Here is a 66,278-nt window from a genome sequence, read left to right as displayed (position 1 = left end):
ATGCTGCTGTGGGGGCGCCTGTCTGGCTCAGACGGAGATGCATGTGACTGTTGATTTTGGGGTTGAGAGTTCAAGCTCCACACTGGGTGTAGAGATTACTAAAAAAAACCATATAAACTTTTAAAAAAATGCTGCTGTGAACATGGGCATACAGATATCTGTTTAAGACCTAGATTTCAGGGGTGCCTCGGTGGCTCGGTGGGCTTAATGTTTAACTCTTGATTTCAGCTCTTGTCCTGATCTCAGGGTCATGGGCTCAAGCCCTGCATTGCTCCGCACTGGGCATGGAGCCTGCTTAGGATTCTCTCTCTCCCTCTGCCCCTCCCTCCACCCCTTGCTTGCGCATGTGCTCTTGCTCTCTCTCTCTCTCTCTCACACAAAAAAAGACCCAGCTTTTAATTTTTGAGAAGTAAATACCTAGAAGTGTGATTGTTGGGTCAGTGGTAGGTGTATCTTGAAATCCAGTATGGTTTACTGTGTTCCAAGCAGTGTTTTAAGACCCAGGATACAGCAATGAACAGAACAGAAGCCAGGACCCGATCCTCAAGGAGTTAATGTTCTAGCGGGGTGCTGGGGGGCGGGGGGCAGGAAAGGCAGCCAATGAATTAGGTAAATAAAATAGAAGGTGATAAGTGCCATAAGGAAAATCGAGCAGGGAAGAGGAATGGACAGTGCTGGTGTGGGGTAGCAGTTTTGATGGGGTGGCCAGGGAAGGCCTTAAGTGTGAAGAAAGTGACTTTCGAGCAAAGGCCTGAAGTGAGAGAGCTGTGTTAGTTACCCACTGCTGCCTAACCAATCGTCCCCAAATCTAGCGGCTTGAAACCACATGGGTGATCTTCTGGCTTCTGTGGGTCAAGAATCTGAGTGCAGCTTAGCTGGACTGGGCCTCTCACTGAGCGTGCAGTCGAGACGTCCACCGGGGGTATGGTCATCTCAAGGCTCCCCTGGGGAAGATCCACTCACAAGTGCACACACGGGGCTGTTGGCAGAATCCGGTTCCTCTCTGGCCCTTAGCTGAAGACCACTCTCCCTTCTTTGCCACATAGACCTCTCTGTAGGATGGCTCACGTCACGGCCGCTGGCTTCATCAGAGCAAGTAAGAAAGGGGACAAGAGAGAATGCTAGCAAGAGGGACAGCCCAGCAGGACCAAAGTCACAGTCTTACAACCTAATCTTGGAAATGACGTACCCTCGCTCTTGCCACATCCTATTGGTTAGAAGTCAGTAGTCCAGCCCCCATTTGAAAGGCAGACGATGGGAGACCATCTTAGATGCAGGAGCCACACAGCTATCTGGGGGAAGAGCATTTCGGGCAGAGGAATAGCATGTGCGTGCAGGGGTCCTGAGGCAAGAGGAAACCTGGAATGTGGTTAGGACAAGGACAATGCGAGTGGACAATCTTCTTGACTGAAGACAGGGAATGAGTAGAACATGGAGGCTGTAATTTTTTTCTAAGAGCAGTAAGAAGCCACTGGACTATTTCAAGGCAGGCCACGATGTCATTTGATTTAATTTTGAGAAGTTCCATGTGATACTTATAGAAATAAGTAATAATATGGGACGTGGGATTTGCTTTAAAATAGACCATTAAAGGGATCCCTGGGTGGCGCAGCGGTTTGGCGCCTGCCTTTGGCCCAGGGCGCGATCCTGGAGATCCGGGATCGAATCCCACGTCGGGCTCCCGGTGCATGGAGCCTGCTTCTCCCTCTGCCTGTGTCTCTACCTCTCTCTCTCTCTCTCTCTGTGACTATCATAAATAAATGAATAAAAAATTAAGAAAAAAATAGACCATTAAAAAAAAAAGTTGGGAGGTGAGAGATGAAAAAAGATGGACAAAATGTGGATGATCAGAGAAGTCAGGTGACCGGGCCATATGGGCTCTTCACACTCTTTTTGAATGTGTGTGAAAATTTTCTATGATATAAAGGGAAATAATAAAGATAAACCATGCACCTGATTTCTAGGGTCAGGGAGAGAAGGAGAGAAATAACCGTGGGAGACCCAAGGCAGAAGCAGGGATTCAAGGCAGAGGTGACACCACTGGTCCAGTCTGCAAGCCATCAACGTGGCCAAAATCAGAGGCCGACAATACCAAGTGTTGGCAGGATGCAGAGGAACTCTCAACCGCCACTGGTGTGTGTAAAACAGTTTGCCAGGTGTTTTCTGTTGTTTAAAGTCACACACGACAGCCCAGCAATTCCATTCCTGGGTATTTACCCAAGAGGAATGAAAACATATGTCTGCGCAAAGATCTGTTGGCAAATGTTCATAGCAGCTTTGTTCATTCCTGCCAAAAGGCTGGAAACGCCCCGAATGTCTACCGACAGGAGCACGGATGAACAAGCTGAGGTCCATTCCCTCCACGGAGCAGTCCACAGCAGATACTGGGAACTAGTAAATCTCGGGATGCCCACTGCTGAGAAGCAGCACCCAGACAAAGGAGGCCGCGCTGTGGGGTTCTATTTGCACGAAATTCTCCAGAAGGCTAGACTAACCCGGAGAGATAGAAATCAGAAGCGTGCTTGGTGGGGGAGGGTGGGCAGTGAGAGGGCTGGGATCCCTCTAGGACCTTCTGGGTGGAAAGGTCCCAGACTCTGGTGGGCGGCGGGCCCAGGGCCCACGCACGTGTCGGGCACGCAGGCAGCGGGACCTGCTGGATGTAAAAGGCCTCTCGGGGAAGTTCGGGGACAGGTGGTGCCACCCCCGGTGTGCAGGCAGTGGGATTCCCCCCTGAGCCCGGAGGCAGAGCCTGCAGGCCTGGTTGGCCGGATGTGCGGCAGCAGTGGAAGCCCCCGGCCGCCCCCAGGTAGGGGAGGGGGAAAGCCCAGCCCCCCCCCCCCCCTGCTCCCCCAGCCCCCCCGGCGGGACGCGCTGGCCCATCTAAAAGCTTCCCTGCAGCGGCCTGGGCGGTCGATAGCAGACACCCCGGCTCCGACCCGCCTGCCCGGCAGCCCGGCCCCTTCCCGCCAGCGCAGCCCCCGGGAGGGGACCCCGCCGGGCGGAGCCTGTTCCGCAGCTGCGCGCCGGGAGCTGGTCCCCCTCCCCGAGACCCCTCCTTCTCCGCCACTGACACGTGCCCTCGCGCGGGAGGCTGGAGGGGGGCCGCGGGCCAGCCAGCCTGCAGGGGCTGCCTGGGGACGAGCCTGCCCATGCGCGCCCCACTTTCCCCGCACTGAAGAGCCACCGGGAGCCCAGATGGCTCCGCAAAAGGCAGCGGAGGTCTTCCTTGGCGAATAAACCTTTGACTTAGAGCCACCTCTTTGGTGCCATTCGGACGTGGGTTCATTCATTCATTCACCCACCAAGCATCAATGGAGCATCTCATTCCCCCCCTCCAACCCGCGCTCCTGGAGGGGACACCCTAAACCAGCGCGGGAAGCAGAAATCCGTCCAAGCCACAAACAAGAACACAGAGGCAATTTAAAACTTCCCGGTATCCACACTTTAAAAAGTAGAAAATAAGTAGATGCAATTAATTGCAATCCTATATTTTATTTAACCCAATAAGGCCAAGTATTATCCATTTGACATGCACATCAATATAAAAAATGATTAAGGAGATATTTAAGGGAGGTGGGTGGGGGGTGGGGGTGACTGGGTGATGGGCACTGAGGGGGGCACTTGATGGGATGAGCACTGGGTGTTATGCTATATGTTGGCAAATTGAACTCCAATAAAAAAAATAAAAAATAAAAAATAAAAAAAAGGAGATATTTAACATCCTTTTCTCTGTACTAAGTCTTTGAAATCTGGTATGTTTTCACTTGGAGCACATATCTGAATTCGGAATAGTCATCTTTAAGCTCTCAGTAGGTACACTGTAGTTGGTGATGGCCAGGCCAGGGTTACAGCAAGGCCTTTGGGTTTCACTCTAATGAGATGGGGTCCTCCAGGGATGCCTGAGTGGCTCAGCCATTGGGCGTCTGCCTTTGGCTCAGGGCGTGATCCCGGTCCTGGAATCGAGTCCCACGTCAGGCTCCCGGCCGGGAGCCTGCCTCTCCCTCTGTCTGTGTCTCTGCCTCTCTCTGTGTGTCTCTGATGAATAAATAAATAAAATCTTTTTAAAAAATGATATGGGGTCCTCCAGAAAGTTTTGAGCAGGTCAGGAGTATGATCTGACTGTTAAAAAAAAAAAAAATCCCTTTGGCCACTGTGTTAAAATAAATGGGGGAGGAGGCGGGGACTTTTTACCTTAAAATGCCCTAAAAAATGAGGTGAACAGATAAACCAGCCGTGGTCCATACAGATAATGAAGTATTATTTAATATTTGATGGCTAGCCATCAAGCCATGAAAACAAAGAAACTTAAATGTGTATTGCTAAGTGAAAGAAGCCACTCTGAAAAGGCTCTCGGTACTGTAGGATTCCCACTATATGACATTCTGGAAAAGGCAAAACTATGGAGACCAAACGAAGATCAGTGGTTGGTGGGGACTGGAAAGGATAAGCAGGTGGAACAAAGAGGGTTTTTAGGGCAGTGGAAAATACTCTGTATGGGATTATAATGGTGGGTCTGTGTCATTCTGCATTGGTCCAGACCCATAAAATGTACAACCCGCAGAGGGAACTGTAATGTTCACTGGGGACTTTGAGTGGCCATGACGGGTGCTTGTGGGTTCATCAGTGGTAACCCATGCATCCCCTGGGGGAAGGGCTGGTAATACTGGGGGAGGCTGTGTGTTGGTGGGGCAGAGGGTATATGGGAAATCTCTGTACCTTCCCCACCAGTTTGCTGTGAATCTAAAACTGCTCTAAAAAATTAATTCTTTTTTTTTTTAATTTTTATTTATTTATGATAGTCACACACAGAGAGAGAGAGAGAGGCAGAGACACAGGCAGAGGGAGAAGCAGGCTCCATGCACCGGTAGCCCGACGTGGGATTCGATCCCGGGTCTCCAGGATCGCGCCCTGGGCCAAAGGCAGGCGCCAAACCGCTGCACCACCCAGGGATCCCTAAAAAATTAATTCTTAATACACAAAAATTTTAATGAGGAGGGTGGGTGGATGGATGAAAGCACAGATGACAAATCAAGCCAAACGTCAACTATGGACTCTAGGTGGTGGGTGTACAAATGGGCAGTGTTTTCCATTTTTTTTGTACATTTGACAACGGTTATGCTAAGTCGTGCGAGAACCAACTGTATTCGTGTCCTGGGGTTGCTGTGACAAATGACCACAGACTAGGGGGCTTAACACAACAGGAATTTCATTATCCCGCAGTTCTGGAGAACATGGTCTGAAATCAAGGTGTCCTCAGGGCCGTGTTCCCTTGAAGGTGGTAGCAGAGGATCCTTCCAGGCCTCTTCCAGTCCCTGGAGGCTCTGGTGTTCCCTGGCTTGCTGTTCCACCACCCCATCTCAGCGTCGTCTTCATATGGCCTTCTTCCCATCTCTCTTCTCTTCTGTCTCTTATAAGAACACCTGTCAGTGGATTTAGGCTCACCTGTATAATCCAGGACGCTCTTATATTGCTCCTATCTTAATTACTTCTGCAAAGACCCCATTTCCAAATAAGACCGCATTTACGGGGCGCCTGGGTGGCTCAGTTGGTTAAGTGTTTGCTTTTGGCTCAGGTCATGATCCCTGGGTCCCTGGATCAGGCCCCGTGTCGTCAGGCTCCCTGTTCAGCAGGAAGTCTGCTTGTCTCTCTCCCTCTGCCCCTCTCCCCACTCGTGCTCTCTCTCTCACTCTCTCTCTGGCTCAAATAAATAAGTAAAATCTTAAAAAAAAAAAAAAAGACTACATTCACATGTTTCAAGGGTTAAGACCTGGACATATCTTTTTGGAGGCATAATTCAACCCACAACACAGGCCATGTTTTGTTGATCAGCTGTGGGACTCTCGCACGTGGCACAGTCTCTCTGAGCCTCTCTCAGTGGCACATAGTAGGTGCTCAATTAGCAGAAGCTATTGTTCCCCTCATTCCCAGGGCCTCTCCTGGCAGGAGGTCCACTTGTAAGCAACCCCTGGGGACCTAGAGGACACGTAGGAGCATCAGGCACACAGTCTGGTGCCATCTGGAGGAGAGAGCAGTGTCCTAGTTGACGGCCTAGGCTCTGGCATCAGAAGGACAAGGGTTTAAATTCTGGTCTCATCATCTGAAAAACACAGTGCCCTCGGGCAGGGGACTTTGAACCTCTGAGCTTCAATTCCCTCAATTGTAATAAGATGGATGTCATTCCTGTATTCAGCAAATGTTTACTGAGTACCTACTATATGCCAGGCACTGAGAATGAAGAATGGGGATACAGTGGTGAACTAGAGAGGTGAGGTCTGTCCTCAGCAGAGAGATGAGTGATAAAAACAAGAAATGTGCCATTTAGAGAATTTCTTTTTAAAGACTTTATTTATTTACTTATGAGAGACACACACACAGAGAGAGAGAGAGAGAGAGAAGCAGAGACACAGGCAGAGGGAGAAGCAGGCTCCACGCAGGGAGCCCGATGTGGGACTCGTGGGACCCGTGGCACTGGATCCCGGGTCTCCAGGATCACACAATGGGCTGAAGGCGGAGCTGAATCGCTGAGCCACCCGGGCTGCCCATTTAGAGAATTTGAATAAGCTGATGGGTTGGTGTAAACAGTTCAGTAGGGAGGGCTTCTTGGAGGAGGTGACATTAACTGGAGTCTAAAAGGAGCTGGCCCTATGAGAACCATCTGGAAGGGCATTCCAGGCAGAGGGAAAGGCTAAGGCCAAGGAGAGCAGTCGGGGCTCCAGGGGCGGGATAATGGACTCATTCACTTTTTCATTCAACAAACATGTGCTCGGCAGTGTGCACCTTCCACAGACAGCCGCGAGTGAAGAACAGAGAGGACACATGAAAACACCCAGCATAGTTCCTGGTGCACGGGGAAATGCTCAGTGAACATCAGCAATTATTTTTTTTTAATTTTTATTTATTTATGATAGTCAGAGAGGGGGGGAGAGAGAGAGAGAGAGAGAGAGAGAGGCAGAGACACAGGCAGAGAGAGAAGCAGGCTCCATGCACCGGGAGCCCGACGTGGGACTCGATCCCGGGTCTCCAGGATCGCGCCCTGGGCCAAAGGCAGGCGCCAAACCGCTGCTCCACCCAGGGATCCCCAACATCAGCAAGTATTGATGGTCAGTAAATTTGGGGATCTCTCTGATTCCTCCCTTCTCAGCAGGCTTCCCCGAGGGAAATACCTCTGCCTAAGACCTTCCTGCCATAATGAAATTGGCTTTCTTGATTTTATTCTGGTTGCAAGATAACACATACCGGAGGGATAAAGCGAAGCAAGTACAAAGAGAGAGAAATACCTGAAATCTCACCTCCTCGAAGAAAGTATAGTTAGCTTGAAGGACATCTTTCTAGATGTTTCTCTGAGCATGCAGGTATGTGCACACATGTGCACACACACACATGCACCCATGACTGCAAACACCTATATATGCACACATGCTTGCAGTCATGCATATGCAATGCACACATCACACACATAAGTGCCTAGAAGCATGCAAACACGTGTGTATTCATGCCCGTGGATACTCATGTACATGTGCACACATGCATGCAAACACACATACAAACTCATGCATGTCTGAGGACCAGGATTAGGGTGAAGTGAGTGAGGCTGATTTTTTAAGCCAGGACCAGATCCTGGCTGCATTTAAAAATTTGGCACTTTGCTCCTATGGATTTTTCCATTATTTTGATTTTTTAAAATATTACATTAAAGGGGCGCCTGGGTGGCTCAGTCGGTTAAGCATCTGCCTTTGGCTCATATCATAATCTCAGGGTCCTGGGATCGAGCCCCACGTCAGGCTCCCTACTCAGTGGGGAATTTACTTCTCCCTCTCCCTCTGTGCCCCCCATCTGTTCGTGCTCTCTCTCTATAATAAATAGTCTTTAAAAAATATCTTGCATTAAAATATTTATCTTGATGGCTGAGTTTTTTGACACCCCCTTAGATTTTGCTCTGAGGTGACTGCCTCACTTGCCTCTCCCTCATCCCAACACACATGCACACTCGTACATACCTGTATGCACACATGTATGCACACATTTATGCATGCACACACATGCACATGAGTTCACACATACACACCACAACCCATGAATGGGTGTGAAGTCAAGTCACACCCTCTTTCCCCTGTCCCCTCCAACCCTTTTTCCTAGTTACTACCTTGCAGTCTGGTGACATCAGCCAGAGCCTTGAAGAGAAAAACATTATACTTGTGAGAACGACCCGCCTTTTATTTTTTTTTATTTTTTTTGACCCGCCTTTTAAAATGGAACAGAAGAGAATAGAAAATGTCAGAGCTCAGTGCACAGAGATAGGATAAATATTACTCCCCATCAAACTTTCGCTTCAGTTCTGAACCTGGGTGAGACTACATTGCAATGTGAAAAATTAATGCTCTGATTCATGGTCAAAATGCTTGAAATCTAAAAAAAAAAAAAAATGCTTGAAATCTGTGGCTATATACGATGTTTGAAACCTGTGTTCTTTTTTGTTTTTCTTTCTTCCTTTTTTGAAGTCCCATGTTAATTACGGCATATCCAAAAATTGAACTTAGCTGGGTCCCTGAATATCTGTTTGGAAGAAACTCAACAGAGTCACTTGCTATTTGAAAGCCTGTGTAGGTTTTATATGAAGTAAATATAAATTCGTATAATGTTTGAACAACTGATATTTTCGTGTGTAACTGTTATAGCACCTAAATTTAATTTAAAATGTCTTATATAAACCTTGAGTATCATATATCATATTTACCATATGTTAAAGATTTATTGTGTGTTAAGTATATGGCCATTATTTTGTTTTGAGATTCTTTTTGTTTTTCTGTTAATATGTTGCAGAGGTCACATGGTGTCAATGAATCTAGGTTTGCTCATTTTCGCTTTCTGCTGCGTATTTAGCTGACCCCCCGGGCAGGGACACTTTCACTGTTTTCCAGCTTTCTGTATGGGTTTTTGTCCTGGTGATCATAGTAAGCATCTACTATGTGGTTGGTGAGGCCTTAAATGAGCATTTAAAAAAAAAAAAGGGGCAGCCCCTGTGGTCCAGTGGTTTAGCACCGCCTTCAGCCTGGGGCCTGATCCTGGAGCCCCGGGATCGAGAGCCATGTCGGGCTCCCTGTACAGAGCCTGCTTCTCCCTCTGCCTGTGTCTCTGCCTCTCTCTCTCTGTGTCTCTCATGAATAAATAAATAAAATCTTTAAAAAAAAATGAGCCTTTCATACACATTATCTTATGGAGTCCTCATGATATGCCCAATGTACAGGTGAGATAATGGAGACTCTGTGACATTAATTCATGTACCTGAGGGCACACAGCTCACAGATGTCACAGCAAGGACTGGAACCCCAGCTGTCTGATTATGGGGCTCTTCACTACCCTGCATTATGTTTTATAGATCTTTGCATATCCCCAGAGATGGACTCTGTGTGAACAGAGAGTTCACACGATTAAACATTTAATACAGAGATCTGGAACTGCCCTCCAGGAAGGTTGTATCAATTTACACTCCCATGAGAGTGCCACAGGTATGTATACCCAAAATTTCACACATGCTGATAAGCTTGACAGGTAACAATGAGTCTTTAGCTGCTCAATGGTCATACTGTGCATCCTTGCAAGAGGTTTTGTGTCTTTTTATCATTCCTTTGTGGACTTTCTACTTATGCCCTGTGCCAAGTTCACATGTGGGATATTTGTCTTTTTCTTATTGATTCGTAAGTGATCTTTGTATATTAAGGTTCTTAACACTTTATCTGCCATACATGTGGCCAAGAATCTAATCTTCTTTGACCTAGGATCACTTTGAAGGGCCAGACAAGTCTGCTTCATTGTCCACCTGGCCTCAATGAATGTTTTTGTTCTGAGGTGTCCTTGTGGCCAACTGCATTTTATTGGTACCTTTAGAAGCAAAAGTGGAGACCCTGAGATCTTATAAATCTCAGTCTTAACCAAACTGACATTTGAACACCTCAGCTTTCCAGGGCAGGGAAGTTCAGGCCTAGGAGTCAGGAGTCTCAGGTTTGATGCCGGTTCTGCAGCCCAGTGCAATCCTTCCTCCAGGGTAAGAGGAGTTGGAGATCAGTCACCCCTATGGCCCACCCAGCCACGTCCACTTCCTCTAGTAGAATGGAAGCAGGGGACAGAGGGGAAGGGGCGGCATCTCAAGCATGGTCAGGGAAACTATATGAGGGGTCCCTGGCCTCAATGGCTGGCAACCCTGAGGGGCCCCCAGCACCTACCTGGCTCAGGAAAGAAAGCCCCTGGCTACCTGGGGCTACTTTTCTCACCCACTTTTTATAGATGATATAGATAGATAGATAGATAGATAATATATAGTATATATCATCTATGGGGATAATTTTACGACAATATGCATGAGCCTCTGTAAAAGGGTCAGAATAGTGTCCGGCACATAGTAGGTGCTCAATAAACCACATCAGCATTTCAGCATCACTGCTGTATTGTTGTTGAGGATAGGTGTGGGACAGAAAACAGGGCCCCAGGGCACCTGGAACCAGCCCCAGGGGCAGGTGGGCAGTGTTTACCTGGTGCCATCTGGGTGGGCCCTCAGGGGAGGAACTGAGGCCCCATCAGCACCCTTCTTCATCTCCAAGTCTCTACCCTGGCCCCTTCAAGGCCCAGAGAAGCCCCCTGGGAAAGTGGCACCCGTGGGGACCGTGCTGCCCAGCACAATTACCGTTTTCATCCTCATTAAACCACATTTTCATTCTAATTAGAGTTTCACTGCCTCCCAGAGAGAAGGGCCGATTACTTTTCAGCATCATTACCAGGCTCTCCCTCCCTCCCTCCCTCCCTCCCTCCCTCCCCACCCTGCCCAGGTGCCTGTTCCACACCGGCCAGCCTCTCTCTCTCTCTTCTCCCCCCCTCCCCCCCTTGCCAACTCTTCACGGACCAGAGAGAAGCGCGGAACATTTATTTATTAGTCTCCTATTGGGAGCGGAGCTTGGTGTTAGGGAGCTTCACCCGCAGCATCGTCACCCTACCTTTGCCCTGCTCTAATTGATTCTTTTTCTTCAACACATCCCCCTCTAAACGTGCCCTGTGATTTATTTTTTTCTGTTCATCATCTCTCTCTGCTTTCCCAGAATGCCAGCACCCACCTGCATCCCCGTGGCACTCCTGGGCACGCTGACCTCCTTCTTCCAACAGCCAGCCCCTGGCAGCCAGGCCATTCCCAAGGCCACCAGAAAGTTCTGGAGAGCGAGCACACTTGCTGGAGCAGCCCTTGCCTAATGACTGATGGGGAGCGGTGGATAAATACCCCAGCCCCCTCGCCCACCCCCTGCCGTGGGAAAGTTCTAGGAGGTATGTGATCCACCTGGTGTCTCAGCAGCCCCAGCAGGACTGAGCCTCACTTGCCAGCGGTGGAGACTCACTCGTGAGCAAACCTTCACGGACTGCCCTCCATTCCCTTCCCCACTTCTTCTCTCCCCTGCCCGTGCTTTCTGGGTTCACCTTCCATCAGAATCCATTGCACTCAGGATCTCTCGCCTCCCCCCACCACCACCTCGAGTGAGATGCAGGGAAGTCGAAGAGAGTTTCTTCACTACTCAGCACCCAAAGGATGGGTCACAAGAGAATTCTGGGCTCTCCTTAAAACAGAAGCACCATTTCAACCATGCTGCACCACCCCCTGGGCAGCTCTGACCCACGTCTGAAACAAACTTCTGGGGTGCCCCCCTTCAGAGCAGGGGCGGGGGGTGAACTTCCTGGCACTTCTGAGAGGGGCGCTTGGCAGCATGCATTCAAATGGGCCTTGTGCCAAGCCTCCACCATCAGTTCCCTTCCTGGGAATAAGTGCTCTGGAGCATGGAGGTGGGAGCCAGGATGTTTCTGGCAGGCTTGTTTGCGACCAGGCAAAGCGAGAAACCACCCATGTGTCCATCCACAGAGGATGAGGAAATCAGCCACGGGGCTGTGGGACACCATGTGACTTCAGAAAACACGAGATAGATGCCTATCTCAGATTTTTAGGGCTGACAAAACAAAGTACCAGACACTGGGTGGCTGAAAACAAGAGATTGATTCTCCCACAGGGGTGGAGGCCAGAAATCCCAAGGCAGGTGCATGGGCAGGGCTAGCTCCTCCCAGAGGCGCAGAGGGACAATCTGCCCCAGGTCCCAGGCCACCTTCCCGGCCTCTGGTGGCCGTCAGCCCCGGGATGTGCCAGCTTTCCGACCTCTGCCTCTGTCTTTGCATGGCCTTCTCTGGGTCCTGTCTCCTCTTCTAATGAGGACACCAGTCGTATTGGATTTAAGGCCCACCCAAGTCCAGGATGACCTAACTTTAATTTAACTAATTATACCTACAAAGACCCTATCTCCAAATAAGGTCACATTCCGAGGCACTGGGGGTGAGGACCTGAATATATTTTGAGGAGACACAGCTCAGCCTGCAACACTGCCCTGGGATTAATCATAAGGGTGGTCTGATTCCCTTTCGTGATCAAAGTTGGCCTTAATCGGGAGGCACCCCTCCTGCCCTAACCCCACACCTCCATGCTTTAGCACCATCATGGCTTCTCTCTCTGCTCAGCCACTCATCGTTATGTGCTTATAATGTATTTATTAGCACTGCCCTAATTATTTTAGGGGTATCATTTTATTCAATTTTTGCAGTCCAAAAATTATATGTATATAGTATGAAGTCCATACTGTGTAAGCCCTATCTTACAGATAAGGAGACTCATACCTGGGTACACTGAGTCCCTATTTCCAGGTCACTCGGTTGATAAGCAGCAGAGTCGGTCCTGGTGGCCTTTTGTCACAGTTGTGGCTACTGGTTATGACTTCCCCGGTGACAGTGTGGACCTGCCATGAAATACACACACAGTCATTTATATTTTCCAACAATGTTGCAAGGCAGAAATTACACTCATGTCATAAACGAGGAGGCCAAGGCAAGGAGAGGGTATGTAACTTGACTAATGGCACCCAGTAGGTGTCCAGGCAGGGATTTGAGCCAAACATGTGGCCTTTTGGGGAAGCCTGGGCTCCATTTCCTGGCAAATAGGATAGGGTCCCCTCCAGCCCAGTTGCTGTTCTGTAGCCACAGGACCACACAGGGCCCAAGTCTCTACTTCTGGGGTCCGAGCTCGGACGATCAAGGCTGCCCAACTGGTGCCACCCATGGGCCCCATTCTTGGAGCATGCTGGGACCCAGCAGCCAGGGGCTGGAGCCCTCGCCCACCTTAGGGCCCACCTCAGCCTCCAACTGCCACACACCAGGGACCCAAGTCAGCCTCCAGGTCCTTCAGAGCTTAGGGATCTCCAGGCAGCTCCCTCACTCCTCAGGGGTTATTAATTAATGCTAATTAATATCTGTGTTCGCAGAGCCAGCCAGGCCCCTGGGCCTGGAGAATCTGAGAACGGAAAATATGAGAAAGCTGGCACCCTGCCAAGAAACATGGATCATTCTGACTGGCTTGGGCTGGTTAGTGGAGATGGGTTCCTAGTGATGAGAAGGGGACACTGAGACACAGGTGGGGACCAAGCCGCCCCAGGCAGTTTCAAAAATGGTTGCCAGGTGAGGGGCGCCTGGGTGGCTCAGTCGGCTGAACATCAGACTCCGGGTTTCAGCTCAGGCCTGATCACAGATCAAGCCCCTGCATCAGGCTCTGCGCTCAGCACAGGATCTGCTTCAGATTCCCTCCCCTTCTCCCTCTGCCTCTCCCCTCCCATCCACCCCCTGCTCCCACACTCGCTCTCTCTTTAAAATAAGTAAATAAATAAAATATTTTTAAAAATGAATAAAGTGTTTGCCATTTGAAAGAACGAGGAGACGAGCTTTGGAGACCCATGTGCTATGAGTCCCACGCCTGAGCCTCAGTTTCCTCATCTGTAAACAGGATGAGAATCCTTTCCCTTAAACGTCGGTGTGGGTGTGTGTGCGGAGCTCATCAAGCTTTTTTTTTTTTTTTTATAAATTTTTATTTATTTATGATAGTCACAGAGAGAGAGAGAGAGAGGCAGAGACACAGGCAGAGGGAGAAGCAGGCTCCATGCCGGGAGCCCGACGTGGGATTCGATCCCAGATCTCCAGGATCAGCCCTGGGCCAAAGGCAGGCGCCAAACCGCTGCGCCACCCAGGGATCCCTCATCAAGCTTTTAAGCATGTAAAAATGCCTTGCACGTAACGCCTCCTTTCCCTGGCTGCTCACGGAGAGGCCTCGTGCAGCCAGGTGACTCAGTTTCCCTTTGGGGGCACGCGAGGCAGGGGCAGGGCACCTCCCTACTGCTGCTACCTCTGGGTGGGTCCCCGGGGCAGGGCACGCCCTCCCCACCAGGCCCGATCTCTGGGAACACCGGGAAAGATCATTTCCAAACGGCCTAATTAATAACGCCACTGCTCGCATGGCGACGAGACCATTCTGGCCCTTGATTAAAAACAGAAGTTTCCCCCACGTTTGCGGAGACGGAGCAGAAGGGAAAACAAAGACGTGCACACTCGCGCCAGATAAATACAGACGCAAACACATGCACGGCAGATAAACACACACTGGCACACCAAATATACACACAGCCGGCTGCGGAAATCGGGGTGGGCTGGCACGGCCGGGCTCGGGCGGCCCAGGGACACCCCCGCCCCCCCCAACAGTCAGCCACACAAAAGGTGGAGGAAGCACCCCCCACCTCCCGTGCAGATGCTGCCAGGCCCCGACCACATCTGGGCCCCCACCGACCGCAGAGAGCACATGGCCACAAGCCAGGAGTGTGGGAACGGGTGCCCCCCAGGAGCAGCCCCTCGGCCCACGAAGGGACAGAAGGGACCCGGTGGGGAAAATGCTCCTGCTCTTCTCCCTGCATGTAGGCTGGGAAGTTCAAGATCACAATGGGGTTCAGGGGAGAGGGCCCTCTTCCGCATTCACGCATACATGGACAGCAGACAGCGACACTGGGACAGCCGCCTTCCCCCGTGACCTCAGGCGACAGAAAGAGGGCAGAGGAGCTCCGTGGGGTCTCTTTTACAAGGGCACTAATTCTACACTCCACGCCCATGACCTAGTCACCTGCCCAAGGTCCCACCTCCTAATACCATCACCTGGAGGGGAGAAGGATTTCACCACAGGAATCTGGGGCCAAATGCACAAATATCTATTTTATTTTATTTTATTTATTTTTTAAAAGATTTTATTTATTTATTACAGAGAGAGAGACAGGCAGAGGGAGAAGCAGGCTCCGTGCAGGGAGCCGGTCGTGGGACTCGATCCCGGGTCTCCAGGATCACACTCTGGGCTGAAGGTGGCGCTAAACTGCTGGGCCACCGGGACTGCCCACAAATATCTATTTTATTTCCCAAATAAACCATATGCCCTCTGACCCTCGTGTCAGAGAAAGCTTGTGGGGGGCCAAACCAAGACGCCCACAGAGAAGCACGAATGCACAAGTGTGCACTGGCCAGCGTGTGTACGCGCCAGCAAGGTCCGCTGCAGCAGTGCTCAAAGGGGGTGATCCTGCCTGTCGGCGGCGGTGGTGTGGCAAGTTCTGCAGACATTTCTAATTGTCCCGGTTGAGGAGGGGGAGATGCTCCTGGCATCTCATGAGTCAAGGCCAGTGAGGCTGCTAAAAACCCTACAGTGCACAGAACAGCCCCCTCCCCACCCCCTAGCAAAGACAGATCTGGCCTGCGATGTCAAGTGCTGAGGCTGAGAAACCCTGGTCCACAGGAACCCAGTGGATTGTACACCTTGGCACACCCACTGACCCCCATGTGGAAAAAGCCGAGTGCACACACGTCAGCCAAATGAAGAGCATGCAGTGGGATTCACAGGCCACCTCAGACCACAGAGAGGCACCGTGTGCTGGACCCTCATAGTAGAGAAGCAGCGGGTACATTCCAGCCTGGTGTATTTCCCACCGGGATGTGTAGACCACCAGAGAGGACCTGCACTGCCTGGAGGCCTCCTTTCCACCAGGTTCATCCAAGGGCTTTTCATGAGAATAACTCGTTCAATCCTCACAGCCATCCTGGAAGATGGTTCAGTGACAATTGTGCACGTCTTACAGATGAGGAAACTGAGGCCCAGAGAGGGGAAGTGTGTGGCCAGTGACCCAGCTAGAAATCCAGATGCCCAGGGCACCTGAGTGACTCAGTGATTGAGCGTCTGCCTTCCGCTCAGGGAGTGATCCCGGGTCCTGAGATCGAGGCCCTTGTTGGGTTGCCAGTGGGGAGCCTCCTTCTCCCTCTGCTTGTGTCTCTGTCTCTCATGAATAAGTAAATAAAATCAAAAGAAAGAAAGAAGAAAGAAGAAAGAAAAAGAAAGAAAGAAAGAAAGAAAGAAAGAAAGAAAGAAAGAAAGAAAGAAAGAAAAAGAAAGAAAGAAAATCCAGATGCCCCCCCCCCCCCCGCCCCCGCGGTATGCATAGACAGAGAAAGCAGGGTGGAAGGGGACCCCCCCACCCCCCTCCACCTGAGGGGGGGAAGGTCAGGGAAGACTTTTGCTTTCCAAAAGAGATTCCTATATCACTTTGCGTAACTAAGAAATCACTTTTGCACGTTTTATAAACCAGCTGAACCAGGAGTCGGACATACCTAGCACTCCAGCTGCTTTCTGCCCGTTTTCTGGCTCCGTGAACCTGGACGAGCCATGTCGCCTCCCCAAGCCTCAGTTTCCCCATCTGCAAGATGGGGGTCCACCCACTCACTATTCCAGGAGTGTGCTCCAGGCCCACTGGGGACGGAGCCCTCTGCTCAGCTCCGGCCTGGGCAGGGTTAAGGCGGGAGGGGTGCACGGTGAGCGCTGCACCTGTCCCCCACCTTCCCCCAAGCTTGGGGCCGCTTCGCTAGTTTTGGGGGGGCAGGAGCAGGCGGGGGCCCGGAGCCTTCAGCTCCCCCCAGCCCGCCGGCACACCGTCCCCGCGCCTCTCGGGCCCCAGGTGCTGGTCCCGGGTCCCAGGGCTTGAGGCCGGCAGGCGGCTGCGGCGCGGGCTCGGCCTGGAGGCGCCTCCCCCGCCGCCGGGCGCTGGATTTCCCCACCGCGCTTCCCGCCGCTGCAGCGCGGGGAGCGAGCGCCACCTGTGGGCCACCGGGCCGAGGTGCGTGCGACTCCGCGAAAGTGGGTCGCCTCGGATTTCTCCCCACGGAGGGTACCCGGGGCCCCGAGCCGAAATGGAAACAGCTCCCGCCCGTGAAATTCTGCTCTACGTCCCCCTTTTCCCAGGCGCTGTTCCCACACTTAACCGTGTCTTCCATTTAACCTCCAACCACCACCGGCAATACACATTTACTGAGCACCTACTACTGTATACCCGGCTTCAGGGACACAGAAGGAACAGGACAGGAAACCTCCCCGCCCTTCTGGAGCTTACCAGCAGAGGCCAAGACAGAAGAGGAAGGGGCCGCGACCCATAAGACCATGGCTGGCCCAGTGGTTTAAAGGAGGAAATAAAGAGAGGCATGAACTAGTGGTTGTGAAGGGGGACCCTCCTCTGGATAAGGTCAGTGGGGAGATTCTCTGGGGCACACTGTCCGCACTGAGGCCTGAGGGGACGGGCCCCAGCCATGCCGAGACAGGGCCAAGGCCGTCCAGTGGAGGGCACGGTAAGTGCAGAGACCTGGGGGCAGAAAGGAGTTTGGGGTGTTGGACAGCACAGGATGACAGGGTGGCCCGAGCTGAGAGTTGAGGGAGAGCCGGGATAGGATGTCAAGGCCCCTTTGGAGACAAATCTGACCCCACACTACAGAGTGGAGAATAAACACCAATCTGAGTTGAAAGTGCTCCATCATCACCCAGCTCCACAGATACCCTCCTGCCACCCCTACCCAATCACGATGCCAGCCCAGGACCATGTGTCCCCCCCACAGAGAAAAGTGTCAGTCCACATGTCACACCTCACTTTCTGAGCCCTTGCCTCTGATATATTCATTCCAAATGTACCACCAAGGGGCACTGCAGAGGAAATGAGGTGCAAGGAGTGGCCTAGGGCTTGGGGACACCCAGAGTTGGCCTCAAATATGCCCTTGGGGGATGCCAGGGGCTAGATCGTTGGCAGAGAGACAAATCATGGACCTGCATGTCTCAGGGCTCTCAGGGTGCCAGCTGGCCCATGCCAGGGACTTCATGGGCGCTGGGACAGGGGGTCGGCTCTTCTGGCAAAGCCGCCACCTCGTCCCCTGGCTGCCCCCATGCGAGACCCAATAACCACAGAGCCAGCCGGGCTCCTGGGGCCTATGCCTCTGGGCTGAGGTGAGCACCCCCACCAGAGGGCATCCTCTATCCTCTCTGACCCCCCAAGACTCCCCCATCCTCCCTGTGGCCAGCCTGTGTCCCAGGCATCCTCAACTCCTTTTAGGGCTGGGATCTCTGTCTCAGCTTCCCTCAGCCAGAAAGTCATGTTCTGAAGGGTTGTCCCCAGCCCCACACCCCAGATCTCAGGGGAGTCCAGTCCTCCTACCTTCATGCCTCCAAGAGCACCGTCCCCCAAAAGGACAGCACGGGGAAGAGTTCGTGTCCCATGAATGCTATTCTCAGGTCCCTGTCATGGGTGCCATGAGGGAAGCTGTGGGTCTCAGGCAGCCCCAGTCCCCAGTCCCGGCTGCCTTCAGCTTTGGGGACTGCCTGGCTCTTGGGGGGAGGGGGCGGAGCCTCCTGGAGCTTCTAATTATGGTTTCAGAGGCACAGACTTAATTACTGCCTTTCCAAGGGTTAATTACCCCTAATCGGTTGGGAATCAGGCAATTCTCAAGCCTTCTGAGAACCAAAATATTTCCCCTCCCAGAAGCTGCCAGCCCCCCACCCCCTCCACCACTCCTGTCCCTCCAGCCCCCACTTTGGATCTTCTCAGTTTCCCTGTACGGAGGAGTGCGGGGAGGTGGGCAGGGTTGGGAAAACCCAAAACTGCCAGTCTGCTCTCAGAGAACCCACGTGCTGGGTCTGACACAGGCAAGAGCTGAATTCGAGAAGGGAGGGCCTTGGCCGAAAAAAGCTGGGAAGACTTCCTAGAGGAGGAGGCCGAGGGCTGGTCTTAAGGGCCCCTAGTGACCTCTGTGAGCCCCGGGGTCCTAAGATTCTGTACTACCTGGGGAGCTGCAATACTTGGAGAGGCTGGAGTTGATGACTCCAGGCCTGAGGAGGGGGAGCCTCGGGTTTCTCATCTATTAAATGGAGGCAAAGCCATAGTGAACGAGGCCCCGAGGGTGAGCAGAATGAAGCCAATCAGAAATGAGTGCCCTCCTGGGGTAAACCCTGGCGGGTGCTGAGGTGACAGCCCCTGGAGGGAGCTCACCCAGCCCCAGCCGCCACCAGTGCCCTCTGCCAGGCCTTGTAGCCATGTGAATATTGGACCCTGGCCACCTCCCTGCTTTCCTCTACTCCTAAGCTGGGGCCTAAACATACCGCACTGGTCCCCACTTCAGGCCTCTGCCCTTGCAGGTCCCCTTGCCTGGCTTACTCTCCTCTGGATGGGACTAGGTCTGCGAAGCTCTGGTCCTAAACTGACATCTCCAGGGAGCCCTCCCTGACTATTCTGCTTCCCCAGGAACCACTCCCTTCCTGAAAATTCTCTAGCCTATCATGTTTTTATCCCTTTGAGAAGCTGCGTTAATTATATCCTGGCTGAGTGCCCTGGGGCTCAGTTTCGTCATCCGTAAAATGGGCATGATATCTACAGTCACCTCAGAGTCCTGGCCTTGGATAAGTGGCCCCAGAGGCCAGGATGCATCCGGCCTCACAGCAGGTCAGGGGATAGACTCAGGGGATTCTGAACAAAGCTCAAGGATCGGTGAGCTGGAGCAGGGTGGGCAGGTGAGGCCCCTGTGACCAGACAGTCAGAAGAGGTTAGAGAGGGGTGCCTGGGTGGCTCAGTGGTTGATCATATGCCTTTGGCTCAGGTAGTGATCCATGGATCCTGGGATCGAGTCCCCCATGAGGCTCTCTGCAGGGAGCCTGCTTCTCCCTCTACCTGCGTCTCTGCCTCTCTCTGTGTCTCTCATGAATAAATACAATCTTAAAAAAAAAAAAAGTCACCAGTAAAAATCCAAACCCAAACTAGCTTAAGAAAAGTCTAAGGAATTCCGGCTTCAGGAATGGCTGAATCCAGGCTCTCAAACAAAGTAATCTCCCCCTCTCAACTAAGCTTTCCTCTGGGGAGCTTTACGTTCAGCTAGCAATGTCCCATGGAGATAACACGGCCTGGACAACCCCTGGCTTATCTTTTATCAGCCCAGGAACTCCAGGAAAAAAAATTAGAAAGCCACTTTGCCAACAGTGCTATCAAAAAAAAAAAAAAAAAAAATCCGCAAGCTGCCTCTCATTGGACAGACTGGGGTCACGGGTCACTCAGAAGCCAGTCAGGGTGGCTAAAAAGGATGAGGTGTGCTCATTGGTCAGGCTGGGGTCCTGCGAAAGCTCCTGGGGGTGGGGGTGTAAGCAGCCCCCACCGACTTTAGTGCGAAAAGCAGGGAAGGGGGGAGGTGATGATTCCTTCCTCCCGGGAGTACTGATCATGTCCTGTGCTCTGGGCCCCGGCCTGGGTGCTGGGGATGCAGCAGTGGGCGAGGCAGAAACACCCCTGCTCTGGCGGGGCTCACATCCCAGGCAAATACAGGGATGGCGGTGTGTGCTGCAGGGAAAGTCTTTTTTTGTTTTTAAGATTGTATTTATTCATTCATTAGAGATACAGAGAAAGGCCGAGACACATTATTTATTTTAAAGATTTTATTTATTCATGAGAGACACAGAGAGAGGCAGAGACACAGGCAGAGGGAGAAGCAGGCTTCCTGCAGGGAGCAGCATGTGGGACTCGATCCCAGGACCCGGGATCACGCCCTGGGCCGACGGCAGATGCTCAACCCCTGAGCCACCCAGGTGCCCCGGGAGCTGAGACTTTAAATAGGAGGTGGTATCTTAGCAAAGACAGGCAGACAGAGTGAAAATATCTGGGAAAGCGTGTTCCAGGCAGAGGGAACAGCCCGTGCAAAGACCCGGAGGCAAGAGCATGCCTGGTGGGTTTGGGGGAGAGCAAGGAGGCCTGTGTGGCTGGAGGGAGGGAGTGGAGGCGGTTGATGGGAGGTGACATGGTGCGACAGGGGGGCGACAGAGCACATCATGCAGGGCCCTGTGGGCCTGGGGTGGACTTTGGATTTTACCCTGAGTAAGGTGGGAGCCGTGGAGGGTTCTGAGCAGAGGAGGGTGCTCACAGGAAGAATGGATGGTCAAACCAACGAAGTAGCCCTCATACAGAGAGAGATTTCATGTGTGATCGGCCAGATTCCGCCTCACTGTGTGCTCGTCTTTCACCGAAGCCTGTGGCTCTACCGCCAGGGCCGCCGCCTGCCTGCTGCCACCCCCTCCCCACATCTCACTAGGTTCGGTTTGTTGCCCTTAAGCAGGACCCATGGGGAGAGGCACAGGTGAGGCAAGGGGCCGGGAGGCCAGACCGCTCCTTGGTCCCCTCCCCACGAGCCAGGGAGTCCCCAGCCCCACCGTGGCCCAGGACAGGCTTGGGCAGGGCTGCTAGGAATGTCTGCTCCTTTGTCCTCTCCAGGTTGGCGGGAACAGGCGTGGCTGGGGGCACGGGGAGACACAACCTAGCCTGAGTTTTTGGGGAGGAGTGAAGCTGGGTCACCGAGAGGCCAGCCCCGGGAGGGGAAAGCCCAGGAGACAGGAGCTGCCTCCCCAGGAAGGTACAGCGGTCTGTTGGCCCCATTGACACCTTGCTCTGTTTGGGTATCAAGGACCCAGTACAAGCCCCGAGCTACCGGAGGGGGCAGGGTGGAGTGGCAGGCCCTGTGGCCGGGCTCTGTCAGAACTGCCCAGAACTGCCGATGGAAGTGCCGATAAGGGCCTTAGAGGTTGGATTTTGGCCCTGACAGGGTTGGGCAACATCCTGTTTGGGCAGGCTCCTCTGGTTTTCTCCCCTGCAGCCCTGCCCTGGCCCTGGTGGGAGAAGCACAGGCAGGTGAACAGGAGCCAGCTGTTAACTCCATGAGAAACAGCAATAGCCCCCCATCGAGAACAGGAGAGACACTTTGCAAGAAGGAGCAAACCAGCAGCTAGGCCCCATTTCCTGTCTGACACAAAAAGGAACTCTAAATAGATTGTAGACCTCAATATAAAATCAAAAATGATTAAAACGTACAAAGAAATCTTTGTGACCTTGACTTAGGCCAAGATTCCTTCGGTATGCCACCAAAAGCATGGTCCATGAAACAGAATGTTCATAAACTGGACTTCAGCAAAATGAAAATTTGTGCCCTTTGGAAGACATGAGGTGAATGAAAAGACAAGCCTCAGGGGATCCCTGGGTGGCTCAGCGGTTTGGCGCCTGCCTTCAGCCCAGGGCATGATCCTGGAGTCCCGGGATCGAGTCCCACATCGGGCTCCTTGCACAGAGCCTACCTCTCCCTCCGCCTCTGTCTCTCTCTGTCTCTGTGTGTGTGTGTGTGTGTGTGTGTGTATCTCTCATGAATAATAAAAAAAAAAGTACACGCCACAGCCTTAGAGGGGAAATGTGTGCAGATTGTACATCTGATGAGGGGCTTGTATCCAGAGTATATAAAGAGTTCTCAAACCCAGCATTAAGCATTCATTCATGTTTAAAAGTCTAATCAAGTAGAACTTGATTAGAAGGGAACTTCTAAACTGTGATATAAGTTGTCTACCAAAAAAAAAAAAAAAGAAAGAAAGAAAGGAAGAAGGAAGGAGAGAGAAAGAAGGAGGAAGAAAGAAAAGAAAAGGAAAAGAAAAAAACAAAAGACCCACAGCAAATATGAAACTGAGTTGTGAATTGTGAAAGACTTCCCCCCAGAGATCAGGACGAGAAAAGGATAGCTGTTGTCCCTGTTTCTTTTCAACATTGCGCTAGAGGTTCCCAAATAGGGCAACAAAGAGAGGAAAGACAAGAGAACTTGTAAGGGTTGAAATGTAATAAATAAAACCTTCACCACTTGTGAATGACGAAATTAGGTAACTGGCAGATATAATAAAATCTACTGATGAACTAATGGGATTAGGTGAGTTTAGCAATGTTCCTGTCACTATACAAAAATGAGTTGTAGGGGCACCTGGGTGGCTCAGTCTGTTAGGTGTCTGCCTTCGGCTCAGGTCGTGATCCCAGGGTCCTGTGATCTAGCCTGGCAATGGGCTCCCTGCTCGGTGGAGAGCCTGCTTCTCCCTCTGCCTCTGCTGCTCCCCCTGCTTGTGCTCTCTCTCTCTCTGTTAAATGAATAAATAAATAAAATCTTTAAAAAAAAAAAAAAGGAATTCTATTTCTCTGTACTAGCTACAAGCAGTTGAAAAAGAATTTTTGTAAAAACTCAACAAGAAAACCAGAAGCCCAGTTGGAAAATGGGCAACGGATTTGAACAGATACTTTGGCAAAGAAGATATCTGGATAGCAAATAAGGATAGGAAAGGATCCTTGACATCACTAGGTGTTAAAGAAACACAGAGTAAAAAGCACAATGAGATAGACTGCACACACCTTTTGAAATAAGAAAGGCTGACCATACCTGGTGTTGGGGAGGTAATGAAACAACCAAACACTCCTTGTGGGGATCACTGTGGGGAAACAATCTGACAGTTTCTTAAAAAGTGAACCATACCGGATGCTTGGATGGCCCAGGTCGTGATCCTGGGGTCCCGGGATCAAGTCCCACATCAGTTTCCCCACAGGGAGCCTGCTTCTCCCTCTGCCTATCGCTCTTCTTCTCTCTGTGTGTCTCTCGTGAATAAATAAATAATTAAATAAAATCTTAAAAAAAAAAGTTAACCATGCATCATTGGCCATATAATCCAGAAATGAAAGCATATGTGTACACAAGTGTTCACAGCAGAATTATTCACAATAGCTAAAAGGTGGTGACAACTCGAATGTCCATTAACAGATGAAGGGATAAACAAAATTGGGTCCATCCATGTAGTCAGGCACCCTGCTCAGCAGGGGGTCTGCTTCTCCCTCTCCCTCTGTCCCTCCCACCCCCCAGCTCATGCTCTCTTTCTTTCAAATAAATAAATAGAATCTTTAAAAAAAAAACATACTGCATAAAAAAAAATCAGACACAAATTGCATGATTCCATTTATGTGAAATTTCTAGAAAAGGCAAAGCTATAGGGAGACAAAGTAGATGAGTGATTACCTGGGGCAGGGGAGGGGATGGTGAAGGAGTGCAGTGGGGACGAGGGAAGTGGGGGGAGGGTTACAGAAGTGTTCTCAGACGCTGGATTGTGGTAATGGTTGCACAACTCAGAAAATTTACTAGAAATCACCTAACGGTATGCATACAGTGGGCAAATTATATGCCAAGTAAATTACACCTTGATAAAGCTATTAAGAAGTTGTTCCAACAATCTGCAGATGGGATTGTCACCATTTGGTTGATTAAATCAACAGGTGCCTTCGGTGCTAGGCCCTATTCTGCACTGTGGGGACGGAGGTAGGGAGCAAAACAGACAAGGAGCCCCACCCTCATGGAACTGCCATTCTCCTGGGGAGACAGACAGGAAGGAAGATCAAGAAGGAAAATCTACCGTGTTGGGTGGTGGTGTGTTACGAAAAATAAAGTAGGCACGATGAGAGTGCAGTTTTAAGTTGGGGACAGGGCAGGCTCCCCAAGGAGGTGACGTCTGAGTAAAGACCTGAAGGAAGTGAGGAGAGAGTCCTGTGGAAGTCTAGGGGAAGAGGGCAGCAAGCCAGGGGAACTGTAAGTGCAAAGGCCCTGAGGTGGGAGTGTGCCAGGAACAGTGAGGAAGGCAGTGGCCTGGAGGGAATAGTGAGGAGAAGAGCAAGAGGAGGGGAGGGCAGGGAGGGGATGGGACACAGCGTGCAGAGCCTCGTGAGTCGTGGGGAGGACTTTGACTTTTGCTCTGAGTGAGATGGGAACCGGGAGGGCTCCTGAGCAGAGAAGGGACATGGGATCTGACTCGGGTGTTCAAGGGTGCCCTCTGGCCACTGTGGGTGGAACATTGTGGGGATGAGGGGGGGAGGGGGAAGAACAGGACACAGTGACTGCTCCGCTCCAAGTGGGATATGATGGGGCTGATCCAGGCTGGGGCCCTAGGGGCAGTGAAAAGCAGGTGGATTCTGGCTGGATTTTGAAATTAGAGCCTTCAGGTTTGCTGGTGCAGGAGAGACAGAGACAGAGACAGAGACAGAGACGTGGATTACTCCAAGTATATATATTGAGCTGAGCATCTGGGCCATTAAGGAAAGAAACAGAAGCTCAGGAGGCAGAGGGAGGTGCCCAGGCCACACCAGAGGCCCTCATGGCCCCCCGAGGCATGGCCCTAACCTGAGAGCTCAGGGCGGTGGGTACCGTGAGGGGTGGACGCTGCTCTGCGAGTCAGGCACCTCCTCCCGCTGCCTCCCAGATCTGGTCCCAGTACCCCTCCGGCTGTTCTCTTCCTTTTAGTCTTCGTTTCCAGAACTTCTCCTCCCTGGGGAATCCAGTCCATGTGCTTTTGATTCCTTTGTCCTGAACTCATATGGCATGAGCACCCCTGAAAGCCTTATGTGGAAGAGTCTAGAGGCAGGGGGTGGGGAGGGGGGCACATTCCTCCTGGGGGGCCGGGGCTGCATCTGGCAACATCTCCAGGGTGTCCGGCAGCAGGGAGTCCTCCTCCCAGGCCAGGCCAGACTGACAGCCGCCCAGCACAGACTTTCTTTGGGGCTTGGCCGGCGCCCGCCCACAGCCCCGGCTCCAGCTGCTTTGACCCCCCCAGACCTCCCACACATTTCCTCTTAAGAGCCACGACTGTGGGATTTGGTTTTTCCCACCCTCTCCCTGTCTGCCCAGCCTGCCACTCCCATGGGCCTCCTCCCTCGTGGCCACAGCAGGCCGGGCTCTCCAGGCACCTCCCTGGCAGGGCCTGTGTGTGGCCAGGGCCATAGGGTGGGCATATCTGACCCTCCCTGGCACCTCTCCCATCCTCTGGCTTCTGCGCTGCTCCTCCTCCCCGCCATCTGGGCTGTCTTTGGTCCCCTCATGCCTCCCTATGTCAAAGGCTTCAGAAAGGTCTCCTTAATTCACTTGTTCTTTAGGACCACTGATCTGCCAGACATTGTTCTAGCTACTGGGAGACAGAGTGACCGATGTTTAAAAGCTAATATTTATCAAGATCTTCGTAGGCATTGGTAAATCCTGCCCGCCCACCTCCCAAGGAGGAATGACTGCTTCTGCTCCCCATTTTACAGACCGGGACACTGGAGCACGGAGAGGGGGATATTAGCTGCCCAGGACCACACTGCCAGAAAGTGGCATAGCCAGGACCAGAGCCCTGGCCACTCTACACTTCCACTTCTCATGAGAGTCACAGGCAAGGTCCTGGCCTTCTGGAGCCCTCGATCCAGAGGAGAGAGACAGGAAATTGTAAATGAGCAAAAACATATCATTCAGTGACAAGGGCAATGAAGATCCAAAGAGGATGGCTGGGAGTCTGGGGACTTGAGCCAGGCATCCCAAGGACCACTCTTGGAGCGAATGATTCCCTAGGACTCAGAGAAATCAGAAAAGCTGTGATACTGACAATCACAGTTTATTACAGGGAAAGGATACAGTTAAAATCAGCCAAGGGGAGGGGGTTGGCACCTGGGTGGCTCAGTGGGTTAAGCATTCGACTCTTGATTTCGGCTCAGGTCATAATCTCAGGGCCATAGGAGTGAGCCTCATGTCACATTCCATGCTGGGCATGGAATCTGCTTAAGATTCTTTCTCTTGCTCTCCCTCTGCCCATCCCCTGCTCTCAATGAATGAATGAAAGAAGGAATAAAATCTTTAAAAAATGAAATTAAAAAAAATTAAATAGGGATCCCTCGGTGGCGCAGCGGTTTGGCGCCTGCCTTTGGCCCAGGGCGCGATCCTGGAGACCCGGGATCGAATCCCACATCAGGCTCCCGGTGCATGGAGCCTACTTCTCCCTCTGCCTATGTCTCTGCCTCTCTCTCTCTCTCTCTTGTGACTATCATAAATAAATAAAAAAAAATTTTAAAAAAATTAAATTAAATCAGCAAAGGACCAAGGTGCATGGGGCAGGATCCAGGAAAGACCAGGCACGAGCTTCCAAGTGTCCCCTCCCCATGGGGTCATGCACACAGGCTTTGATTCTCCCAGCAGCAGTGTGTGACAGCACACACAGAGTATTGCCAACCAGGGAAACTCACCTTGGTGTCCAGGGATTTTTCTGGGAGTTGGTTACAGGCTGACCACTTGTGTGGCTGACCTCAGGCCCTCTCCCTCTAGAGCCCAAGCTGATACTGCGTGGTGACCCAAGGCCCTCATGGTAAATCATACTGTGAACACAGACTATCTGGCATGGCCAAGGTCCTAGGTACACAGACACTCCTATCAAGCAGGACACTCCAGGAGCTTCAAGATGACCTCCCAGGAGCAGGGGAAGGGCCAGTCCTGCAGACAGAATGTGCCAGATTCAGGCACCCCAAACCTGCAGAGTTAGCACTTTACTGAGAAGTGCTAAATGTTTCAGTGGACAGGAGTGCATCTCTAAGGATTTCATGTTGAAAGCCAGTGGTAGATGGGTCCTTACCTGATTAAGCCTTCAGATGAGACCACAGCCCCAGCTGATACCTGGATGGCAGTCTGGTGAGAATCTGAAGGAGAAGCTATGCCAATGTCTGAGGGCAGAGGATTCCAGGCAGAGGGAATAAGAGATGCAAAGTCCCTGTGGCAGGACTGAGCTTTTTTTTTTTTTTTTAAAGATCTTATTTATTTATCCATGAGAGACACAGAGACAGAGAGAGGCAGAGACACAGGCAGAGGGAGAAGCAAGCTCCCCCAGTTTCCAGGATCATGCCCTGGGCTGAAGGCGGCCCTAAACCACTGAGCCATCTGGGCTGCCCAGGACTGAGCTTTCAAGAAGAGGAAGAAGACCAACGTGGCCAGCCCAGGATGAGAGAAGGAGGTAAGATCGAGAGGCCATCTGGAGCCAGGGTAGAGAGTCTTCTGGACAGGATGACAGAAAGAGAGGAGGTTAGGAGGACACCCCCAATTGGGGCCTGAACAACTCATGGTGGTAGAGCCATACACATACATGGTAGAGCCATGGGACAGCCTCCAAGGTGATCCCCATGATCCCTGACTCTTGGTATCTGCACCCTGTGTAGTCCCTTCCCCATGAGTGTGAGCAGGACCTCAAAACTCACTTCTAACAACAGAATAGGACAAAGGTGATGAGATGTCACTTCCAAGATTAGGTAACTGAAGCTTGAGACTTCCCTCTTGCTCCCACTGTCTGCATGTCCATGTGTCTCTCTCACTCTCTTGCTTGCTCCGATGAAGCTAGCTGTCATGTTGTAAGCCTCCCCATGGAGAGGCCCATGTGGTGAGGGGTTTAGAGACACCCTCTCAACAGCCAGTGAGGAACTAAATCCTGCCAACAACACATGGTTGATCCTGGGAGTGGACCCTTCCCTCCCCAAGCCTTTAGATGATACTGCAGCCCCAGTCAAGAGTTGGATGGCGTCCTATGAGGGACCCCGAAGTAGAGAGCCCAGAAAAGTAAGACCCAATTCCTGACCCACAGAAATGGTTTGCTGTTATTTTAAGCCCCTACATGTGGAGTCATTTGTTACACAGCAACAGATCACTAACACACCAGGTCTGACCAGAGGTCAGGAGGAGAATCAGGAGCTATAGTGTTTGCCATGTTGAAAAAAAAAGTCGTAATAGGTATGTGCCTTGGCTTGGCTTCTTCCAGTTGCAGAGCCTGAGACAAGGATTGAGTGCAGATACTTTATTAGAAAGGGATCGATCTTTTTTTTTTTTTTTTTTTTTTTTTAGAAAGAGATCCTAACGAGTATGAGTGGGGAGGCTGGGAAGCAAGATAGGGAGGTAGGGAGGGGCAGGCAGCAAATACAGTGTTTGAGTTCACTACTGCAGCAGGTACCGGGGCTCAGCCCCCCGAGGATCTCCGAGAGACTGTGTAGGACATGCACCTCCATTATCCCACATGAGGGGGAGGGGAACCAGGGTACTGACCCACCGAAAGTGATGGAGATAAATTCCCAGGATGTCAATTCCCTCCCATTTTGGACCTGCGTCTGCATGCACCGTGGAAAGCCCCCAGGAAAACATCATGGGCTGGGGCTAGAGCAAGGTGAGTGAGGCACACATAGATTTTCCCCTTTGGCCCAGGCTCCAGTACGACTCAGCACGTCACTGAGACTGACCCCACCTTTGTTTAAAATCTTTCTATTTTATTTACCATGATTATTTTGCATTAATGTTGATGATTTCAAACATCACATTGGAACAGCATTCGCCTTGAATACTGAGTTCTTTGGCACCCCTTTAAGTTTTGCTTTCCGAGGTGCTTCTCTTCCCACCCTCGGTCCAGCCCTGGGGTTCACAGGGGGGACTCAGATGCCGGCTGCCACATCAGAGTCAGGGTAGGCTCAGTTCCACTGCAGTAACAAGTGAGCCCCAAATCTTAGGGACTTAACACATCAGGGATCTCATTTCTCACTCAGCCATTGCCTGATGCTCCCCAGGTCGCCGTAGAAGGAAAAGAGATCCCACCGCAGCTGGCCTCAGCAGCCCTTAAAGCTTCTGCTTAGAAGGGACTTGGGTCACGGCTGCTCACATTTTATTGAGCAAAGCAAGTCACGTGGCCGCACAAGAGGGTGGGACAGTGATTTCCACCCTCTCGCACCTGGAAGGACCTGGTAGCACCTGGGTTGAGGCTGAGGGGGAAGCTGGGTGTCCAGGGCTAGACGGGGAGGACCAGGTAGGGATGTGCAAGGTGTCAAGGTATGATTGGTACTGACTCCCTGGAGGTCGGGTCCTGGACTCCTGACCCCTGGCAGGCCCATGGGGGTTGGTGGGTCCAGCTGCAGCCCCCTCTTAATGTCTCACCCTGGACTTAATTTTATTTTTTAAAGGTTCTATTTATTTATTAATGAGAGACTCAGAGAGAGGCAGAGACATAGGCAGAGGGAGAAGCAGGCTCCATGCAGGGAGCCTGATGTGGAACTCAATTCCAGAAATCTGGGATCATGCCCTGAGCCAAAGGCAGATGCTCAACCGCTGAGCCACCCAGGCATCCTGGACTTTATTTTTTTTTTAATTAAAAAAAAAAAGATTTGGGGATGCCTGGGTGGCTCAGCGGTTGAGCGTCTGCCTTTGGCTCCGGGCGTGATCCTGGGGTTCCAGGATCTTTTAAAATCTTTTTTAAAAAGATTTCATTTATTAATTTGAGAGAGGGAGGGAGGGAAAGCACGAGTGTGGGGAGGGGTAGGAGGAGAGGGAGAGAGAATCCTCAAAGTGACTCTACACTTAGCCAGGGGAGCCCCACGTGAGGCTCGATCCCAGGACCCTGAGATCATGACCTGAGCCAAAATCAAGAGTCAGGTGCTCCACCAACTGAGCCACCCAGGTGCCCCAGGACTTTAGTTTTTTAAATGTGCCAAAAATACACAAAACCCAAAATTTACCCTTCCAACCACTTTTAATTGTCCAATTCCAGGGCATGAGGCACATTCACACTGTCATGCAGCCATCCCCACCCTCCACCTCCAGGACTTCCCCAGCTGAAGCTCTGTCCCCATGAAACACGGACTCCCCACATTTCTACCTTCTGTCTCTATGGATTCGGCCAACTTAGGGACCTCCTATAAATAGAATCATCTAGTTTGTTTTTTGTGACTGGTGTATTTCACCCAGCATATTATCTTCTGCATGCCTTCAAATTGGAGCCCGGGTCAGAATTTCCTTCCTTCCCTTTTTTTTTTTTTTCAAAAACTTTAAGTGTCAAAAAACATATCTCCTAAAACTTACCATCTTCACCATTTTTACACGTCCTGTTCGTTCAGGAGCCTTAAGTACATTCACGCTGTTGTGAAAGCAGCCTCCAGGACTTTTTCATCTTGCAAAGCTGAAACTCGCTACCCACTCAACAACAAGTCCCATCGACCCCCTCCCCGGGGCCCGGCAGTCACCTTTCTCCTTTCTGTTTCTGTGAACATGACTAATTGCATTACCTCATATACGTCAAGTCAGGCAGCATTTGTCTTTCTGTGACCGGCTTTTTCGCAGGCAGATGATGTCCTCCAGGTTCATCCATGTTACAGCACGTCTCAGGGTTTCCTTCCTTTTTAAGACTGAATAATATTCCATTGTGTGAATCCACCACGTTTTGTTTACTCATTCGTCCACCGATAGACACGTGGGTTACTTCTAGTTTGTGGCTCTTGCGAATAATGCTGCTATGAACCCGGGTGTACAAACATCTCTTTGAGACCTTCCTTTCACATCTTTCAGGTATAGATTCCCAGAAGACAAATTCCTGGATCATAGGCTGTAAATTTGTTTAACTTTTTAGCCAGACTGTTTTCCACAGCAGCTGCACACTTTTACATTCCCAGGAACATTGCGCAAAGACTCCGATTTCTCCACATCCCAGCCAACACTTGATTTTTTTTAAAGATTTTATTTATTTATTCATGAGAGAGAGAGAGACATAGGCAGTGGGAGAAGCAGGCTCCTCGAGGGGACCCCAATGTAGGACTCGATCCCAGGACCCCAGGATCACGCCCTGAGCCAAAGGCAGAGGCTCAACCACTGAGCCACCCAAGCTTCTCATTTTTTTTTTCACAGTAGTCATTTGTTATACTACAGATAGTATCTTGCTGGGGTTGGTTTTTATTCACATTTTCCTGTTTGTTGGTGATGTTGAGCATCTTTTGCTGTGCTCATTGCCCATTTGTCTGGGGGATTTTAATGACTCTGTTTCACGGAAACCTCAAGATGTGGGTGCCAGTCTCCTCACCAAAGTCAGTGCTGCCTGGCCTGGTAGGCAATTGAGCAGCCTGCAGGGTCCCCCAGCGCTGACTCCTTGAACCTGCACCGTTCAGAGGCAGGTGCCGCTGAACTTCGTCACTCAACAAGACCCATACCAGGGGCCAGGGAAAACCCCAGTGACACCCTTGCCCTAAGATCCAGGGTGCTGATGTGAAATGTTCTCAGAAAAGTCCCTCCTCAGACCACTCAGAAGAAAATGATGCTGTCTCTCCAGAGGGGCCCTCTCGTCCTGGCTCCCAGGAGCACCACTGAGGACACTTTTGGCCAAGGTGGCTTCTCACCCACATGTGGAACCCAGGTGAGCCAACCTGTCCTCATCTCCTGCACCAGAGACTTGATTGGTGGCTCATAAACATCATCCATCCGTTCCTCTCTCCATGGACCACAGATTTTTCCTCCAATCAACTTGCTTTTCCTTTTCTTTTAATTCTTTTTTTTTTTTAAGATTTTATATATTCATTCATGAGAGACACAGAGAGAGAGGAAGGCAGAGACACAGGCAGAGGGAAGAGCAGGCTCCATGCAGGGAGCCCGATGTGGGACCCGATCCCAGGATTTCAGGATCACGCCCTGGGCTGAAGGGAGGCGCTCAACCACTGAGCCACACAGAGATCCCTTTTCTTTTAATTCTTTTTTTTTTTTTTTAAGATTTATTTATTTATTCATTCAGAGAGAGTGAAGAGAGAGGCAGAGACACAGGCAGAAGGAGAAGCAGGCTCCATGCAGGAAGCCCGCTGTGGGACCCGATTCCAGGTCTCCAGGATCACACCCCAGGCTGCAGGCGGCGCTAAACTGCTGCGCCACTGGGGCTGCCCCCTTTTCTTTTAATTCTTAAATGAATTTATTTTGAAAGGAATCTTTATGCTGCTGCCACAAAAGGAGACCTGAGACATCCCTAGAAAGAAGCAGAAAAAAAGACCTGGATTGGTAGGGGCGGAGGTGGGTGATTAAATCCGATAAATGATGCTGCCAAGACGAGGGTGGGGACAGGGAGGCCCTGGGGGCAAAATTGAGGGAGTCGCTCACTCTCAGGGCTATGTCTGCACCTCCAGGAACCTGGGAGCAGAGAGAGAAAGAGAGAGAGAGGTCGGGAGGGAGAAAGGAAGAAAATGACAAAAAGTTGGGGGCGCCTGGGTGGCTCAGTCCGTTGCGTATCCGACTCTTGATTTCAGCTCAGGTCATGAGATCTCAGGGTCTCAGGGTCATGAAATCAAGCCCCGTATCAGGCTCTGCACTGGCATGGAGCCTGCTTAAGGTTCGTTCTCTCCGTCTGCCCTTCCTTCTCTCTCAAAAAAAAAAAAAAAAAAAAAAAATTACGGGGGAAACCCGGGTGGCTCAGCGGTTTAGCACCACCTTCGGCCCAGGGCGTGATCCTGGAGACCCGGGATCGAGTCCCACGTCGGGCTCCCTGCATGGAGCCTGCTTCTCCCTCTGCCTGGGTCTACCTCTCTCTCTGTGTCTCTCATGAATGAATAAATAAAATATTTTTAATAAATAAATTTTTAAAAAGGCAAAAAGGAAAATAAATGTATAAAGAAAGAGGTTACCGAGATGTTTAAAGGTGTCAAAGACACAGCCGTGATAAACACAGATTTGGACACCCATCTGTGCAACCGTCGCTCAGCAGGCGCTGTTGGAGGTAAAGGTGACACAGCCACGGCCACAGCAGGTTGGACAGTGAACGATGGAAACAAGTGGCAGGTCTGGGTCCCCCAGGTGCTCCACAGAGGCCATCGGAGAGGAGGGGAGGAGAGAGAAGCCACGAGGGGTTGACAGTACTGTTGAAGCTGCAAGCGTCTTGCTAAGTATTAAGTATTTTGAATATCGCCTCCTCTGGCTTCATCGCCTGCTGCACACAATCTCACCCCACAGTGTCCCCAGCCTTTCCTCCCTCCTGTCTCCCCCCTCACTCCCTGGGCTTGAGCCACGCAGGCATCCTTGCTATTCCACACCAGGCACACTCCAGCCTCAGGGACTTTGCACAGGCTGTTCCCTCTGCCTGGAAGGCTCTTACCCAGGTAGCTTCATGGCTCCTCTTTCCTCACCTCCTTCAGGTCTTTCGTCAAATGTCACCTTCTTGGTGGGGCCTTCCCCCAACTGCCCTGTTTAGTTTGGCGACCCACAACACCCCCTCCTTCGTTGGCCTGCCTAATTTTCCGTTCCTAACGTCTTCCACAGTATGCTTCTCTATCACATTCATGGGTTCCCCGGGGACTGGACATCAGCTCCAAAGGGCAGAGGTTTAGGCCTGGTGTGTTCACACCTGCACCCCCAGTTCCTGTCAAGGCGTATTTGTTGAGTGAATGCATGACCATCAGATCTGTAAAAGGAGGAGGGTGATGCCTGCTTCCTCTCAGGGCAGGGGCAGGATGCATTGAGGGGTGGCCTGAGAGCCACAAAGGAGAGGCTGTGCCAGGAGAGATGGCCAGGGTGAGGGTGGGGGACACTGCTGTGACCTGCTTAGAATTTTTTTTTAATATACATTTAGGTGAAACTCACATGCCATAAAATTAACCATCCAAGAGTGAACAATCCAGTGGCATTTGGCTCATTCACAGAGCAGTGCAACCAGCCCCTCCGTCCACGTCGTAGGATGTATTAGAACTTCCTTTCCTGTGGCTAATAGGCCATCGCATGCATGTGCCACATTTCGTTGATTCATTCACCCACTGGTGGATGCTTGGGTTGTTTCCCCCAATTTGTTGGAGTCCCTGCCCTCAGCTCTTTCGGACATCTACCTAAGAGTGGAACCCTAGGTCTCGGGGTTCCTCTGTTTAACATTTTGGGGAATGGCCAAACCATCCTCTAGTTGGATGAAGGGAGACCCGATCTGATAGAGTGCTGGGGTGGGGGGGTTATTCTTTCTGAAGCCCCTGGATCCCCAAATACATCACTTCTTTCTGGGACTGGTCATGACATCAGCACCAGCACCGTGGCCCAGGACCCCAGGAACCAGTGACGTAGGGAGCCCCGGTGGGGACACCAAGGCACAGGGAGACGTTGATGTGGGCCGTCAGCCGAACCCTCTGCCTTCCCCCACGGGGCCCACCTTCACTGGGCATTGTCAGCCTGTAGCCCTCCACTCCCAGAAGCCCTTGTGGAATGGGGAAGAGGCTGAGAGGTCCCTGAGGAAGAGGCGGAAGTGCCCCCCGAGTGTCACCCGAGTGTCACCCAGCCTTCCCAGCTGGGACTGCAGGGCTTCCTGTTGGCGGCTGCTGGTTCCCACCCACACCACCCACTGCCACCCCCCTCCGCTCCCTGTCCCCACGTGGGCCTCCCCAGTACTGTTTTTCGTTTCTCTTCGCTTCCTTTAAGTGTTTCTCGTTAAAGCCTTCAAACATTTAAAAATTTCCAAAACATATTTATAAGGGCTCAGGTTTCCAGAGTCAATGAAAAGAGAATGGTCGTGACCGTCGCTCTATCCATGACCCGCGTAAAACTATTCATTAATTTTTTGGGGGGGGTGTTCCATAGAGGCACACGCACGACCTGCTCCCCACACCCCCCACTGTGAGCTAGGACGGGACCCTGCTCTCCCTCCAGCACCCAGGCTTCTGTTTCTTATTCTCTCCCCCACTGGTTTTTAAAAAGTGTTCTTATATGTTTTATGCTCAAACCTTTTCTTGTTTCATTTTCTCTGTATGTGACCTTTGGGATGAGGGTGGCTTTGTGTGGGGCTTCCGGCACTTCTTTTTTCCTCAGGATTCTACTACCCTCAGATCACCACGTCATACTCTTTAAGCACATCACGATGTATTGGTCAATTATGCCTCAGAGAGCTGGGGAAAAAATTCTACTGTGACACCTGTCAAATAAATTAAGAGTTTTGCACTTCACAAAAAAAAAAAAAAAAAGAGTTTTGCACTTCACTCTTTTTTTAAGAGATTTTAGGGGTGTCCGGGTGGCTCAATCAGTTAGGTGTCTGCCTTAGGCTCAGGTCATGGTCCCAGGGCTCTGGGATCGAGCCCCGCATCTGGCTTCTTGCTTGGTAGGGAGCCTGCTTCTCCCTCTCCCTCTGCCTGCTGCTCCCCCTGCTTGTGCTCTCTCTTTGTCAAATAAATAATAAAATCTGGAAAAAAAATCTTATTTTTAGGGGCACCTGGGTGGCTCAGTCAGTTCAGTGTCTAACTCTTAATCTCAGCTCTGGTCTTAAATGGTTTTTTTTTTTAATTTTTATTTATTTATGATAGTCACAGAGAGAGAGAGAGAGAGAGAGAGAGAGAGAGGCAGAGACACAGGCAGAGGGAGAAGCAGGCTCCATGCACTGGGAGCCCGATGTGGGATTCGATCCTGGGTCTCCAGGATGGCGCCCTGGGCCAATGGCAGGCACTAAACCGCTGCGCCACCCAGGGATCCCTTTTTTCAAATTTTTTTTTTTTTTTTTTTTTTTTTCAGCTCTGGTCTTGATCTCAGTTTCCCTGAGTTCAAGCCCCATGTTGGCCTCCATGCTGGGCATAGAGCCTACTAAAAAAAAAATTTTTTTTAATTAAAAAAATATTTTATTTTTAAGGAATCTCTACACCTAATGTGGAGCTCAGACCCATAATCCTGAGATCAAGAGTTGCATGCTCCACCAGCTGAGCGGGCCAGGAACCCCTCAAGTTTTTTTGTTTGTTTTTAATTTTTTCATGAGAAACAGAGAGAGAGAGAGAGAGGCAGAGACACAAGCAGAGGGAGAAGCAGACCCCATGCAGGGAGCCCGACGTGGGGCTCGATCCTGGGTCTCCAGGATCACGCCCTGAGCTGGTAAGGCAGACACTTAACCTCTGAGCCACTCAGGCGTCCCTACCCTCAAGTTTTTAAAATAAGAAAGAAGCCTGTTCCCAAGAGCCCACCCATCTGGTGGCACACCCCTGGGGTTCTCTTTCACTGGCTGTATGATTGAGTCCATTGCTGAGAAAGCACTAAGCTCCCATTAAAGTCTCAATGGCCATCATGTTAAGGTGCTGCTTTAAAGAATCATTGACATCACCGGTTTTAAGCAACTTGTCCCCTGCGTCCCCATTACTTCCCCAAATCTTAGCAACTGCTGGGAAGGGGTGAAGCTGGGTACACTCTGGGGTCCAGCTGCCCTTAAGAAGCCCGCTGGGCTCCAGGGCCACCCTGGACCCCGGCTGGCTGGGCAGCTGCTTATAAACCAGCTATTTATAGCTCCACCCCTACCCTCAGCCATGTCACGGCCCCCTCCCACCTGCCACCAGTGAGATCAGCACTGATGGGGAAGGGGAAGTAGGTTGCTAAGAGAGCTGGGGTTTGTTTGGGGTTCAGGGTTGCTCCCGCAACTTCCTGGAGGCCTTTATTTCCTAGAAGCTGAGAGAACACTGTGGTGACAGCTCAGCCCACTTTCCCTACCCTCATGGGTCTTGAGGTGAGAGAAATGGAGGAATGGGACACTGGGACACCAGGCACAAATGCATGTCCTCCTCCTGGGCCTGGAACGTGCCCCCACCCCTTTCAGGCAGTTTCCCTGTGCTGTGGCTGTGGGGTACTCTGGCATAGCTCTGCATCCCCCCATTCGTGCAGACACACTGTCCCCCATGAGTCCTCACAGCCTCAGGCCCAGAAGACCAAGAGGCCCAAGCAGTCTTGAGGGCCCAGGCCAGGGAGGCACACGTGCAGAGCCCTCCACTCCCACTCCGCCCCAGGGCCGAGGCCCCAAATAGCTTGGTGTCTATATTTAGAAGTTTGCTCAGCAGTGCCAGGGAACTATAAATATGGCCCAGCTCAGCGCTGCCTCCTAACTCCCCAGGCTGGGCTGGGCAGTGTGGGTGGTGGGGGTTAGGAGGATGCCAGCTGGGGTTAGCCAGGGCTCTGCCTCAGGAGCCCCCAGTCAGGTGGATGTGGGAGGGGGGCCCTTGGGGGAATCCAGGTGTCCAGCCTGCAGGAGGAGACAAAGAGCCCATTGTCAGGTCTGTCCTGGGTCGGGGGGTCAGGGTTGGCCCGCGACCTCCCACTTCTTTCCCTGGCTTCCTGGGGCTTCCTGGCTTGGGGACAGCTGTCTGGCCTCACAATAGCTGTGCCGCCCTCCTGGAGCCTGCAGCTGGGCTCATCCGCGTGGGGGCTGGCCCAGCCCCTTCCTCTGCCATTGTCTCCCAGGCAGGGGGCTTCCTGTCACCCCCCTCCACCCAGAGACCCCATCTGACCCCCTACCTCAGCATGGACTTGGATGGGTGCTGGGCAGAAGCAGGTGGCACAAGACGCCTGGAGGTAGGACACTGGGGTCCCCTCGTCTCCCCCCACCCCCTCCCCCACCACTGTAGCTAAGAGAAGGGATGTGTCTAAGAACCACAGTTATTGTTCACTGAGCCTCCGCTCCTAGCTACGCCCCTGCGATTTGTGCTCTCCCTATGGCCCTCACCCGTGCTTGGCGAGGTTCCAGCCATTTCACAGTTGAAACTGAGACCCAGGGGCATCACCTGCCCAAGACCACACGGTCCCAAAGGGGAAGAGATGGGGTTTTCCCAGGACCTCTGATCTGAGGTGGGGGCGCCCTGTGACTGTCCAAGTCACTTCAGTGCTCTGAGTCTGTCAAACGGAAATCACGGCACTTGGCCTTCCAGGGCTGTTGGGAAGATAAGTGAGTTCAATCCCTGTGGGGTGCCAGGTATCTTCCACCAGGTTGATGTGTTCCTGTTGTAGCTACAATGATCAAAATACATAATATAATGCCATACAGTACAATATGAATAGTATTATTATTGTTGTTGTTATTGGTTGAATAATCCTGGCTTAGCCACTTCCTAGCTGAGGAACCTCGAGCCAGTGGCCCAGCCTTCCAGGTGCCCAGTTTCCCATCTGACCCATCCTGTCCCTGCCTCCCTGTTGTGGAAGAGGTCACAAGATTGTCCTGGGGCTGCCAAATAGGTCAGCAGGGCTGGAACTTTAGGGCAGAGGGAAGGAGGAGGGACAATGTGACAGCCCAGCAAGGGCCAGATCAGGAAGCCTGAAGGGGGTTTCCTTCAGTGGGGGGTAGTGACAGGGGCGTGGGGGGTGGGGACTATGAAGCATGGAGCCCTACTGGGTGCATGCAGGCTGTGTGCCAGCACTGCCGAGACACGAATGGACCTCGTCCAGCTCCCTCTGGAGCTGCCAGTCTCCTGGGGGTGGGGGCAGCCGGCAAACAGGGTAAGTAGCTATATTCCATCATGAGGGGTGGCGAGGTGCTAGAGAGAATCAAGAACCGAGAAGATTGGGAGGAGCTGGGGTGCTGAGGATGGGAGGGGATTACATTTAGATTTGACGGGTGGATCAGGAAATTGAACCAAAACATGAAGGGGAGGAGGAAGGGAACCATGAGGTTATCTGGGGTAAGAATGTTCCAGGCAGGGGCAGCAGCTTGTGCAAAAGCCCTGAGGTCAGACTGTGCCTGTGTTTTCCACAAGGAAAACTGCAGCCAAGTGAGCAAGGGGAAGAACAGGAGCAGGTGAGAGCAGGGTGGTGACACAGCAGACCGCACGGGGCCTTCTGTGCTGCGGGGAGGACTTGGGGTCTTACCAGTGAGGTGGGAGCCATGGAGGGCTCTTGAGCAGAGGAGGGGTGCGACCCGACTCAGGCATTCCCACGTGCCCTTGGGCCACTGGGAGGGGAACAGAACACCAAGGCCGGAGATGACAGATCTTTTTTTTTTTTTTTTTTTTCCGGAGATGACAGATCTAAACCAAGGCGGGAGGGCTGAGGAGAAGGAGAGGTGGGAAGAGTTGGGGGTCTATCTGCAGGCAGGGCGCCAGGACTTGCTGACAGGCCGGATTGTGGTGGTGGTGGCGGTGGTAAGGATGTCCTTCTTCGTGCCTTCCCCCTTCTTGCGGCCAGATCTCAAAGCCTTTGCTCCTGTTACCCTGTTCCTCCCCACCCCACTCTGTGAGGCCAGTGAGGAGGCATTTTAATCCAATTCACCAGAAGGGAAAACTGAGTCCCAGGGAGGTCAGATCTGCTCCAAGGGCCCGAGGCACACACCAGGGAGGAGGAAAAGACCAAAGAATAGATGGTCACCAGTCACCGAGGGTGAGGACAGGTGTGAGAACAGCACCCAGGGGTAGCTCCTCCCACCTCCCCCAAGCTGGAACCCCCAAGCCCCAGCTTCTCCAGGTACCAGCTGTCTGACCCGCAGTCCTGTGGGGGAGGGGATATCCAGCCCTGGAGTTTCCAGATTTTTTGGGGGGAAGGGTCAAAAATCCACTCCAGACCTGATCTGGCTCCCTCCCCTCCCAGGCTTCTCCTGGGTCCTCTCCCCCTACCCTCACCAAGCCCCCTGGGTTCCCTGGCACAGTCCTTTCCCATACCCCATCCAGGACAAAGGGATGGTGGGGGGGTGAGGAAGGGAGAGGACAGGAAGGGGTTAATTCCAGGGGTGGAGGTGCGCCATCCATCATCTCCGGGATAATGCTTCTCCGCTTTCAGCCATTTGTGACCTTTTTTTTCCATGACCAACAATCTTCCTCCTCTGGCCTATCATGTACTTACTATTTTCTTTAATTTTCTACACTTTTGCAGCCCCAAAACCATTCATTTAAGAAGGGAGCTTTATATTGACATCCTGGTTGCAAAACCCTCTGGTTGCCCCACGAGTTGGTACATCAAAAAATGAATGATAGCACAAGGAACATAAAACCGGCTATTTGGGTTCCAGCTGGACACTGCCTCGGCTAAACCCCAGGGCCGCCAAGCTGTTCAAGACACATTAGCACCCAGGAGAGACTTTCTTCTGGACGCCAAGCTCTGGCAGGGACTCAAGGACCCGGCTGTGTGCTCACGGGTCTCTGCTTGACCACCTGTTACCTGCGCCTCCACCTCCCCCTCCAGAAAATGGGAACCATAGCCCCACCTGCCTCATAAGTGTCTTTGCAGAGTGAATGGGTTAAAACAGACACACAGATAATTCTAGAAGAATCAGGCCTGGATCCAATTAAGTGCTTCACAAATAATAGCATTTTAAAAAAATTATTAGATGCTTAAGAGACAAGCCAATCATGTGACTTAGTAGGAAAAGGAAACAATTCTTTTATCACGTCATTCTCTGTTGCTGCCCAGGAGCCCCTGAAAGATGTTTCCCACCGAGGGGACCGCTGGCCCAGAAAGGCCATCTCTGGAAGCATGGTGGCCCTGTGGTCCCACAGTTTCTCTTGGTTCCTGCCCGACTCCCATGAAGGACCCCTTCAAGCTCCCTCAGCCGCCATTTGGACTCCATGCCTCAGTTTCCTCACGTGGAAAACAGGGGTTGGGGGTCTGTTGACTCAGATGCCGGCACTGGAGGCTCAGCGTGCCTAGGCAGTGAGCACAGGGCCATCCCCAACGTGCGAGCTCCCAGCTGTTTGTGACAGGCCCCCCCCAACCTGATCACCCCTGCAAGAAGAGCCGGCGGGGCCCTGGCAAGACTCCCACCCCACCCCTGCCTGCGCGGCTCCACTTTTCCCTGGGGTACAGCCAGCCCGTGCACACGGGCCAGACAGTTGGTCAGTCGCTCAGACGGTGGAACTACAGGCAGAGGAGGACTTGCCAGCAGGTTGCGCGGACGGACGTGTGTGTGTGTGTGTGTGTGTGTGTGTGTGTGTGTGAGCGAGCCTGAGCAACGCCTCTGGGTCTGTGTTTTTACTGCACTTTCCTGTTGGCTTCCAGCTGCCCTGCCAGTTCCGGGGAGGGCCCTGGGCCAGCGGCTGTCCTCCCCCACTTCATAAAGTCCCCGCCAGCCTCGGGACACCGCGCAGCTGCCCAGCCTGGGGAGACCGGCCCGCCCTGCCCCTTCTCTGCGTCCCGCGGCAGTTCGGACCATGGGAGGCCCCCGCCGCAGCGTCCTTCTTCAGGGTGAGAATTTGGGCCCCCCCAGAGGGATGAGGGGGGCTGCGGGAAGTGCCCTGCGACTCACTCCCTGCCCCGCGGGGAAATGGAAGGTGTGGCTGGCAGCTCCGGGGAGGCAGCCGCATGGTCAGGCGGGCACATGGAGAGAGGGCCTGGCAGCCCTGGCGCACCCCCTGCCCCGGGGGAAGCACCCAAGGGCTTCTAGGAGCCCCACTCCCACTCAGATCTCTAAGCTCTGTCTAGAGACACTTTGAGGGCTGCCTCTTAAGAGGGTAAACTGAGGCATGCGGGCAGGAGAGGGTGCAAAAAGTGAGTACTGGGACCCTGTGGGCAACTGCTTTGAACACAGGGCAGGGGTGCTGCTGGGGAGCTAGGAGCCAGGATCCCTCCGACGCAGGAGGTTCCTGCCAAGCCAATACGTCCCCCACTATCTCAGGGGTAGCCTCAGAGACCCCCGTATTTGCTCCCCCAGACCCAGCCAGGACTTCCCCGCCATGGGTTTGAACTTGATTCTTTTAACTGTGACTTCCCCGCACCCCCACCCCTCCCTTCCAGCCCCACCCAGTATGTCTCTAACGGTTATCAGGGCAGCTCGTTGCCTGAGCAACCAAGCAACAAAGAGAGTGAAGAAATGACATTTGGGGTGCCCCAACCAGAGCTTCCCTGGGCCACAGGGACGGGGGTTCCCTGTGCTGGTCCAGGCGTGGGTGCAGGGCCTCCCCTAACACCCCCATCCTGGCTTTTCCCCACCTGGAGCAGGGGACAGGAGTCTAAATGGGACACAACTGCTGAGCGGTGGTGTGTCACTGGGGCCAAGTCACGGAGCCCCTGAGCTCACTTTCCACGCCAGTAACATGGGGGGAACCTGGTCGCCACATTATAGGGTTAAATGTTGAGTGAGTTCTACACAAACTATTCCTGGTTCACAGTAAGAATCAAACAGCACTTTATTTTTTTATTTTGATTTGTCTTACTTCCCTCTGGGAAGGACTCGGGTGGGTCTGGGGTCTGGGGTCTGGGCTAGGGGGTCCTCAGCAGGAGGAGCAAGAGGGGGGTGATTGCTCCGCCTGCACCCCAGGGTCCCGAAGCAGGAATCCATGGTCAGGGTTCCACAGGCAATGCAAACCAGATGCGACTGGGAGCAGACGACCAGCAGCTCCTCTCTCAGCTCCTGTTTGGGTGACTTCCAAGGCCCCAGATGGAGAAGGCCTGGCCCAGTGGCCGGGGCGGGGGGGCAGAGAGCCCAGCCCAGCCCCATTGGAGGGAATGAGGCACAAAAGGGCCCCCCTCACAGGTTTGGGGAACTTGAGCTCAATTCTACCTTCCTTAGCACCCCCTTTTTTCACCACATTCTTCCTGGGATTTTTCTGGGCTCCAAGCCTCAGTTTATCCATCTGTAGAATGGACATGACCAGAGCCCCAGCCTCCCAGGGCAGTTCTGAGCAAGACAGTTGCTCTTCGGGGCTTTGGGAGCTGGGGACAAATCAGGGAAGGTCATTTTGTGGTCTGCAAAGAGGAAGTGGGTTCCAGCTGAGGGGGAACTAGCCAAGCCCCAAGGCCAGAGAGGAGGAAGAGAGGAATCCACATATAAAGAAAGGGAAGAGCATTCCAGCCTTAGTTTACCCTGGCTGTGAGAGGGTCTCTGCTCCCCCCACGCCTGAGGGGTATCCAGTTTGGACACAGGGACTGAGTGGTCAGGGTACCCTCAAGTCTGTACCCGTCTCCCCACCCCCACACAGCCTCTCAAGCTGTGCTTCACAATGACGACCCCAGAATTCCTCTGGGAGCCCCCATCCAGGGTCAACAGAGCGTGAGTCATCCCTTCCCCTTGGCCCAGGAAGTGACTCATGCTCTCCTACCCGCCCTCCCGGCCCCCATCCCTTCACCCACCACCTTGCTTTGGGGCTCCCTGGATAACTGGGGACCCCACAGCTTCCCCAGTGTTCCCAGACTGGCAGAGGCTCTCCACCCCCTGAGCCCCTCCTGCGCCTCCACCTGCTGTGGAGGCACCCTACGCCCTCCCTCCCTGTTTCCATTCACCCCCTCCTCCTTCTAATCGTGTCTCCGTCTCCCTCTCTCGCTCTCAGTTTCTCTATCTCTACATCTCTCTGTCCAATCTCTGCCATCTTGGTCTCTCTCTTTCCAGAAGTTCTCTATTTCTCTGTCCTTCGCTAGCACTGCCTCAACTGCTGCCTCTTTCTCTCCTGCCACCTCTCTGCTCCCCTCTTCCTCTTTCTCCTCTCTCTGTGTCTCAGGAGCCTTCTCCCTCTCTCCTTCTTTTCTCTCCATCACTATCTCCTGGTCTCTCTCACTGGTGAACAAGGAGCTCCCTGTCCCTAGAACCTCTTCTGACGCAGATGATGAGGAGAACCCCCAAACACATGCCTGGGTAGGAGAGTGCCCCGAGTAGCAGGAACAGCACAGCACCACCCCAACGTGAGCCCACAGCGTCTTCCTGTGTGTGGGGAGCTGGGGCTGAAAGGCCACCACTGGGTCTCAAGCTGGTCGTGGGGCCAACAGATATGGGTGTGGTGGGCGCACATCTATGTCCCCGAGCCAGGGTGCAGGGGGCCAGAGCGTCTTAGATGCGGGGGCATCTGAGAGAACACCTTCATCTTCACATAAGAAATGATGATAGTGGGGATCCCTGGGTGGCTCAGCGGTTAAGCGCCTGCCTTTGGCCCAGGGCGGGATCCTGGAGTCCCGGGATCGAGTCCCGCGTCGGGCTCCTGGCATGGAGTCTGCTTCTCCCTCTTCCTGTGTCTCTGCCTCTCTCTCTCTCTCTGTCTTTCATGAGTAAATTAGTAAAATCAGAAAGGAAGGAAGGAAGGAAGGAAGGAAGGAAGGAAGGAAGGAAGGAAGGAAGGAAGGAAAAAAGAAAGAAAGAAATGATAGTAAACACCTGGACACACCAGGCAACGTTCACGGGCTTAGTTCTCAGATGCCTCTAGGAAGTGAGGCCCATCATCATTCCCATTCGACAGATGGAAAAACTGAGGCACTGGGAAGAGAGGTCACATGACCAAGGTCTGGGATTTGAACCAGGGACATCCGTCTCCGGGAGATGGTGGCAGACACTCCAGCTGTGGTAGTTGGGAGTCCAGGGAGGGCTGCTCGCTCTCTCACTAGCAATGGACAGAGCCCAAGCCTGGGAGGGGTCAGTAGCCCCCTTGCCTCAGATCTGTCACCCTCAGGTCTCCATCAAGTCTCCATCAATGGTTCCCTGCTCTGAGGTGCCCCCTGCCCACACACACCCTCTCTCTCTCTGTTCCAGGGCTGTGTGTCTTGCTGATTCTGTTGGAAGCTGGATCCCAGAAAACCAGTGGTGAGTCTGTTGGGAACAAACAAGTCCACAGCCAGAGTCTGGGGAAGGAGCCCTGGATCCCCATTGCCCAGGCAGCGGGGGAGGCCTGCTGCAGGGGGAAGGTCAGGGCTGCCCCTCCCGGCAACCCCTCCTTTGGAGATGATCCTGCCTCCCCATCCGGGCACCTGGCTCAGACCTCACCTTCTGACTGTGGTCACCATCCCCACAGGCTGTGCACGCTGGTGCCCTCCGAAATCCACATGTGTCAATGCCACCACCTGTCGCTGCTCTCCAGGATTCAATTCTCTGTCCGGGGAGATCTTCTCCAGCTCCCTGGAGAGTTGTGACGGTACAGGGGCTTGGGGTGGTTGAGGGGAGCACGAAGATGGGGGGGTGCATAGCCCAGTGCCCATGGGGGGATGTGAGTGGTGGCTGGAGTCTCAGCCTTTGGCCTTGGGACTGTCACCAAGGGCAGAGAAAAGAGAAAGAAAAAGATATCAAGGTGGAAAATAACAAGGGAATAAACATGGCTTCCTGGAGAGAGAGGAGCTCTGGAGTCTGTGCTTCCCTTTGCCCTGCCACGACTGGGGAGGAAGATGCAGAGCTGCCCCCACCCCCATCTCAACACTCCCTACTGTGCTCAGATCCAGGATGCCAGCCAGAGGGCAGAGAGGAGCAGAGCTGAATGGGTGGGCTTCAGGAATGGCTTGCTCCAACTGCAGCCCAGCCTCTGCAGTCTATCTTAAGGATCTAATCCTTTCCCAAAAGATACTGATTAAGCATCGGGCCCTGAGCAGGGGAGTCAGGTAGGGGAGCGGGATCTCTTCCCTAAAGGAACTCACACCTTTGGGAGGTGACCCTTTGCTCCGTTGTCTTCCAGACATCAATGAGTGTGGACCACCCCCGTTGGTGTCCTGTGGACGGTTAGCGGACTGTCAGAACACAGAGGGGAGCTACCACTGCATGTGCAGCCCGGGATACGCGCTTGCTTCTGGGGCAACGACGTTCATGAATGAGAGTGAGAACACATGTCGAGGTAGGAACCTCCTCATCTCCCCATCCATGAGGTTTGGGGTTACCAGAGCCCTTCCTGAATCACCCCCGGGGTGCAGGGCCCTGGTTACAGGGTACAACACCCACGTCAGAGTCAGGACAGGCACAGACAGGCAGGGGAGTGTGAAGGCCAAGGGTGCAAATCCTGGCTCTGCCACTTGGTCGGTAGCTGTGTGTGTGGCACCAGCCAGGATTCTTATTCAGAAATCACTGTTACTGGGTGAGATGGGATGATATGACGGCGATTTTGTGTTTTCTTAAAAAAAAAAAAAAAGTGGGGGGATCTCTATTTTTACAGTTAAAAAGAAAAGTAGCTTTGTCTTTTGTTAACTGTTTGACCTTGGACCAGTTCTTTCACCTCTCTGTGCCTCAGTTTACCCATCTGTAAAAAGGGGGTAACAGTGGTGCTTATTTCATAGAATTGCTGGGAAGATAGACACCAAAGCACAGAATGGTGGCTGTCGGGTTCTGAATTCTACTCCTTACGATCTGATGCACCCTCTCCAGGATGGGCACCCCGCCTGGGGCCATGCCCGGGGAGGGGTCACTGAGAGCAGCTGCTCCAGTCTATCCCCACTGCAGTCGCATCTCTTGCTGGGGTCTTGCCCAGTGATCCACGGCTCGGGGCCAGGAGAAGCCTGGCTTGTGCGCATCACCAGGCTTTGCCCCCCTTCCCTTCCAGGGAGAAGAGCAGGCAGGGGAAGGGGCTTCCGGTATCCACAGGGGGCAGAGGGCCCAGCAGTGGGTGGGGAGCAGTGAAGCGTTGCCCAGACAGAGGGGGTTAGTGCAGAATAGAGAGAGAGAGAGAGCAAGGGAGGAGAGAAGTGAGCGGTGGACTCAGGCGGGTCCATAGGCCCACCTGCTATGGCGAGGAGAGCCCACAGCCTTGGTCCCCAGCCCCCCCCCTCCCCCGCATGCAGAAAGGGCTGCAGAGCCTCGCTGGTGGGAGGGAAGGGAGGATCTGCACTATGGTGAGCCCAGAGGGAGGGCCCCATCCACAGCACTGCTGGTTTCTAGGGGCCTCTGGGTGGAGGTTGTGCCCCAGACATGTGGCCTGGCCAGAGGACAGAGCCTTTACATGAAATGGAAAAGGTCCATCATCTCCAGGTGAACGCAGCATGTTTTTGGAATGGAGAGCGGGCTGGGTTTCAACTCCCACTTGCCTCCTGGGCCCCACACCCTTGAGCACCAAGCAACCTGCACAACTGCACATGACGATCGTGGGTCCCACTCAGTGTGCCTGGACAGGGGTGGGGGTGGCGTGCCACCCACTGACTATTGTCAGCCGCCAGCACAAGTGGTGGCTGATTTTGGTTACTGAGGGGCTGTATTGTTGTATTAGAACAGGCCAGGGCTGAGAGAAGGGGACTCTGTCAGAAGGCTAGGCAGGGACACGGATGAACAAGAGACAGGAGAGGGACCACTGTGGACCTCAAGCCAGGTGACGGGGAGAGAACAGTCTGCTAGTTTGGCTCAGGGCCTGTCGCCTGAAGACCTCGCTCTGTGACGGTCTCAGCCTTTGCCACAGCTGAGGACACACGCAGCCATGTCATGGCAGTGAGACCTGCTACAGGCGGGGGACCCAGGCCCTTCTGTGCTCCATTTCCCAGAGGCATCAGAGGATGTCCTGGGTACCCACCAGGTGTCCCAAACCTCTCTGAATCCCAAGTCTCAGAGCCCTCCCCTGAGGGTCACTTTCGGATGTTCGGACTGCCCTCCTGCCTCCCCGGGGTCTTATGTGCATGAAACAAGAGGCAGTGGCGTTCAAGATACTTCGCAGGAAGCATGTTCCAGCACAATACCCGTCCTCCTGGCCACCATCAGTAACTGCCTGGATGAGACCCGCCCCCACCGGAGCCCACGTGCACTTGGCCATCCCAGGAGCCCTCCCAGACCCTCAGCCACGATGGACCCAGGGACCCCGTCTGGAGATTTGAGGGCAGGCTCACAGCCCTTGGCCAGCCCCTCGCCTCAAGAGGGCTTCTCCTCGTGCCCTGACCCCTGCTCCTCAGCCACTTGGCCTCCCTCTGTTTCCCTGAACAAGTCTCTATCCCGACCCTCCCGGCAGCTTTGGTTCAGCCCAGATGACCAGGGCAGCCTGGATATCCGGGACCCAGAGATTGTTGTGTCTGGGGTGGGCCAGGTGACTCCAACCCCTCAACCCCACACACAAATGCTCAGAGAATCAGGAGAACCAGAGTGGACCAGACACCTAGAGATCCATCCAGAACCACTGCCCGGGTCTGACCCTCTCCTGGGGAGGTCAACCCAGGTCCCATGGGACACTGGACCACTCAGAGACAGAAGATGGAGGCTGAGACTCTTTCAGCTGGACCCAGTGTCTGCATCCCCGGTGGGAGGCCAAGGGCCAAGAAGACAGAAACATCTGCCACTTATCGCCCATCAGCACCAGCTCTTCTCTCCAGCCGCCCAGCACCTGCCCCCCACTGGCCTTGCTCACCACATCCCATCAGTTGAAGCGAGGCCTTCATGGGAATCAGAAGAAGGCATCTTTCCTGCTCCAAGACTGCCTGACTGGACAGGAGTGACGCTGTCCATCCAGCCTGGTGCCCACCATCCGGGCGGCCCTGGCCTGTCTGGCACCATCCTTACTCTCCCCGCACTACCCCAAAGCCTCGTTCTTGAAGGGCCTGGCTCAGGTGTTGGTCTTGTCTATCTCCGTGCAGCTGGAATCTCAGAGTTAGCGTGAATGGAAGCATGCTGTCCTGCCGGGACCACCGGGATTCCGAAGGGAACTCGGCCAGTGAGCGGCCACCCTGGGGGACTTAGGTCATCGCTGGGAGCCATGACAGGTCCCGGTCGGGAACGCAGCATTTCCCCTGCACACTGCTCCCAGGAAGGCCCACCCTGGACTTGTCCAAGTCCTCAGGCTGCGACACAGGCGGCCATGAGGTCCCTGCCCCAGTTAGAGCTGCCCAGAGGGGCTGAGGGAGTCAGCGCTGGCAGATGCGGAGGACTTGGACCACTTCTGGCAACATCTGGACAACAGAACATCGGGGCCACCATGCTCGCCCATAGGACGCCTCCGTGTGAATTAGAAAAGGCACCCACGCACTGAGGAGGAGAGAGCAGGGCCTTCCAGATGCTTCTATCCCAGGAAACAGGTGTAGGCATCCATCACCCTCTCCTTCCTCCCACAGATGTGGATGAATGTCAGCTGAAGCCCAGAGTGTGTAAAAGCCGTGGCATCTGCACCAACACCCAGGGCAGCTACACCTGCAAGTGCCTGCCCGGCTTCGAGCTCAACCTGGGCGACCTGAATCTGTGCACAGGTAGAGGCCCTGGAAGACGCTGTGAGGCTGCACTGGAGCTGGGGAGGGGCTGAGGCGGATCCCACAGCCTCAGGAGGAGGGGGAAGACCCTCAGTTTCCAGAAACACCAGGGGTTTGCTCTGCCCAAGGATTCACCTCCCCAGAAGGTTCCACCACAGAGCAGGGAGGCAGCAGGGCCTTCCAGGCCTGGGGTTCCCTTATCGAGGCCCCGGCCTCTGGGCACACCTCCTGGCCTCACCCCTCCTCATCCGTCACACGGGAGCAGAGAAAGGTGTCACTTCCAGTTCCTAGAAAGGGAACTTGGGTGGGCCAGAGTTGGGGCGGGTGGGAGGGAGTAAGCAAGGGTCCTCGGAAAGAGAATCTGGGCCCCATGACTCAGTCTCCCTCCTGGTTTCACAGCCTGTAAACTGGGGACCATAGGCCCTGCCATGCCCATCTTGCAGGGAGGCCATGGTAAGATGCACTGAGGTTAAAGTTCAAAGTCACCAGGTGGCAGCATGTGCAATAATGGTGAGGTCCTTGGTGCCAGGCAGTGAGAAGGGGTGCAGTGCGTGGAACCTGACACTCTGGCTTTGTCCTCAGATGTGAATGAATGTACCTCGGGGCAGAACCCATGCCACAACTCCACCCACTGCCTCAACAACATCGGTGGCTATGAGTGCCGCTGCCGCCCAGGATGGAAGCCGGTTCCTGGATCCCCCAATGGCCCAAAGAGCACCGTCTGTGAAGGTCCAGAGCTCAGACGCCACATCCTGGAGACCCACACTCAGAACATCTGATCACATATTCAGTGACACCCACACAAACCAAGCAGCATGAACCCTGGGGGTGTCCTGCCCTACCAGGCATTAATTCCTTTGAGGCTGCATGGGAAAAGATCTGGGGTTTCCTGGGGAAGGAGCTGAGGTACCGAGGAGCAGGTTCCTTGGAGACCCCAGGCAGCAGCTAATTACTAACTGGGACAAAGGTATTTCTATATTCACAAATTGCACAGGGATCACATGCTAGGTGTCAGGCTTCCACACACTTCCCATAAGCCCTGCATCACCAGGATGTGGGGTCAGCAGGTGATATCACCTCCCATCAATGGGAGACACTAACACAGGAAACAGGAGCAGGGCATGGAGAGGAAAGGTGTTCTGATTCCCATCTTTGTGCCCCCAGATGTGGACGAGTGCAGCTCCGGGAAGCATACGTGCCATTACTCCACTGTCTGCGTCAACACTGTGGGCTCCTACAAGTGCCGCTGCCGCCGGGGCTGGAAGCCCAAACCTAGATTCCAGGATAAGCAACTGAACACCACCTGCGAAGGTACCTGGTCTCACCTGACCCCAGACTCCACCCATGAAACATGCACAGACACTCTGACACCTAATGAAAATCTGTTTTAGTCCCTGCAGAGATGTCCTTCCCCGCCTGGACCCCACCCCCTGGAATCAAGAGCCAGGTGAGTGGCCCCAGGGGACCAGGAGTGAGGCATCCCTCTGTGCAGCCCACCTGATCCACCCATTTCCCCCAAGCTCCCACATCCACACATGACCCTCTCTGACCTGTCTCATCTCTATTCTAGAAACTCTCCCATTTCTTTGAAAGAGTCCAAGAGCTGCGCAGAGACTTCAAGCCAGCCTTGCCTCAGGAAACCATCCAGGTAAGGGCAAGAGCAGAGGGAACTCCTGGATGGCGTGGGGGTGGCTGAGGGATGATTCCATGTGGGTGGAGAGAGCCTAAGCAGAGGTTACACAGATACAGACATACATACACACCCCAAAAGGTAAGCGCACACACGCACACACACACGCAGGCACATATGGAATGTAATGCCAAAAGAATGGAGCAGTTAGGAATTTTACCTGCATAGCTAAGCCGCAAAGGTTTACATCCTCCTCATCCCATCCACTCTACCTCCACCCACTGCCGCTTTCTGAGGCAAGTGGCTCCCTTTCTCTGGGCCTCAGTCTCACCTGAAAATAGGGCCTGCTCTATACAGTCAGTTTGAAGGTTTTACGTAAACTAATAGAAGTAAAGTTCCAAGAAAGAGCAGGGCTTGGCACACGGTGAGCATTATACCTACGTTTTAGCCTATGCTAAGCTGGGTAGAAACACGTGAGCCCCTGTGTCATTTTAAATTTTCTGGTAGCTACATTAAAACATTAAAACAAACATGTAAAAGTATACAAGCAAAGTTAACACGAAGACTGCAAAGACTGCACAAGACTGCACTGCGTTCAACCCAAAAGATTCAAAATATTACCACTGCAACATGGAGCTGTATTTCCGGTGCTGGATAGCCACATGTGGCTAGTGACAGCTGTTCTGGGCAGTGTGGACTAGAACACAGCCTGGCAGGAAGCCCACGCCTGGTACATGTAAAGCACCACTGTTACAGTACATGCACAAAGGCATATTCTTTTAAAAAAAAAAAGATTTTATTTATTTATTCATGAGAGAGAGAGAGGCAGAGACACAGGCAGAGGGAGAAGCAGGCTCTATGCAGGGAGCCCAACGTGGGACTCGACCTCGGGTCTCCAGGATTACGCCCTGGGTCGAAAGCAGCACTAAACCCCTGAGCCACCTGGGCTGCCCAACACAGGCATATTCTAAGTCCTCTCACTTGTCTTCTGGCCACTGCAGTATCTCAATGATTCCCCTATCAACCCAATGTCCCCCCAGGCCACTCCGGTGGTTCTGCAGTGTGCCCCTTGGTGGAGGCAGGCTGGTGAGGTCAGGGTCCTTCGGGCAGCCCTTGTGGCACAGTGACCCACCAAGCTGTCACCCGTCACTCCCAGAAAGTCATCGAGTCAATGGATGAGATGCTAAAAGCCTCCGGAGACCTGGAGGCCATGGACCCGTCTGAAAGGCACCACATGGCCACCCACTTCCTCCTTGGCCTCGAAACAGTCCTGAGGACCCTGGCCAAGGCCATGCCTAGAGCCTCCTTCACCTATCGCTCCCCTTTGGACACAGGTGAGCCCCAGCCCTGCCCTGCCCCAGCCCTGGGCCCCGTCCCACACCCAGAGTCCCCAATCACTGCCTCTGTCTCCTCAGAGCTATCCCTGATGATCCAGGAGCATGGGGATGGAAATGTCACCATGGGTCAGACGTATGCACGGATGCTGCTGAACTGGGCTGTGGCGACAGAACCCAGCAACTCAGGTAACAGTAGGGAGCCCAAGGGGACACCAGTGGGAGAGGGGAGAGGGAGCTGGGATGTGCTAGGGCTGAGGTTCTGAATATGTAACAACTGGAAGCTGAGCTATTGCCAGGGCCCCCAGGCAACCTGGTGGACTGGAGAGCCAATCAGAGGCCTTAGGAGGCAGGATGGGGCATGGGGAGGCAGGAGAAGGTAGCCCACCTGTCTCTCCTCCAGGCCCCACCGTGATGGGCATCCTCTCCATCCGGAACATGCAGAATTTGCTGTCCAACGCCTCCTTGGAGCTGGAACCTGAGAAGAAAGAGCAGCTAAAAAAGATCCACCAAAGTCCTGTCCGTGGTGCCCAGCTTCAGCTCCTCTCGGCCGTCAATGTGGTCTTTCTGAGCAACACAAACACAGAGAAACTTGACTCTCCTGTCACCTTTGCCTTCTCCCACCTGGAGAATCCTCAGGTAGGGAGGAATCAGCTCTACAGCTCATCCCTTAGCCAGGGTCACAGTGGTTCATATATTGCCTTCATTTTCCCACTCTGCTCCTTCCTCGGATGGACCTCAGGGCCTTTGTACTTGCTGTGCCCTCTGGGACACACTTTTCTCCCACATGGCTCAGTCCTTTACCTGGTTTGTCTTCGTTCAAATGGTACCTCCTCTTTTAGGGCTTCCCTGACCTTCTTACCTAAAATTACAATTTATAGTTATGCTCCACCTTCCCCATGCTGTTTCTTTCTTGTTTTAATAGCACTTACTACCTTTTAACACACTACCTAATTTACATATTACGTTATTTCCACCTGTCTCTTCCACTAGCATGCCAACCCCAAAAGGGCAGGGACTTCTGTCTGCCCTGTTCATTGTGTGTCAGACCTGGGGATACATCAAAGTAGGTGCTCAGTAAATACTTGTCAAAGGAAAAGCAGCCCTCCTCAGATTCCACCCAAACCTAGGACCCAAGAGTGGGCTCCAGGTTAACCTCTCCAACCATTCCCACCTGCCCACAGCCAAAGAAACTTGGGACACGGCAGGAGTTGATCTGTGCATTCTGGAAGGGTGACAAGAACAACGGGCACTGGGCCACCACGGGCTGCCAGACCCTGGGCACTAGGAATAACAGCACCACCTGCCAGTGCAACCACCTGAGCAGCTTTGCCATCCTCATGGCCCACTATGATATAGAGGTGAGCAGCACAGCAGGCCTTTTTAGAGGCCTCTCAAAAGCCCACAGGAGGCAAGGTTGGCTTAGGTGAGGCAAGCAGCTAGGTTTTTATAAAAGATTATTTATTTATTTATTTATTTATTTATTTATTTATTTATTTATTTATTTATGATAATGAGAGTGAGAGAGCACCAGAGAGCAAGCACAGCTGGGGGATATTGCAGAGGGAGAGGGAGAAGCAGACTTCCTGCTGAGCAGGGTGCCCTACATGGGGTTCAATCCCAGGACCTTGAGATCATGACCTGAGCGAAAGGCAGACACTTAACCGACTAAGCCACCCAGGCGCCCCAGGCAGCTGGTTCTTGATGATATGGCCCAACTGGCTCTATATGGTCCCACAGCCCAAATGGCCACACCCCCTGCCCCCAGCCTCTCCCTGCACCCCCCCCCCAAGACCTGCCCATGGCTCAGCAACTAAACGCAGGCCCTCTGTCCACTTCAAACCAGTTGAATATTGCTAAAAGCTCCTAAGGGAGCACAACTTCCTGTATGTGGCCTCAGAGACCCATAGGCAGGCTGGTCCACGTGCTTAACTGGGAAGTCCCAAGCAGAGTAGGGCAGGCTGTGGTCCAGGCCTTTAAATGTCCAGGAAGGACAAAAAGATGAGTTTTGGTGAGTTGACAATGTGGCCAGGTGTAGGAGGGGGAAAATTTGAGAAGAGGGAGAGGAAGGTCAGAAAAGTGGGAACCATCAGTATTAGAAAAGGAGGATGTAGCCTCAAGGCTTCACTGAGGACCTTCTCAGAAGTCTGAGTGTTTAGTGAGGAAGTCCATCAAGAGGAACTGGGGACCCCTGGTGCATCCATGGTGACTGGGGGTGGGGTGCAGTACTTAGGATGAGACACAGCAGGCTTGCTCAGGTGTTGAGGGCAGGGGATGTGGAGAGAGGTGAGTGGCATGATCAGAGACCTGCAGGACAGGCCCCAGATGGGTCTGGGTGGTAGGGCCCACAAGGAGGGAAGTCTTCGGGGCACTGACCGAGCCCCGCGCACCCCATCCTGCATCTAGGACCAGAAGCTGTCCCTGATCACCAAGGTGGGGCTGGTGCTGTCACTATTCTGCTTGCTGCTGTGCATTCTCACCTTCCTGCTGGTGCGGCCCATCCAAGGCTCGCGCACCACCGTGCACCTGCACCTCTGCATCTGCCTCTTCGTGGGCTCCACCATCTTCCTGGTGGGCATTGAAAACGAAGGCGACCAGGTGAGGTCCGGGCCAGTGGAGGGTCCCAGCCTCAGCAGAGGGGAGCCCCGCCCATCCCCAGGGCTCACTTGGCTCCCCCCCGCACACCCCGCCCACTCCCCAGGCCTCGGCCCCGCCCTGACGTCGCCCCGCTCCTCCGCCCCGCAGGTGGGGCTGCGCTGCCGCCTGGTGGCCGGACTGCTGCACTACTTTTTCCTGGGCGCCTTCTGCTGGATGAGCCTCGAGGGCCTAGAGCTCTACTTCCTGGTGGTGCGCGTGTTCCGCGGCCAGGGCCTGAGCAAGTGGCAGCTCTGCCTGATAGGCTACGGGGTGCCCCTGGTCATCGTGGCCATCTCCGCGGCCGTCAAAAGCAAGGGCTACGGCTACATCCTCTAGTGAGTGCATGCTAGCAGTTGGGTGGGAGGGCAGGGGACCCCAGTACTGGCCTTGGAGGTGCTGACGGCCCCCTCCCCTCATCCAGTTGTTGGTTGAACAGAGAGGACGGCTTCCTCTGGAGCTTCCTGGGGCCTGTGATTTTCATCGTTCTGGTAAGTGCCCCCCATGCCCACAGCCTGAGGGGCGCAGCCCCATAAGACCTGCAGCAGTTCTGAGCACTTCCCCTAATGCTGATTCTATGCTCCCTGCCCAGTGCAATGCGGTGGTCTTCGTGACTACAATCTGGAAACTCACGCAGAAGTTTTCTGAGATCAACCCAGACATGAAGAAACTGAAGAAGGCCAGGTGAGAAGAAAGGCCTGAAGGGGGCTGGCAGAGAGGAGGGTGGGGTGGGGCCCCCCCATACTGGAGCCCTGTTCTCCCTGCAGGGTGCTGACCATCACTGCTGTGGCCCAGCTCTTTGTGCTGGGCAGCACCTGGGTCTTTGGCTTGTTCCTCTTCGACCCGGAGAGCTGGGTGCTGTCCTACACCTTCTGCATCCTCAACTCCCTGCAAGGCCTCTTCCTCTTCCTGCTCCACTGCCTGCTCAACAAGAAGGTGGGCTGTAGCCGCTATGGGTAGGGTGCGCTGGGGGGCCCAGCCATGGAGCCTGCCCCTTCCCTAACCTGGCACCCTGGGCCCCACAGGTGAGGGAGGAGTACAGGAGGTGGGCCGGCAGGATCACAGGGAACAAGTACTCGGAGTTCGCCACAGCCACATCCAGCACGAGCCACCATCAGTCCCAGGTAAGGGCTGAGCCCGGGGTAGGGAAGCTGCGCCAGAGAAGACCCAACCCAGGCTCCATCCTCAGTGCCCCTTTCTCACCAGGCCCACAGGCCCTCCGAGTCCGGGATGTGACCTCACGGGTCTGGCCAGGCCAGCAGCTTCTGTGGCCTCAGCAGCTTTTGCACATGCTGAAGATTGTTCCCTTCTCCCTCACCACTCTGCTCCTGCTGCCCTCCTGCCTTGGCCCCCACATGGATCATAGAATGCAGGGGAGCAGGAGCTATAGTCTGGCACCGAACCCCAGAATGCCCAAGCAGCTGGGGAGTTGGACCTGCCCGGCCTGCGTCTGGCTGCCTCTCTGCTCTGCCACAGTCAGGACCTGTGAGGGGGCAAGAGCTGGCTCAGGGCTGCAGTCCCCTTCCCTGCTACACAGGCGTGGACAGAGTGAAGACTCCTGCACCGGCCCAGCCTCTGCCCTTCACCTGTCTTTGCCATGGAATGAGAGGCCAGGGTGCTGGGGCTCAAGTGATCCCTTAAGCTCAGACTGAGGCCGGGGGTGGGGAAGGGCAGGGCCCCTCCTAGTCCCACTGGCCGCGGTACACGGTACAGAGGCCCACATGCCCCTGGAGGCAGAAGGCTCTCACTGTTTTGAAGGTGGTGGATGTTGTATGTTGTTTTTTTTATCTGTGTGAACCTTTCAATGTTGACACTTAAAATTAAATATCACACTGATACAGAAGGTGGCTGTGGGGGGATGGCCTGCTACATCCACAAGACGCTGAAAGCTGACACACAGGAAGGAGCCAGGATTCCGTAATAAAACTTTACTCTTACACAAATCTACATCTTTTAAACAGTAAAAAGGAAGGCTCACTGACGCCTAGGAAGAGGGCTGGCAGCAGCACTCAGGGAACAGGGCCGCTCTGGCCATCAGGCACGTGGTTACCGGCTCTGCTCAACTGTAAGACAGAGAGGGAGGCCAGTGAGATGGCGAACAGGGTCCCAGCCCGAGCCCGGCCCCTCGGCTGCCTGACACTTACTATACGTGGAGATGTCAATCTCTTCAGGAAGTTCTGCCACATTCACTTCAAACCGGTCCTGAACGTCATTGAGGATTTTTGCATCATTCTCGTCAGACACGAAAGTAATAGCCAGACCTTTAGTCCCAAAGCGACCTGCACGGGCCACCTGCAGGGGGACAGGAGCAGGGGGTCAGGCCACAGAGACACAGCCTGGGGAATCTGAGAAGCAGGGCCACATCCCCACTCACCCACGGGGACATCTTTAGGGATGGGGACACTAGAGAAGGGACACCTCAGTGGAACCACTCACTCGGTGGAGGTAGGTGTCCGAGTCCTCAGGCATGTCATAGTTGAAGACGATGTTGACTCGCTCAATGTCCATCCCTCGGCCAAACAGATTGGTGGCCACCAGGATCCGCCGCTGGAAGTCTTTGAACTGCTGATAGCGCGACAGACTGGGTGCAGGAGGAAGAAGAGGCGGCCATCAGACATGGGTTCCTGCGTGGACTCCCCACGAGGTGCCGGCCTCGGACCTCTGAGGGCGGCAGGCACTCACCGCTCCTCCTGGGCCATGCCCCTGTGGATGGCAATGGCCGGGAAGTTCTGCTCCACGAGGAGCTGGGCCAGGGCCATGCAGCGTTGCACGGACTTCACAAAGATCACCACCTGCAAGGGAGGGAGGCAGGAAGCGGCGGTCAGGGGTCAGAGCCCCTGTGCACTGACCTCACATGGTCCCAAAGCCCAGGAAGGGCCACACAGTGTCACCTGGTTAAACTCCAACACATCCAACAGGTCGAAGAGCTTGCGGTTCTTCTCACTGTCCTTGAGCTTGACGTAGTACTGCTGCAGTCCATGCAGTGTGAGCTTGGTCTCGTCGTCTACAAACACCTCCATGGGCTGTGCAGGAAGGGGCAAGCGGGGCTTACTCCTTGGCATCCGGCCTGCCCAGAACCTACTAGCGAAGGACTCCATGCTGCGATGCTTCGCAGAGGGCCTGCTGTACCCCAGTAAATGCCTCTCTCCCAACAGCTGATCTAAGCTCTGGTCTGACTCAGGTACAGACCAAGTTCAGCTCCCAGTCTGACAAGATGCAGGAGGGAAGGAAGGCCCCTGGGTCTCCCGGCATTCTCATGCGACGAGAGAAGTGTGGGTGTCCTGAAGCAGCATCAGCTCAGGACCCGAGACTCAGGAAGACCAAAGCTGCTGTACAGAGGCTGCCGTCCCACCCTACTCACATCTTGCATGAACTTCCTGCAGACCGGCCTGATCTCCTTGCTCAGGGTGGCGCTAAACATCATGCACTGCTTCTCATGGGGTGTCAAGCGGAAGATCTCCTGCACGTCCCGCCGCATGTCTGGGGGCAGGGGGCAAGAAACAGGTAGGCATGAGTGCCTAGCAGACCATGACCCCCACCCGAGACCAGCCCCAGCTCCTCCCAACCTGTGCCAGGGAGCTGTTAGCACCATGACGAGGGCAGTGTGAGTCGAGGAATGGAGGGAGGGGCGAGTCCCAGGTGCCTGAAGGGCTGGACTCGGGGTGAGCACAGGCGCGGGGAAGCTGCCATCCACTTACACGCTGCCAGAGCGGAGCAGCCGTGCCAGCGCGCCTCGAGCCACGCTTCAGGGAGGGGAGCCTGAGGCAGAGATAGCCGCTGGGGTGAGAGCTGCAGCCGCCTCCCAGGACACAAGCCCCATCTCCCAACGGCCCTGGCGGGGCTCACTGAGGGCAGGCAGGGGCCTAGAACTAAAGAGGCAGCCAGGCCACCACATTCCAAAGGCTAATATGTACACACGTCCTGACACAGCTCCTTTGGGCCCTGTGGCCCCTCAGCTTGGGCTCACAAGCAGGTCACTCTGCCAATGCTAGAACTTTCCATAAAATCATTTTCAGAAGACCTGTGTGCCAGCTACCCATGTGACCCCTCTCTGGGGCAACCTTCGCCTATCCTGTTGGGGCCCACCTGGCTTTGAAGTCTGGGGGGTAGGGAGACTGTGAGGGTGGGGAGAGTGTGGCTGGGTGGGCCTCCAGCAGCTCCCAGACCCAAGGAGGAGACTCACCCAGCTGCTCCAGCATCTTGTCACACTCATCCAGCACGAAGTGCTTCACGTTCTTCAGGTTCAGGCTCCGGTTCCGCACTAGCGCCAGGATCCGGCCTGGTGTCCCCACCACGACATGAGGACAGTTCTTCTTCAATACCTCTTCATCCTTCTTGATAGAAAGGCCCCCAAAGAACACAGACACCTATACGGGTGGAGAGAAAGTTGCTTTTGCCAATCTGAGCACCAGAGGCTCGTACCCACTCCACAATGATGGCCACCTGGCCTGTGGCCCTAGCAGCTCGTGCTCCAGCAGCAACCCCCAAACCCCCAGGCCTAGAGCCTGGGGACCAGAAAGGCCTGAGAGCCTGGCCATAGTCTGGTAGAAAGCAGTCCCATGGCTGGGACGAGCACAGGCCTTTGGGGGCCATGCATAATTCATCAGGCTTTTAAGGAGCATAAACCACCGCAAACCTCAAAGGCAGCCTCTGCAGCCAAACTTGGTAAACACTGGCTGAGCCAGACCCGAGACAACAAGGCTGCAGAGGACCGTGCATGCAGCACACCCAGCCCAGCCTGAGGGGACTTACCTTGACACTGGGCATGTACTTGGAGAAGCGTTCATACTCTTTGCTGATCTGGAAGGCTAGCTCCCGTGTGTGGCACATGACCAAGACTGTCACCTGCAGGGCAGGTGGAAGAGAGACACTCAAGTCAGCATTCCAAGTCCTGTCTCAGCCAGAGCTCATGCCACTGTTCTTCCTCAGGGGCTCATGCCCACTGGGCCCCTGCCCCTCCAGGGTGCCTGTCGGGCTGCTCCCCACACTTCCAGTCAATGGAAGGTCCAGTCCAGGTGCTCCACCTTCTCCCCACCCCCCACCTGCCATTCACTCCCTATGTCCCTCCAGCTAACGAGGCTTGTCTCATGCTGCCAGGATCCACAGGGAGACCTAGCTGATGAGATAGCCCATACTAACGGCTCCCTGGGAGGCTGTTCTCTGGCTGGCCCCTGACCACCTGAGAAGGAGGCCGCTCCTGCCTTCAGGTCCACGGTGCCAAGTGCTGTGACCACACCATAGCCTCCCACTGCATCTCCCTCTCCCCCAGTCACCCCTAAGGAAACAAGGGCTCTTGCACTCACACACAGCCCACGGATGTGTGCCCCAATGTGACAAAAGTACAACACAGGAATGCACCTTGATTGTCCTCTGACAAAATTCATGCATGAGAAAATAACTGTCAGCGACAACGATAGTAAATTCTCATGCAGTATAATCTCACCCGAGTAAACCTGCACAATCTAGAAAAGCACATGACAAATTAACAGCTATGTCTCTGGAGAATAAAACCATGGGCACTTTTTCAGCTTATCGTTTTGTCACAGCTAAGTACCATACTTAATTTTAAAAGCCCACAAATAACACAGGAACAGGAACTTTTAATGAGGGGAACCATAGCTATTGACGCCTCATACAACCTGGGCCCAACAGGGAGGGGACCCACCCACCTGTCCATTAACTGGCTCAATCTGCTGCAGGGTGGCCAGTACGAAGACCGCAGTCTTGCCCATCCCAGACTTGGCCTGGCACAGGACGTCCATGCCCAGGATGGCTTGGGGAATACACTCGTGCTGGACTGAGGGAGAGAGCACGCGTGAGCAACCAGAAACCAGATGCTCCCTGTGTGTAGGCTCCTCGCCAGGTGGCTGAGGAGACCACAGTGAGGGTGGTCAGAGGTGGTTCTTGGCAGGGAGAAGCAGGAAGGCATACCCTCAGATGGATGCTCAAAGCCACAGTCCACTATGGCCCTCAGGAGCTCCGGCTTCAGCAGAAAGTCCCGGAAGCCAGAGCTGTGGATGGAAACGTAGGAACCCTTGACATCTTTCTTGGGGGGAGCAGGAGTGCTCTCTGGAGGAGCCTGGGGCTCTTCATCTTCCTCATAATCCAGAAGCTCATTTTCCACATCTTGTTCTGCCATGGTGCTGAGAATAGAGGAGGGAGCCAAATGAGAAAACCTACCCATCGAGGGTCACTGAGGGAGAAGACTGCCCAGCACTGCAGTCTGTTAACACAGGCCCAAGAAAGGCAAGGCACTGGAGCCACCTTACAAGCTGGCACAGAAAGGACCCAGATGATGAAGCTGATGGCCATCACTCTCTGATCCCTTTCCCTTATTACCACCCACCCTCAGATTCCTGCAGAATATCCCACCAGCTCCACCTGGACAGCACCTCCCAGCCTCAGCCTGTCATGGTCACACCCTGCCCTCCTGAGCACCACCTCACCTTTCCCTGGCCCCCCGCCCTTCATGCCCACACCCCTTCACCTCAAGGGCCTCCCTCTGCTCTCAGAGCGAAATCCCCACACTTTCCTATGGCTTGCACATCCTCCTTGTTGGCCCTTGCACACCTCCTTCCACACTACCCCTTTCAAACCACCCCCGGCCTTGTCTGGCTGCTCAGACTCACCAAGCCCCTACCCCAAGCTTTTCCAGCACACTGCCACCACCAGGAAAACTCCAATGAACCACCTCAGCCCATTAACCTAAAGGAGTTCCCTCTCCACCACTGCCCAAGGAGTCCACGGGCCTACACAAGGGAGGACCCTAGAGACCAGATGTGGCTGCCAGAAAGCTGGAGAGACTGGAGTCTGTGAGAGAGCAGAGTGTGCCCTGCCCCAGCTCCTCCTGCTATTTGTGGTCTGCACAAGGGAATAATTAAGTACTCTCACGAACAGGCTTCCCATTGGGCCCAAGCCAATAAAAGTAGAGCTGAGATGGTAAAGAGAATACAAAACTTGCTCACCTCCTGGCTTTATTTAATCCAATACATGCACAGCACCTACTGGATGTAAGCTACAAGGGACCCAAAAGTGAGATTATGGTCTTTTGTCCTCCCAACCCCACCCCAGCCTCCAAATCCAGAGCAAGGAAGTAGTGAAGCAGTCCCTCTTCTTCCTGAGCTGGATGTGGAGGGTCCTGGGCCCACTTTTTGGTCCTCCCTCTCTCATTCTCTCTGCGCCTTCATCCAGCCCCAGGGCTTTAACCACATCTGTGTGGAGAGGTCCCAAACTTATGTCTCTGGCCATAAGTTACCCAGATCCCCTCAACAACAGCCTGGTTACCCAGATGCCTCATTTACATCTCCCCTTGGAAGCTGGACTCAAAAGACCCAGAGCAAAACCCTCTGTTTCTTTTTTTTCCTTTATTTATTTATGATAGTCACACAGAGAGAGAGAGAGAGAGAGAGAGAGGCAGAGACACAGGCAGAGGGAGAAGCAGGCTCCATGCACCGGGAGCCCGACGTGGGATTCGATCCCGGGTCTCCAGGATCACGCCCTGGGCCAAAGGCAGGCGCCAAACCCCTGCGCCACCCAGGGATCCCCCCTCTGTTTCTTCCTGCAGACCTGCTTCTCAAAAAAGGCAATTCCATTCTCTCACTGGCTTTTTCTCTCCTCCAGTCCAGTCAGCCCAACAGGACAATCAGGTCACCTCTCACCCCTGCCACCTCACTGGTCTCAAGCTACCTCTACCGTTCTTTCTTTTTATATATAAATAATCTCTATACCCAACACAGGGCTCCAACTCTGGACCCCAAGATCAAGAGTCATGTGCTCTTCTGAATGAGCCAGCCAGGTGCCCCTTCACCTTTCTTTTAAAATTAGAAGTTTTACTGAGATATTCACAAGCCTACTATTCACTCCTTAAAATGTACATACAGTTCACTGGTTTTCAATATTTTTAGAACGGTCAGAACTATGTGGAATGACCACTGCAGCTGGAGTGCATCACACATTTCGGTCAGGTCAAAAAGACCGGGACCCTTTACCTGTCTTCCCTCCCACCCCCACCCCGTTGGCAACAGCTAACCTACTTTGTTTTCTATGAATCTGCTGGTTTCGGACAGCTCATAAATGGAATCATACAATACGCCACCATTCATACAGCTTCTTTTACTTGGCATGTTTTGACATTCATCTGCTCACTGTGTGGTTTGCATCCGTACCTCATTCCTTGTCAGAGTTGAACATTCCCCTGTACAGGCATACCAGTTTATCCACGGTCAGTTGATGATTTGTGCTCCATCACCCTGTGCCTGGATTATGGGAATAGTCTCCTCACTGGTCTTCCCCTTTTCCATCCCCTTCCATCTTCTCTCCCCAAAGCGTAAAAGTTACATCAGAGAATGTCACCCCTCTGTTCAAAACCCTCCACAAGCTCCCACTGTGCTCAGAACACTCAGGAATCCTCACCATGACCCATCAGACCCTACATGAACCGACCGCCCCTCTACACTCAAACCTCACTTCCTCCATTGCCCTCACTCACTGGCCTTGTTGCTGTGCCTCAAACATGCCTCAGCACCTTTGTACCTGCTGTTTCTGCTGCCCAAAGTGGTCAGGATTCCCCTCACTTCCGTCAGGCCTCTGACTCCAGGACATCTCTTGCCAGCCCCGAGTAGAAAAGCACCCTCTTAAAAGTCAGGCCTGCCAGCCCAGAGCCTAAAGCACTCAACAGCAATAGCTGAATGAATAGAATTAGAATTCAGGTTTCAAGGCAAGGTTAGGGGCTAAAGCAAGCATATATCCTTAACTGATTCTTGAAAAAAGTAATCTGAACAGGGAGGGGTTATCTCTCAGGTAGCAGAGAAAAGAACAGGAGCTAGGAAAGGTCAGCCCCAAAGAAAGTACCAGGCCCTTGTGAGGAATGGAGAGCAAGACTGGCTGGCTGAAGCAGAGGTAGAGGACAAACTTGGGAAAGCTGATCAAGTCGAGGGCATTCACGCTTTATTCCCTAATAGGGAATCACTGATGAGATTATTTTTCACTGATGAGATTTTTTGAGTTGCGTGACTCAATTGCCCCAAGCAATTTACTCCAAGAGTAGAAAGATGAGTGCGGAACGAGAACAGCAACAGGGAAAACCAGTCACTAAGAATTAACCACAGTGGGGGTGTTATGAGGGAAGAATAAGGTGGATCATTCAACAGGGCAGGGCCACCTCTGGGGTAATCCCTGGGCAGAGAAAGCCTAGTCACCTACTCTGTTAAACCCGGGTGCCCCAAGAGGTGATGGTGCATTTTAGAGAAAAATACAGGTCAAAAGAAGGCGTTTTGTTATTTAGGGGGGCGATATTAAGGGGCGGCCCGAGTTTGACGAACAAGATTTTCTTGGAAGTGGCTACACAAAAATCTAAAGCTCAAAACAAATTGGAGGAGGAGAGGACGGTGGGGGTTAGTCCCACCCAGCGGGGGTGGCTGCGACGGCTGAGGCCCCAGGAGCAGACCAACTGGAAGGCTGACGCCCGAGAAGTGTCAATCCAGACACGCCCACGGGTACCCATTCCCTCTCAAAGTGCCTCCAGGGAAGACTTCCACCTCGGAGTCGGCCTCTGAGACATCTTTTCTGCTCTAAATCTCTGGAACCCCGAATTCCCTAAACACAGAGCAAGAACACAACAGAGTCCCCTGTCGTGGCTACAAGCTCGGGTTCCTCCCACCGCAACCCCAGGCCCTGGCGTCACCCCCCACACACACACACCCACACCCCGAATCCCTCCCCAAACGGCCTAGGCAGTCTCCTCGAGCAGAGAGGATTCCTCGCCAAGTCGGGGTCGACCCGCGGGCCGCCATGACAGCCCCACTCCCGGAAGCGGGATGACTCCCCGCGCGCCAACAGCCACCGGCGCCCCCCCCCCCGGGCCGCGCATGCGCCGTGGCGTTCAACGGCTGCTGCCGCGCGCGGCTGACGCCCAAACCGCTCCGCCCCCCCACCACTCGTCTCGCGCCCCCTCCTCTTCCTCTTCCCCTCAACCCCCGGCGTCTCCCCTCGCCCGCTCGCCCGCAGGTCCGAAGTCTCCGCACCGCGCCCCCGCGCCCCAGACCCACCGCTCACCTGCTTCCCCGTTCGCCTCCGCGTGCTGCTGCGAGGAAAGCCGTCCGACTCTGGTTACCGGCCGCGCGCCCCGACACGAGTTGCAGCGCTTCCTGCCTCCTACGTCGGACTGCGGGTCTGCTCACTGGACGGCTGGCTTTTCACTCAAGAGAGGCGGAAGCGGTGATTGGGTCCTGCAGGAGGCGTCTGGAGGCTATTGGTGAAAGCAGCAAACGGGGCGTGCCCCATGCCTCGGATTCATTGGTCAATCTAAAAGTAGGCGCCCTGGGCTGAGGCCGACGTGAGCCCGTGCGCTGCCACGCGATTGGCGGTTTGCCCTTGGTGGGCGTCGCCATGTTTAGTACTGGCAGCCGAAGCCGGGGAGGATTTACCCTGTGCGAGTATCTCGCGTTGCTGTTGCGTGGCTCCTACGCCTGGCTGTGGAATTCAGGGCTTTGGAAGGGAGCATCAACCCGCGGTGGCCTCTCGGTTCTCCAGGGTGGGGGCTCTGAAGGAGTCCTGAAAAGGATCGGAGACCGGAATGACTCCAGCGTGGAGGGGACGGTTTGCGCCGGCTGTGCCAGCTCCCCTTTGCTGAGAGTCTCGTCCTGAGTCAAACCGTGTGCAGGTGGCCATCCAGGCTCAGGCCACAAAACCCAAACCAGAAGGGTTTTCGTTATAAAGCTTTTTTTTTTTTTTTTTTTTTTTTTTTTTTTTTTTAATTTTACTTTTCCCCTTGTATTACATTTTCCCAACTTTACCCACGTCCCATTGTCTCCCCTACCCCCGGTACTTTACTAAGGTAAATGTTATAGTAAAAAGAAAAAGTACACGGAGTTTTGAAGATTGACAGGCAAGTGACAGTTGCCCAGGGAAAATATAGAACATTTCCATCCCCGCAGAAAGTCCTGTTGTGCCCCTCTCTGGTGAACCGCACCCCTTCCCCCTAACCAGGCAAAAGACGATGTAGATTTCTATAATTCTGATCTTGAATTTCATATAAACAGAATCCTGCAATAGATTGTCGTTTGTACCTGGCTTCTTTTGCTCAACAAACTGTTGTTGGGATTTGTCTATGTGTTGCATGTATCGATAGCTCTTTTTCCTTGCTGAGTGGTAGTCCACGGTGTTGATACATGACAATATAGCCAGTATCGTTTCTCCATTCACCCGTTAGTGGACATTTGGTTGTTCCTAGTGTTTGGCCATTATCAATGAAGCTTGTACAAGTATTTTCATAAACATAAGTGTGCTTCTCCAGGGCATATGCCTAGGAATGGAATGGTAGGCCCTAAGTCATGTGTGTGTTCACGTTTAGCAGATCATGACATGCTTCGTCAGTTGTTCTGCTTTACACTCCAAGTAGACACTGTGAAAGTCCCAGTAACTCCCAATCCTTGCTTATACCTGGTACGGACAGTCTTTCTCAGCTGTGTTTTGATTGGGGATTTCGG

At 53.4% G+C, this 66,278-nt stretch overlaps 2 protein-coding genes and 1 long non-coding RNA gene across 5 annotated transcripts; 1 reads left to right on the top strand and 2 right to left on the bottom strand.

Annotated features, from left to right (window-relative positions):
• Positions 1-4,961: 4,961 nt before the first annotated feature.
• Positions 4,962-16,924, bottom strand: LOC144289353 (uncharacterized). The gene is made up of 3 exons (XR_013357269.1): positions 16,534-16,924; positions 12,694-12,812; positions 4,962-5,420 (listed from the first exon to the last, which is right to left on the bottom strand). It is a non-coding gene; the product is annotated as an uncharacterized LOC144289353 (long non-coding RNA).
• A 24,214-nt stretch (positions 16,925-41,138) lies between these two features.
• On the top strand, positions 41,139-56,635 carry ADGRE5 (adhesion G protein-coupled receptor E5). 2 transcript variants are annotated; one of them, XM_077859653.1, is made up of 21 exons: positions 41,139-41,251; positions 41,365-41,550; positions 44,819-44,869; positions 45,078-45,197; positions 45,729-45,884; positions 49,063-49,194; positions 49,777-49,923; positions 50,359-50,505; positions 50,586-50,641; positions 50,765-50,842; positions 51,981-52,158; positions 52,240-52,347; positions 52,562-52,797; positions 53,343-53,519; positions 54,565-54,756; positions 54,904-55,130; positions 55,217-55,283; positions 55,385-55,476; positions 55,560-55,728; positions 55,818-55,916; positions 55,999-56,635. In XM_077859653.1, the coding sequence occupies exons 2-21, from the start codon at positions 41,517-41,519 to the stop codon at positions 56,026-56,028; spliced, it is 2,496 nt and encodes an 831-aa protein (XP_077715779.1). In that variant the 5' UTR covers positions 41,139-41,251; positions 41,365-41,516; the 3' UTR covers positions 56,029-56,635. The 2 variants fall into 2 exon arrangements, with proteins under 2 accessions (XP_077715779.1, XP_077715780.1); XM_077859654.1 differs by lacking the exons at positions 41,139-41,251; positions 49,063-49,194 and having other exon boundaries at positions 41,306-41,550.
• Positions 56,636-56,705: 70 nt separating this feature from the next.
• On the bottom strand, positions 56,706-65,005 carry DDX39A (DExD-box helicase 39A). 2 transcript variants are annotated; one of them, XM_077859655.1, is made up of 12 exons: positions 63,325-64,434; positions 62,958-63,047; positions 60,724-60,935; positions 60,462-60,589; positions 59,545-59,637; positions 58,976-59,159; positions 58,154-58,272; positions 57,684-57,815; positions 57,475-57,584; positions 57,229-57,373; positions 56,937-57,084; positions 56,706-56,855 (listed from the first exon to the last, which is right to left on the bottom strand). In XM_077859655.1, exons 2-12 carry the CDS (start codon positions 62,960-62,962, stop codon positions 56,839-56,841), a joined length of 1,293 nt encoding a protein of 430 aa, XP_077715781.1. In that variant the 5' UTR covers positions 62,963-63,047; positions 63,325-64,434; the 3' UTR covers positions 56,706-56,838. The 2 variants fall into 2 exon arrangements, with proteins under 2 accessions (XP_077715781.1, XP_077715782.1); XM_077859656.1 differs by lacking the exons at positions 62,958-63,047; positions 63,325-64,434 and adding an exon at positions 64,846-65,005.
• Positions 65,006-66,278: the final 1,273 nt, after the last annotated feature.

Source organism: Canis aureus, chromosome 19, assembly GCF_053574225.1.
Source record: "Canis aureus isolate CA01 chromosome 19, VMU_Caureus_v.1.0, whole genome shotgun sequence".
Lineage (NCBI taxonomy): Eukaryota > Metazoa > Chordata > Mammalia > Carnivora > Canidae > Canis > Canis aureus.
This window is presented reverse-complemented; position numbering and strand designations above follow the sequence as displayed.

Coding starts and splice junctions, on each gene's coding strand:
- DDX39A (XM_077859655.1), bottom strand. Junction 57,374..57,474: donor GGCATGGCCCAGGAGGAGCG/GTGAGTGCCTGC, acceptor TCCTGCACCCAG/TCTGTCGCGCTATCAGCAGT. Junction 57,085..57,228: donor CGGACACCTACCTCCACCGA/GTGAGTGGTTCC, acceptor GTCCCCCTGCAG/GTGGCCCGTGCAGGTCGCTT.
- ADGRE5 (XM_077859653.1), top strand. CDS start 41,517: ATGGGAGGCCCCCGCCGCAGCGTCCTTCTTCAGG. Junction 45,885..49,062: donor GAGTGAGAACACATGTCGAG/GTAGGAACCTCC, acceptor TTCCTCCCACAG/ATGTGGATGAATGTCAGCTG. Junction 50,642..50,764: donor CCCCTGGAATCAAGAGCCAG/GTGAGTGGCCCC, acceptor TCTCTATTCTAG/AAACTCTCCCATTTCTTTGA.